At 34.9% G+C, this 72089-nt stretch overlaps 6 protein-coding genes across 8 annotated transcripts; 4 read left to right on the top strand and 2 right to left on the bottom strand.

Annotated features, from left to right (window-relative positions):
• Window positions 1-739: 739 nt before the first annotated feature.
• Window positions 740-15472, bottom strand: LOC134795228 (PAS domain-containing protein cky-1-like). The gene is made up of 11 exons (XM_063767060.1): window positions 14420-15472; window positions 6346-6527; window positions 5525-5598; window positions 5353-5442; window positions 5066-5254; window positions 4615-4799; window positions 4297-4403; window positions 3967-4117; window positions 2353-2664; window positions 1353-1501; window positions 740-1031 (listed from the first exon to the last, which is right to left on the bottom strand). The coding sequence occupies exons 1-11, from the start codon at window positions 14428-14430 to the stop codon at window positions 859-861; spliced, it is 1623 nt and encodes a 540-aa protein (XP_063623130.1). The 5' UTR covers window positions 14431-15472; the 3' UTR covers window positions 740-858.
• A 14684-nt stretch (window positions 15473-30156) lies between these two features.
• LOC134795423 (uncharacterized) lies at window positions 30157-32355 on the bottom strand. Its single transcript, XM_063767297.1, has 4 exons — window positions 32310-32355; window positions 31842-31909; window positions 30726-30873; window positions 30157-30235 (listed from the first exon to the last, which is right to left on the bottom strand). The coding sequence occupies exons 1-4, from the start codon at window positions 32332-32334 to the stop codon at window positions 30189-30191; spliced, it is 288 nt and encodes a 95-aa protein (XP_063623367.1). The 5' UTR covers window positions 32335-32355; the 3' UTR covers window positions 30157-30188.
• Window positions 32356-32872: 517 nt separating this feature from the next.
• LOC134795330 (uncharacterized) lies at window positions 32873-34377 on the top strand. Its single transcript, XM_063767189.1, has 4 exons — window positions 32873-32959; window positions 33047-33126; window positions 33569-33704; window positions 33962-34377. Exons 1-4 carry the CDS (start codon window positions 32935-32937, stop codon window positions 34015-34017), a joined length of 297 nt encoding a protein of 98 aa, XP_063623259.1. The 5' UTR covers window positions 32873-32934; the 3' UTR covers window positions 34018-34377.
• Window positions 34378-37215: 2838 nt separating this feature from the next.
• On the top strand, window positions 37216-39126 carry LOC134795227 (uncharacterized). Its single transcript, XM_063767068.1, has 4 exons — window positions 37216-37354; window positions 37487-37569; window positions 37951-38086; window positions 38520-39126. The coding sequence occupies exons 1-4, from the start codon at window positions 37330-37332 to the stop codon at window positions 38603-38605; spliced, it is 330 nt and encodes a 109-aa protein (XP_063623138.1). The 5' UTR covers window positions 37216-37329; the 3' UTR covers window positions 38606-39126.
• An 8114-nt stretch (window positions 39127-47240) lies between these two features.
• LOC134790608 (neuronal synaptobrevin-like) lies at window positions 47241-53666 on the top strand. 3 transcript variants are annotated; one of them, XR_010144200.1, is made up of 7 exons: window positions 47241-47480; window positions 48851-48992; window positions 49515-49593; window positions 49763-49842; window positions 50043-50094; window positions 50851-51055; window positions 51588-53666. XR_010144200.1 is itself a non-coding variant. In XM_063761466.1 (6 exons), coding segments are annotated over exons 1-6 (447 nt in total). In that variant the 5' UTR covers window positions 47241-47478; the 3' UTR covers window positions 50943-53666. The 3 variants fall into 3 exon arrangements, 2 of the variants coding, with proteins under 2 accessions (XP_063617536.1, XP_063617546.1); XM_063761466.1 differs by having other exon boundaries at window positions 50851-53666; XM_063761476.1 differs by having other exon boundaries at window positions 47253-47480; window positions 50822-53666.
• A 1916-nt stretch (window positions 53667-55582) lies between these two features.
• On the top strand, window positions 55583-64631 carry LOC134790598 (vesicle-associated membrane protein 2-like). Its single transcript, XM_063761454.1, has 7 exons — window positions 55583-55736; window positions 58293-58473; window positions 59990-60068; window positions 60143-60222; window positions 60650-60701; window positions 62202-62318; window positions 63142-64631. Coding segments are annotated over exons 1-7 (513 nt in total). The 5' UTR covers window positions 55583-55734; the 3' UTR covers window positions 63144-64631.
• The last annotated feature ends 7458 nt before the right edge of the window (window positions 64632-72089 follow it).

Below are 72089 nucleotides of genomic sequence, written 5' to 3'. Positions count from 1 at the left end.
TAACTTACATTCCTTTACATAACTTATTATTAACCTACAACTGAATAGGTATGTACAAAATTGTTGTTTAAATAACGTACCATATTTACACAATACAATAACTAAATTTTCCTTTGGAATGCACAGATATTTGGACGGAACCATTTTACACTGTAAACTATGAATACTTCTCTTATTTTTAAGACGATTTCTTACTATTTTTAAATATTAATAAATACATAAAATACTGTTAAATTTACTTCGATTGAGCGAAGGTAAAATCGTAATTGCACATTTGTTTTGCACTAAAAAAGATACGAAAATTATATTAAAATATCTGATATGTCAATTTTTCTAATAAATCCGGATATTTGGTTGGACAATTCAGTATCATCATATAGTAAAAACATACTCTTGAAAAATATAGGTATTTCTTTCTTCTTTAGGGCATATTGTTATTATGATGATATTTGTCTATCATTATAGAGTTAGACCGAGGTAAGTCTGCAACGATTTTGATAGCACACCACACGCAGTGCAAGTTTTATTTGTACGTCATAATTTCATAGAAGTTTACGTTTTAAATGACAGTTGCACTGCGTGTGCTATCAATATCGTTGCAGACATATCTCGGTCTGACTCTACCTACATAAAATCAATTTATGGCGTATTTCTCAACCTTCATATAAAAAAAAACATAAATGCAAACTTGGATAGTGAGGATGTTTTTATTCTCAAAACATTATACTTATAAATTTCCATAGTGCGACGGAAATGGACGGTCTTAGGCCTCTTACTTAGGTACTGTTAACAGCACAAAGCAGTTTTAGTGAATCCTCACACCTATTAAGGTATAACATATTGAGACCTAAGCGAGAGTTAAGTAACCATTGCTCGTTCGGGTTGTACGACGTGGTTGTAGGTGAACCGCTGGTATTCAGGAGCCTTGAGGGTGTCGGACCAGGGCGGGCTGGGGTTCCACCGGTCCATGCCGTCGGTATCCAGGGTTAAGGGCGCCAACCGCATCCGCTTCGGACTGGGATACTCCATACCTGCGACGGGCAAGGAAATTGTATTGCACTTATAAAAATGCAGAAGAAAAACAAATGCAGTATTATTTTCTTTTTTAGCTCCAAAGTTTGGAAACTCGGGAGTGATGCAAGTGATTCGGCGCGGCGTGATTGGAGCCGAATTAAAATTAACAAACTCAGTTCAGAGTCCTCGCGAGATGATCCATAGATGATAATCGTGGCTGTGAGCAAAATGACTTTCGTTAATTGACTTTCGTTGAAATGTGTAGGTAACTAATTAAGGTTAATATTAGGATTAAACTGGTATCTGAAACATATCTAAATATTTATGTAGGTACACACCTTCTATCGCAGTACTGGTACACGGCTCCTGCATAGGGTAGCCAACTCGTGGGTACTGTTCATAGTACTCTCGCTTGCCGGGGTGCGGGTACATATACATGTTGCTGTTCACTACGATCTCCGGAGAAGGGTCGTAGTGCAGGGGAGATCTGGCGGAAATAATGTTCATAGTTATTAGTTGCTAGTGAATAGCAAAGTCAAAACAGAAGCGATCGACTGCGGAATAATTTAATCATGCTAAGAATAACACGAAAAAGTAGAATGCAAACTAAGAATAAAACTATAATTTCATGTATTGAGGTTTATAATTTACGTAGAACCTGTCCACCATTGAATCTCAACAATCATAATAAGTTTATTCAGTAATATAATTTGAAAGTACCGGTTAATAAAAAACTGCGCAACAGCATCAATAACATGAACGCGAGATCTTTGAGATATATTTTTTAAGTTGAAGTTTTCATATTTGGTTTACACTTAGTTGGACAATTTTACAAATGCGGTCAAAATTAGCAGAAGCTGTTCAAATATAGATCTTATGCCGGTAGTGTTAATGAGGTGTTTGAGTTTTTGAATGCAAACGCAAGTTGGGAATGAGGGTATACAATAAATATGGTAATGAAAGATGTCAAATTACGCGGCTGGCCGTGCGCTTGCGATGGCGGGGTGATGATTTTCATATTTATTTCTCGGCTGTGACATGACAGATACAAATTGTCCGAAGTGACCTTGAATTGGTTTTTGTTTTTTAGTTAATGCAATGTACTTTCATTATTGAATGAATATGTAGCATGAGAAACGAACGAAGATAAGGTCGGGTATTATATGGACATTGAACAAACATTTTGTGTATAAACAGGATTAGGTAGGTACTTATTCTACTGGCGTTAATCATAACACAAACGTATGTCATATCACCAACAAACAAAACACGCCGCATTTTTGTTTCTTATAAAAGGCACAATTTATTAAAGGTATTTTGAACATCATCATTTCTTACCTTTCTTCACTGATCGTAGACTGCGGAGAGTGAGTAGAATAGTCGACTGGTCCTCTCTCTGAAAATGTCCTCTCACAGCCACTGAAATCTTCAACCATCTTCTGTGGAACGTATGAAGACACATGGTACCCTGGATACTCGACCTCCTGGTTTTCTACATAAGGGTACGCTTCTTGATATGCGTCCTGATAGGTGTTCTCTCTTCTAAAGAACTTTTGGCACCTGGGATCTAAGACTCCGCAGGGTTGGTTCTGGTAGCCGTAGTATTGGTATAGCCAGGAGTTTGCAAGCATAATTGAAGCTTCCTCTTCACTGCAGACAAAAAAAGAAATTTGAGTTAGTATTGAAATGTTTTTATGAACTAACATTGTGTTAATATGGATAGGTATAAAGGCGAATGTATTCGGTGAAACAATAAATAACTTTTGAAACTATTATTATTTATTAAGTATTTGCGATTGGCCTGAAAAAGTACCCTGTATGAATTTGCAACAATTGCCTCAATTAAAAGTCCCCACTACTACGTAAGTACTTTTTCAGATCTCATGCTCTGAAAGTGGGTCGTTGTTGTTCTAAAAGGTGCGCAGAAAGTAATACGTTTAAAGTGGTATACTCCTCTGCGTCCCCGTCCCACGAACACTGGGTGGAAACAAAATGGAAAAATAGTGTCTTTATTTCATCGCCTGGAACAATTGGTAATTGTTTAATTTTACTAATCCCACGTTGATCCTTTGTTTATAAAAAATGATGTAAGTAAATTGTTAAAACAAATTATTCTTGATTTCTTTCGTTGAATTCTATTTACTCGATTTTATAAAGCGGGAACCAAAAGGAATACACCAAAAATATTTTTGTAAACCTTACACTTGCGTAAATGAGCAAAGGCAAAATCTTATACAGCCACATTTAAACGTTTTTACGATATTAATTTGGTTTAGCACTATATTCACGAAAATAAAATTAAATACCAGATAAAAAAATCTTATATTATTAATTAAATTGTTATTTAATATTTAAAATACTTTTATTGTATTATTACGTAGTGCGGCGCACCAGGGTCGCGGTGCGGTCCGGTAGTCTGTTGCGGCTTTTAGAACGAAAAAGTATAAAATTAAAAAGTAAGAGGCAATCCCGCTGATTTTCATACTTTAATGAACACATAGTTTTAAAATTACTGCAGTTTGTTAAAAAATGTGTTTTCGTTAATATTGCAATCTAAATGATTTTCGCTAGGGGTATTAATCATATCGTATTAATCATGTAAAGTCTCCGATTGCAAGTAAGTCCTAAGGAAAAAATCATGGCCGTAGGTCTATTCAATTACTAATTTTGCGAAATTGCCTTGTCTTGTTTGGTTTCCTCGCATTCGATATGAAAAGTAGAGTGTTTAACTCGGGCGAAAGGCACCATTTCCGTCTCGGACTATTGGCGCTCTCACTGCGTTCGAGCGCCAAACTACCTCGACAGAAATGGGTGCCTTACAACCCTTGGTTAACAATCTACTATTTCATCAGAATTATAGAGTCAAACCAAGCTAAATCGGCATTGAATGCAGTGGCTAATTTCTAGTAAGTGCAAGTATTACAGATTATAAAAGTTAGAGAAAATTGGAACCTTAGAACTTGGTTAGTGGCCACGATGAACTGTCGCGGAGCGTCGGCGGCGTCCTTCACCTGCAGCACCGCGTGCACCCACAGGAACTGCCCGCTTCGCTGCTGCAGCTTCACCAGCAGGATGCAGCACTTGTCCTGCTCTGACTGCGTTACTGTGACAGAAACGAATTGGTTTCATTATGGTAATTGCACTTAGGTCTATCGAAACTGTTTGTATTTTTATTTTAAGAATTACTGACTAATACCAAACAAACTTTCTGAAGTGCTATGTTTTCAGTTTAGTTATTATTTTGTCTATTAACAAGGAATAATCATGTTTGTGGTTACTTACTTAGTCTATGTTTACTTTGTGCTTCTCGCAAACTGTCCCAGTGTAGTAACTGATACCACGACACGTCAACCAATTCTGATTTCTTCCAACCTAAGTACCATTCACCGCTGGAACAATGTAAACTTTAATTTTAAAAAATCTGTCACGTTATTATAACGAACCGTTGAACTTGATAAAATGATTGTAGATGATTTAAAAATATATTTTAATGCATGCTATGAAAATATTTATTTACCTAACAGTTTATGTTAATTAGCCATGCTTAAACGAAAGGCAAAACGACAGTGACACAAAATGTTATCCAAATCTATAGCTTACTTGGCGTCGATGTGCAGTATCTTCATGTCCATGGTGTGCAGCGTGGTGAAGACGTTGGTGGCGCCGTGCACGACGCACTCGCGCGTCTCGGGCATGGCGAGCGGCGTGCACGCCGCTAGGAACACCGGCTCGTTGCGGCTGCACAGCGGCAGGTACGACACGAAGTGGCCCCGCACTAGAGCCACCTGTCATCAAAGGATAATTAATTCAATTTAGCTTTAAATAGTTTTAAGCGTTTTTAGATTTTTGGTACGAGTTGAGTACGGTTGTAGATGTTAGTAAGATATAGTTGCTGGCTGATAGATTTCTTACTTGGCCAGGAAAACCTTCGATATCACTCAATAAGGATTCCATGGAACTTGTATACCCCTTACATATAACAACTTACTTACGTAAAGAGTCTGTCTGTTGTAAGATACATAATTAACAGCAAGTTATGTTATGTACTTACTTTTTGATCTCCGAATCTCATTTGTCTCCTCGCGTTTCTTGAAACGTTCATTCTACAGAAGAAATGCCTATTCTTTGGTACGTTTTCAGTCTCTCCATTGCTTCCTCTATTCAGTTCAGTTTGAACAGTTTGGTGATCTTGTCTATCTATAATGTCGTATACGCTATCGCCATGTATTAGTAAATCTTCCTGAAAATTAGATCAATATTATAGCTATTAAACTGAAACTGGTGCCAGATTACAAAAACACAGGTTACTTGTATAATTATATTATTTCAGTTACAAACCATGGAGTGTCCCAGGTATTCCGCAGCATTTTCCGATATGTACAACAGTTTCCCGTTCTGTGTCATCATCATCATAAAACCGTTCATTGCCTGAAAAACATTGTAAATGTCAATACTGACTTTTATGGTTTCACGTTAAATGCCCATAAAACTTGAAAAAGTAAAACCATACCTTTGAAAATCCAATATTAGGTGTTGGTGTTGCTTGCTCTTGATACTCGTAGCTGAAGTCGTGACTTTTAAACACTAAAACGGAAAGAAAGACGTTATTATGGGTAAAGTTATAGCAACTGGAGATAAGATAGTGGCCTAAATGCATGTTAAACGTCTTAATATGCTCTGTCGTGACTGAAGGTGAGCTGACAAACTTTTGGGAGACGTTTTCAGAATGTGCCCGAGATTTTGGGATAAATACGTGATGGGCTTACGAAGTTTTTTTAGTGGGAAAGAAGGAAAATTTAATAACAATATGGGTGCGATGTTAATCTGGGGTGGATGTTACAGTCAACATTTTCACGACTCATATTTACGGAACGGTGACGGTATATACGGTTAGGATGAGGTTGTTTGATTATTAGTGTTTTACAAACGAATTTTTAAATCTCCAAGGTGGTTAGACAGCTTTTTGTTAGGGGTTTGTCGTACATGTGTCAGGTCAGAGGTTAAATTGCTAATTTTCTTTCCGGGTTTTGGCCAAAACTAATATTAAGTATCAACAAAATTTAAGGTTTGCCACCTTTATTTCATATCCATAGCCGTATGATCCTTGGAATGTAGGTAAAACTTATATCTAAATAGTAAAGTATCTTAATATTGAAGTTGTCTATTTGATTAGAATCAGATTAATTATTGAACGCCACAACTTTGGAAACTATTAGGTAATAGGTACACATATTATTAGGAGTACCATGCATGGACTAACAAATACCTATTTGGTAGACAAACTAAAAGTAAGCAATCTATTTCTATACAATATTTTAAGTGTTTTGTTACCTTGTTGGAAGTAATTCATTTTCCGCACATAGACGCAGACGAGGGCCATGAGCTGCAGCTGCGAGAGTCGCTGGCGGGTGGAGGGCGGCAGCGGCAGCAGGTCGCGCAGGTTGGAGATCTCGGCGTTGATCAGGTCGCGCCGCATCTTGCTGGCGCCTTTTGTGGACTTTGTTGGTTCGAATCTGGCGAAAATAATTGTTCAATTACTATCCACTCTGATCCCAGAGTCACTATCAGTGATCGTTAATTTTCCAGCAATTTTGGTGCAGCATAGTAAAAATAAAGGATTTTCTTCAATTTTTTTCTAGGGAGAGGATTGGTTAAGGTTAATATTACTGTTATTATTAACCCTAATTATCTATTCCACCTAGAGTAGGGCATACAGATGCTTTTAACCAACAATGCTGCACCAAAATTGCTGGAAAATTAACGATCACTGATCACTATCACTACACCATATAAAACATAGTCCCCCGCCGCGCCTGTCTGTTTGTGTGTTTGTTTGTATATTCGCGATAAACTCAAAAACTACTAAACGGATTTTCATGCGGTTTTCACCTATCAATAGAGTGATTCTTGAGGAAGATTGAAGTGTATAATTTATTAACCCGTGCGAAGCCGGGACGGGTCGCTGGTAGTAAATATTCATTGATTGTTTAAGATGTCTGACGTTCTGAAGTATGACGCTGTACGGCACTTTAAGTTTTGTATGTAGCTTAATTTTCAAACGTTAACTTTAGACGGTCAGATTTGCTGCGTAAGTGCATAATGTACGAAGTCGTATAACGCCATCTGCATTAGCAGTCAAATTCGAAGCACGAATTTGTCTAAGACTACACACATATGCACAATCAACGAATTTGTGTTTATAGCACCTATGGGCACAAACTGCAATAAATAACTCTTATGCGCAAAACGTTAGGTGGAACAGTTTTGTCTGATTTTTGCTTAAAAAAATAATCCTTTAGATCATTTAGAATAATTTATGCCTTATATTTTGATTGCTCGTCTTATTTATGTATTAAATAATTTTTCGATCTTGTAATTAAAACAGGTAGGATTTTAATAAATACCTAGCTAATTAAATAAGAAACGCCATTATAGTTTATTCAGTTTACACGTTTAAAAGAGCGATAACCATAATGGCATAAGGCGTCAGTAGGCTATTTGTATATTTTCGTATTGTTATAAAAATACGCATTTCCTTGTCAAGTTACCTATGAGTGATAAATAAAGTAGTGAATGTGAAAGAGAACATAAGAAAACTGTACAGAAGAGAACGAACCACAAACATACTTAATCTGGCGGCCGCCGCAATCCTTCAAAATTATGCTCAAGTGAGGTCGGCCACACCAATTTCATTACCTAAATAGTCATAGCCATAGCATAAGGAATGTTATTAAAGCATCAATAGGTTGATCATACAGTTTTTTTATTTTTTTTATAAATTTCTTGTAGGTCACTGGTGTTGTTAACTTAAATGAAGTTAAATGCTTAAAAGTTGTTGATCCTTAAATCACTGAAGTATTAACTGAATCAAAAAGCACTTACGTAATGATGTGCCACACCATGCCACATGTAGATTTCACGTTTTTTTTAGTGCACTCATTAATAAATATAAGGGGCTCACAAAGTACACACCTACGTTTCAAATTTCATTAAAATATCTTATAGTCCCAGAGTAAAATGGCTGTGACATATGGACAAACAGATAAACAGACGTACAGACGGACGTGACGAAACCATAAGGATTCTATTTTTGCAATTTTGGCTACGGAACCCTAAGAAACAACCCCCCTACTACTACCCCCTATCAATGTAAGGTCAATGACCGTGTTGTGATCAACGTTAGAAGGTAAAAGGATCTACAGAGTGGCTATGCTAATGCGATCTTCACAAGAGCGCCGCTACACCTGTCCGGAACACAGTATCCGCGCATTGTCTACAAATCCTAGAAAAACTATTTTATCTTTTTATTTAGAATCACATTATGAAACGCTAGTTTGAAACGGAAGATGAAATAAATGCTTATTGCATTATAGAGAAAGATGGACAGGATTTTTTATACCGATATTCGCCTTGTCTTATGTATTTAATCTAGTTAAGTAGGTAATAAGAATAAAGTATAGGAGATATCTATCAATATTTAATTTGTTATATGCTATAAATAGCTTAGGTACTGGCCAAAAAAACTATAATTGCACATTTTTGTTTAGGCGCTTCTTTGTAACTAAGATTGTTTATCTAAAGGAATTATCACTTAATCAGAAATATTTGATGTAATTAAAATATTTTCTGTACCTCACAAACTCGTTTAACCCAACGAGCAGTTCTACAAGAATTTTTCCGCTTAATTTTAGTCTCATTTCAAGCATTCCAACTGGCATGAACGCGCTAATGTATCAGAATTTTCACGGTCCCTAACCGAGCGTGTCGCGACCACGTTTGACGCACGTAAGGAATGCCGCTTTTTGTAACACAGTGCGTAAACGATTACCATGTTACGACGCATTCTTGATTTGATATCACTAAAAAGTTACGCATCATTTTGATGGCTTGATTTATCATTAGATTTAGGTGCACCTACTAGAACACGAACTCTAAATATTTTTTTATAATGTGATATGTTCGTTTTCAATTACATTTTCTTGCAAATGCAAGGAAATAAAAGCATTAATAATTATTAGTTTTATTATTTAATCCGTGTATTAGGGTCTTATAATTCAATGCCAATTGCAATATTAATATAAGAGTTTTTTTTATTATTCAAACTTCGTTATTCTATCATTATATTTTGATCTAGTAGGTATTAAATTTATAACTAACAGTATAAATTATTCCATATTAATAAAGGCCTTAATAAAATAAAATAGTTTACAAGCACTTGATTATATTTTTACAGACTTAAACGATAACCTCCCAACAAAACATTAACTACAAAAATAAACAACAATAATTCAATATAAAATCTCAAACAAATTAATAACCCGGCACCGAAGGCACCAATCATCCCATGTTTTCCCACAATCATATTAGTCGGTAAAAAACCTAATCACTCAAATAAGAAGTCGTTCACTTTAGAGGTAAAAATCGTAACTTTCAAGCCAGGGCACATTCTATTATGGCTTTTATTTGTTCATTAGAAAATCAAATTTTGATTGACGCAGCTATAAACAAACTTTTGTTTTAAGCGGTCATTAACTAAGAGTGATAAGTTAAAACCCAAAAGTTAATCAGTTTTGAACTCTGTTTATTCGGTATTTACGACTGGAATTCATTAAGTTCCGAATAGATGTTGTACTTTTGTGTGGTGGCGATGTTCAAAGGACTCCCAGGTGAGATGAAAGTGCCGCGCGCGCAGCGTGTTAACATGCCGCCCGCACCGGAAAACTACTTCCCATAAGGATAACCGCATTTATATTCGGCTGATATGCTCACCGTTCAGTATTAAATCTATTGTAAATATGTAAGATTTATCACTTTCTAACTGCTATTTTAAGGAATGTATATTTTTGCAACTTATAATACTTAATACTTATATTTATCTGTGCATCTGACTAAGCAGGAGTATGTTGGTACATATTATGGAAAATACGTTTACTTACTCTATTTTAGATAGCATTAAATTATAAATAGAAGATTACAAGATCAGATATTAGTGAAGTTGTATAATATGATTTTTAATTATTTGTGATCATTACAATAATATATTTTTATCTAAAAGTTAATCAAACGATAACGACGTTTTGTATGATAAGTTTTTTTTTTGTACAATAAAGATTAAATAAATACATCAAATTAGAAAACATGCACTCATGACAAAGATATAAATGTGTACCTACTCGTAACTAAATTTTACATATTATCAGAACGATCATTTCTGAATAATATGTTCACTTTATCCAAAATTAGTATCTAACACCCCACACACTAGGATTGAAGCAAAAAAATATCCCCATTCTCATCATTCAAACATTTACAACCATTATCATCTCAATTCAAACATTTACGGCAGGTATCCTATAAATAATTGTCCAATGTTTATTTTACCATTTTGTCAGTGTGATCGAAATAAATACCCATGGTAATTTTCATCTTTCTAATACTAAAGATCTCAAAGCCCAGCCGCGGACGAATGGGCAGACAGATAGAGCGAAACTATAAGGTTTACTAATTAGCTATAAAACCCTAAAACAATGGAAAAAAAAACATTGGTAAGAATGCTAGCATTCAATTAATGCAACCGAGATGATACTTATTGAATGAAAAAGCTTATTGATTGACATTTGACATGAAAATTGCCCAAAAAGAACCATTTTTCATGAGTTACGAGTTACGAGAAGGTGTCGTTGACCAACCCGACGGGCCCTATACGAGTATGAACATATCGCGGCTGCTGTATACTTTTGGTTTGTTTACCTATATGATTCTACTATTTTAAAGTATTATTTTTATTGACTCATACATAATGTATACAATAATGTAATGTATACAATAGTGATATAATCAAGCTTTTCAATCTCATACCTAACAAGGCCACTCATCAGCAAGCTTCGTGGCTTTAACACGATACTCGACTGAAAAGCTCTCCATTATATCACGAAGGTATAAACTACTATTACCTATGTATTTTTTGTTGGTATAACGGGTAACACAAAAAAAAAATAGAATAGTAGTAGAGGTATTTACCTTAAAATAATACACATAAATTACCTTCTGCTGCTTACTTGGTACTTACATATTTATTTTATAGTGAGAACTAATTAATATGTTTGTTGGCTTGTGTAGTGTGTACCCTCAGCCAGGGCGAGGCGAGGCGTGACTGTTTCGTTTGCGCCGCGGCTGTGGATTCAACCACTTAATAAACTCTGACGACATTTAAAAATATCGGAAATACATATATTCAAATCAGCCTTCAGTCATTTACTACTTCGAGGTTTCATTTCTGCCTACATATTGAAATTTCCGAAAAAAGAAAAATATTATACTAAAACTACATCTGACGTGAAGCACTTTTATAACTACAAATTGGCTATATTTGTGAGTTATTATGAATAACATTAATAAATATAATAGTGGCACTTTTTGGTGTTAATTTTTTTCATAGTTTATATTAATACCTAATTTAAAACGTACGGTACAAGCATTTCAATTCCCAACACCTGCCACCTAATTAGTTTTAGTTTTAGTTCTAGTTTTAGCTTTAGTCTTTTACCAGGCCTCACTGAAAAACAGCGTCACGTTGTGTGTCCTAGGATAGGTACACAACGTGACAAGAAGCTGAGTGAGAACCTTTTAGACCTTTAAATGAATAGTTACGTGTTATTTATTATTTGTGCTAATAAACATTTCTTATTCTCATTCTTATTCAACATATATCCACAAATGAGTTAGATAAATATATTTTTTAATATTAAATTATTAATACGAACGATTTTTTTAGGGTTAAGAGTAGAATATAATTATGTGTACTTTTACATCGCAAGGAAAAAGTTTTTGCAACGTAAAAATATATTGGGTACCTAACTTAAGTAAGTAGTTAAAATAAAATACGTACCGATGGCTGAAATGTTACGTATCGGGTAAACATATTCCCGTACAAGGTTATATATCTCAAGGCGCAATATATATTTAGCACTTAGGTAACAATACGGCACCGAGTGTGCTAAGAGTAGTATACCTATTGCTACTAATGGGCGCTACATCTTTTTATGTCTGGAATTATCTAGTTTATAAACATATGTTTTATTATTTAGGGAAATTGAATTCAATAATATAAAATAAATATGTATCCATAATTGCTTTTGTTGCGCATGTGAGCGTTATAATTAATAGTTACATGCTCATGCTATAGTCACAGCATGTAAATGCTGCCTGACCTGAAATTTTCACAGGATACTCAACTTTATTATGTTTTATTAAGATCTAATCTCCAACAATCATAAATTTTGAGATGTGGCCATATAGCAGGCAGCATATATGATGATGAGATGTGTTAAATTTAGATGTAAGTAGGTTATTTTCTCTCTTAATGCCTAATGGTTTGTTTTAGGCCAAAATAAAAAAAAATGTGCAAAACACTTTTAAACTTAGAATTTTGTAACACCGATTCTAGTTTGCATAGTTCAAATGTCCTGAAAAAACTTTAGCGTCAGTACATTACCTAAATTGCCTGGAATACCGATCTTATTATTTATTACTTATATAATTTTCACCACACCAACTGGTATAGGCTCTCTTGAATGTTCAATAACCGATAGCAAAGTTGCATTTTATTCACATGTGAGGCAAAGTAATCAAATGCAAATTTTGAGCTGTTATCTTATGTTTGCTTGAATTGACTTTTAAATGATAAATATTTAATAACATTCATTTGGATTTGATTTGTTTTTATTGTTTGATATCTTACAGTTAATAGTTTACTGCCATAATGTCATTAATACTCGTATATTGCGAATGGCATTTGTTATTCAAGATGCAACATATAGACTGTGAAATTATCGCAGACTGTGAATTATTAATAATACAAGTGATTATTGCACTCCGCTTGCATGTTAAGTTGTATAATGTAATCTAATGAACAATCTAGAAAGTATTTTTCATGTAAGTAATATTTATTTATCGTATGGCATATGTACATGTCATGTAGAGTAGAGAAGGGGTTGGCTTGGTCTCTTTCCCTTCGCAGGTACGCAGGGGCTATGTTGCTAATACCATAACTTTAAAGAAAGAGCATTTATAGTATAATTGTACGAGCTATCATATTTGTTTATTCATAGACAAATCAATTCCTGACGTGTATAGTTGAATTATCGAGAAGATGGAATTGCATTTGTAGTGGTTGTATGCTGATAGTACAAGAAAATAGAAAATTCAAATATAGAATGCCTGTAAACAAACAATACTATTACATATGCAATTCCACGCTCTCGATGATTCAACTATAATGAAGTAGATATAAAATATATTTTTCGCAAGATATCCAGTCAAATAAGATGGCGCTCTTTATATCCATTCCATCTAACGTAACTGTCAAATTTGCTATTTTAATATTTTGCACTACTTTATGTGGTCCAGTATTCCTTTATGTTTTTTTTTTAATATTTGCCCATGAGATAAAACTCAATGCCTATTTGTTTCTCGATATAGAAATCCGAGTTTACATTAAATTTATTACTTCCAAATCAGTTCTTTATTCCACTATTTCACATTGTCATCATATTTGACATCAATATATTAATTAGACCTGCGTACAAAATTAATTAGAAGTTAATAATTAAATAGTAAACAATAACGTTGGTACCTATGTATGTATATTAAAAATGTAAATAAGTAACTTTTAATTTTTATTTGTAAGTGTAAGTTGTAATTTGTATCCTTTATTGTAACTATCATAATAATTTTTGACAGGAGTTTTTCCATTCCACGAATAAAATATAGTGTCATAATTAGGTATATTACAATAAGTAGGTAATATTATTTTCTAAAAAACCTAAAAACAGTTAGCAGAAACCATGCTAATACTAATAAAAAACCAATGCTTATAAGTTATAATGATCTTCATTGTCAACTTTTTGACAATAACTAGAGTCATGTCGTTTACTACTCTAGCTTTTTAGGGATGGGGGCGCAAATGCGCATACCTACGCCTTCGTGTGGTATAAAAGTAGAAGAACGTCGATGTAGAAGGAGATTATTATAGAGATATTCAAAACTCCTTTTGTACGAACAAATTTATAATTATTTATCTATGTAAATGTAAAGTAATATATTTAAATTATGTTTTATATATTTTTTTAAAACACTAACTAAAATCAGAATCTAATAAATGTAATTTTTTCGATAGTAGGTGTCATAGATTTTAATGAACTTACGCTACATTCAACAGTTGTTGTTCTTTCTTTACATCGCAGAAATTATGTTCATAGCTCGAGTGGGTTTTTGTGATGCACATTTCACCGTAACCTTTAGAAATGTTGGGCACGAGGTAAAAACAGAATCTAATAAATGTAATGTTAGAAATAATTAATTAGATTAATGAGTTAATTATATTTATTATTTGTAAGTAACTTACCTTAAAAACATTTTAAGGGGATGAACAAACTGGTTTGTAAGTACTAGTATACACTTATGCACAACTATTATATTCAATCATTTTTAAGCCAAATGTAAAAGAATAAACACGACCACACAGTTTGGATGATCAAGCCTTAATGATTGCTCAATAAAAGCGTCAACCCTTTTCCACAAAATAAAAATCACTAAACGTCATAATCCGGTCATAAAATAAACCATAAAACGCACGTGCCGTCCATAGTAAACACGTATGCAACCTCACAGCGCGACGTCACTACACATTGTGAAAAAAAAAACTATTTTAAATTTCCAAGTTTAATGATAGCGCGGCAATATATGCGTAAGCTTTTTATTAGAATAAGATTAAGGCTCGCTCCTAAGCTCCGATACCGCCGTGCGCCAGCGCATCGGAACAACGACTATAAAAAGCCTCCACCAAACCTCTCTTTCCCGCGAGACTTATTTTCTTTTTGTTGAAAAAACGCGCCCGCGCCTAACGAGTCCCGTCGGGTGGAGGGGAACTTCCAATTTCAAAACTCTTCCAACTTTCGCCTTGTCATTTTGAAAAAGGAACTATCATTTAATTTTGAAGTGAAAAAAGTAAACGCTTGCGACGACTTTATTTTTGAGCGTTCCAAGTGCATTAAAAGAGGATGGCTATAGTTTTGTCCGTCGCGTTTTTCCGCGGAGCCGTCGTTTGTTTCGCGCGAAAGAAATGGAAAGAGCGGTTCGTTACCTGCGTTACTTGAGATTAATGAGTTCGAAAGAGACGTAGGTAATGGCGCGGTAATTACGGCAGTTTTGCGTAAACGAGACGAAACTATAATGATTGGGCGAAATGACAGTTATTGATATTGTCATAATACGCGTCGATTTGTGCGCAGGCGTGGGACGGGACCAGCGCGTGCACATGCGGATGGTAAACGTTAATTAGAATTTAATGACAGCCTTCTTGAGTCGAGATTCGTCGTTTTTGCTGTCGGATGGGCTTTAATTGGAGCGATCGATTAGCGGGTGTGCCGTGTCTTAGTTGATCTACTTATAATGCTTGCTATAATTTAACGTAAACGGCTGAAGTTAACTTCGCACATGCTCATTTTTTTAACTACTTGCCAAGAGTGAATGAGTTACTTATGTTACATTTTGTAAAAAAGCTAACGTAATGCATGATAATGATATGTAAATTTGGCAATAGGGCTGATAGAGGCAAGTGTAATTTTCCTACCTTAAATATACATTTACTTACACGTGCACAGTCACATTGTAAGTTTGCATTGATGAGAGTCGATGATGTCATTGACACAAAAACCGGCCAAGTGCGAGTCGGACTCGCGCACGAAGGGTTCCGTACCATTACGCAAGAAACGGCAATAAAATCACGTTTGTAGTATGGGAGCCCCACTTCAATATTTATTTTATTTTGTTTTTAGTATTTTTTGTTATAGCAGCAACAGAAATACCTACATCATCTGTAAAATTTCATCACGGTTCACGAGTTACATCCTGGTGACAGACGGACGGACAGACGGACAGACGGACCGCGGAGTCTTAGTAATAGGGTCCCGTTTGGGTACGGAACCCTAAAAATCATTACAAAGTATTTAGTTAACTTTTTTGATAAAAAATTTTCAAACTTACACTACATTCAACAGTTGTTGTTTTTTCTTTACATCACAGAAATAATATTCATAGCTCGAGTGGGTTTTCGTGATACACATTTCACCGTAACCTTTAGAAATGTTGGGCAGGAGGTAAAATGAAGAGTGATGGCCGCGTATATTTCACGGTTAATACCCATTGGGCATGCAGACTCTTGTAATAGCGGGTTCAATTCTGTTGTCTGGGTTGCTGTGGGTTCAATTCTGAACATTATTTTGTTAATTGTTAGCAGAGTTATGTTGCTATTGTTATTGTGTTGTAAGGTAATGTGTTCATAAAATCAGTTTTTAGGGTAAATCAAAGAACGAGAATTAAAATATTAGACGCCTACATCATTCTAAGATGGCATATGATCGAGAAATTGGGAATCCACCATGGCGGAGTGGCATAGGAGTTCATGGCGTTAGGTTTCATCACTTTTTCTTTAATATATATAGGTATATATATGACATATATTATTTCAGTTTATAACTATAGTTGGTCAATAGTTAATTTGTTTTACAAGGGGGCAAAGTTGTTGTTTAACCGCTCGTGCTAATATTGATACCCGAGCAAGCGAAATATTCCAAATTGAACGACGAGCGTAGCGAGTGGTTCGAAATGGAATCTTGAGCGTTTCGAGTTTCGAGGGTTTCAAAGCACGAGGGTTAAACAAAATTTGCCCCCGAGTGAAACACAAAATTTTTCACCACACCAACCCGAAGCAAATATTAAATGTAAAATGTCAAACAAAATCAAACCAAATCAAATCCAAATGAATGTTATTAAATATTTATCATCCAAAATCATCATTTAAAAGTCAATTCTACCAGCAAACATAAGAAAGCAACTCAAAATTTGCATTTGATTACTTTGCCTCACATGTGAATAAAATGCAATTCTGCTATCAGTTTTTGAAATGCAAAATAAGCCTTTCCGAGCTGGTGTGGTGAAAATTAATTTGTCAGTCAGTAAGGGTCCTTTTCTTTTGGGTGCTAGTATTAGTGTAAGAAAGATAGTATGATTATCTCTGTCTATGATTGAAAGGAGACAGTCCTTTGACAAACTATTGAAATAAACTTAAAATTTAGCATGCCTCTGCGAGCAGTTTTAGATTCTGATTTTGACAGCTAATGACTTAACAAATGTTACGACATGTCTCTGAAAAATATCACGAAATTTATGTAATCCTTAATCAAATTAATGTTAAAACGTACCAAAATAAAATAAAAAACCAATTATAAGATAACTGGGTATCTATTAATGCGATGATTGAGCATAAAAAATAACGAACTGGGGGCCGATTTTTGAATTTCGATCGCTCGATTTCGACACTCGAAAATCGGTGGAAAACGGCGAAATGCTAATTTTTGAAATAACGAATAAATTTAATGCGATCGCAATTTGGAATCTATTGGTATTGACCACTCGATTTAAATTTTATTAGTAGAATTTAAATGCATGGTAGTGGAGATATTATATCATGAAATACACGAAATCGAGTGGTCGAAATTTAAAAATCGGCCCCCTGGATGGGTCTTTACTCGATTTAGCCAACTTTAGCCTAAAATGTTTATAAAATGTTTTTGTCCTAAAATCTGGAGTAACTAACTCCCTACGTTTGACGCAGTCCCTTCAGTTGCTTGACAATAATTGCCCATGTAACTGCACTTTATGTGATGATAAAGTTAGCAGTAAAGTTAAACCATTAAACATGGAGGGTCGGGATAAAAACGTATCAAGTTTAGGGCTCGCGTCGCCTGAGGCGGCTCCCGCGTTACGCAGATAACCACCGTAATCTTGCATCTACACTGTATGCCATGTTGAAAGAAAAACGATCAATAAGTTTCTCAAAGTTCAATTAAGGGGGTTCAACCGTGAAATACCCGTTTCTGATGGTCTGGGCTTTTAACTACACAAAAATACTTAGCAATTCATTCAGCTTAGAAGTTCATTCCACAGTTTACCTGGAATGAATGAATTACAGTGTGCGAGGCAGAAAGTTGCGGATAAACGCACAGTTGAGGACGGTCAACTATCCCATCAGTTATGTGAGACATGTTATATTTTTGGGGTATCTAAAAAGATTTTATTAATAAATAGTATTGTTATAAACACTATGTGCATCATAAATATTTTAAATAGGTAGTTATTAACTTATTAGGGTGCACATATCGACATCATATGTTAAAAAAATTATGATAAACGCTTATTTTCTAAAATGTTCAACCTAATGCAAAAAAATATGATGGATATATGTAAATACATACACTTAGTCATATTTGTTCATACGAGGCCTTTCCTTGTGCTGACCTACAGCCTACCACGCAGCGTGATACCATCTCAATTGCCTACTTAGGACTAAAACCGACGAAATCGGTGCACCCTTTGCGATAACGTCTTTTGGACTTTAAAAAATTCTTAGTAGATTACGGTGGGCGACACAAATCCTTACCATTTTTGATGCTGAAAGATTGACTTGAATATGAGATTATACACTCCATTTGTTGATAATTTATTTAGCCATGATGCCTTACTACTTTTGATCGCCTCAAAAGCACCAATAGGGTTAAAAGATCGCTTTTGATTAGGTACAGTCAACTGTAAAAATATGGGTGTACCTACAAATCATCTCAAAAATATGTTCCATAACTCTGTCAGTGAATTAAGAACTATGGGACATATTTTTGAGTAAGTTGTCTACACCCATATTTTTACAGTTGACTGTACTTTAAGAGAGCAATTATTATGTAATCTGAACGTTATATAAAATAGTCCTTTAGAGATATGTGTTGTATTGTAGTCACGGGAAACATCCTTGTGACAAACCTGGTTTTCCCAAGGGTTCCGTTTTGCCAACACGGAACTATCGGTTATATATCTCCTTCCCGATGTACAAAGCCCAGCTGTTGTCCTCCGTACGCGATAAGCATCGTCTAGCCTAATGACCGCGGGCCCTTTGTCCATTGTTTACATCGGGGTGAGACGTGATTTCGGTAGGCTCGCGGCTCCTTTACGGACCTCCCCGCTGTTCGGGTTAAACGTCACCGTTACGCTCTACAGGGTGATACCATAAACTACTTAGCAATCAGTTTACCTACATAGAAACGTTCGATTATCTCATATCTGCTTGGGCTAAGTTTTATGTTAGTATTTTAAAGTAATAAAATATTTTTTTTAAATAACAGGTCATTAAGAGAGCATTCCTTTGCTACTGTTACATGTATATTATACGGATAATTTAGATACCATTCGAATAATATTCATGACAAGTAATACTTTTCAAATTCTGCAACTAACCAATAATCCTGTTATCTAAACAAGATGTACTCGTTTGTATGGCTGTACGCCTCTTTACATCCGGCCCGATTCGAACAGTGCTTATAAGTAGTCACAGCGATACGATACCGATCTGTCGGTGATAAAAGTGACGTTTTTGGTTGAAGAAATGTCACTTTTGACACTGAAAGGACGGTATTGTATTGCTGTGACTTCTTAGAAGCATTGGTAGAATCGGGCCGATCAACTCCGTAATGAGATCCGGAAGCAAAACACCGAACTGCAATATATTTATTAATGTCTGCGCAATGCAATCAAGCTCGCGACCTTGAAACTGTTTTAAACGCACTCGAAGATGTCCACTACGGTTATGATGGTCGTTCTTGTCTACGTGACAGCGTGATAAAACGGTGTCCGTTACTTTCTATCCCACGCTTTCTATATCACGTGGATAAAGATGGATAAAGCCATCCATAATACGCCGGCTCGACGGTTTCGTCACTGTCGCGCACCCTGTACACGAGCTAGGGGTGCGACGCACGTGGCGCAGGCGCAGGTTAGACGCGTGCGCGCACGCTCTAATGCCGCCGCCCGCGCCCGCGCCCGCGCCGGACGTCGCCGCTTTGATCCGCCGATACATTTACTTTCGCTCTCTGTTCCTGGATTTGATAGTGTCGGAACTTTTTTATAGATTCACGTTGGTTCACGGTACTTCAAGTATATTCGCAATTAATAAGAAATATCATCACTATCATCAGCCAAATAAACTAGTGGCTCTGTGAGCTGTAGACCTTGCGAGCATAACTTAAAACTGAATAAATCTTGGCTCCACCATTTTGAACAATTTACAAAAACTGGAGCGACAAAAAAAATCTATTTATCATCGAACCGGCTCACAAAATTTCACGAGAATCGGCTGAGAATTGCGGCCTGTAGAGGAGAACAACCGGACATATACGAAAGCACTTTTGTCCAAGCTGAAAAGAAGATCTTCGCTAACTCTCGGTCGATAATCAATCATATGGTTAAATAATCATAGTCCGAAATTTCTAAGTCGTTAGGGCATTTATAAATTTGATATACGTTGTGAGTTACATTAATTACAATACCTATTGTGTAATATATTGTTTTATTTGTTTCCTGATTAATTACCGAAACCTCCTAAATGATTAAACACAGAGTTTTAAACGCTTTTCACCGTATTGCCTATAATAGCATAAAACCATACCTCTTCTCTCTCCTCTATCTCTTTTTGGCTTACGTGTGAAAATTTGTAGCCAAAAAGAACAAAAAACGACTTTTCATGGTGTTCTTTGCAGCAAGAAACCTACAATTTTATTATTAAAACTTAAGTAAGTAACCACATGTGGGTATTATAGTGGTAACATCATATTTAAGGTTCCCTTTGCTTTTCATAAACCCGTAATAGCATATTTGTGTTCATGTTTTGATGTATTAATATTAGTTATTGTGTATTAGCACATGTAGTGAAGATCAAAAAGCAGTTAATTAGAGTTGATAGAAATTAAATGTACAAAAGATAAAGAAATAAACTGACTGTTGTACTGAACCCACCACCTTCACCATCAATTTAACCCGAACCGCAGCACAAGCCACGGATAATCTTTTTGTTTATTTTCGTAAACCCCGACCTTTTGTTTTATCTCATTTATTTTCTGGATCATATTTGTGTAACGCTTAATCTTAACCAGCGGTCAGTTTTAAGAGGAGTAAAGCAGAACTCATTTAGGATATATATTCTAACAACATGGCTGGTTGGTACGATTAGGAAATTATAATCTTATTTGTTGTTTCAAAATTGAAAGATTACAAGGCATCCGAATTAAAATTACACCCTATTACAGTGTTTCATTGGCCCGAAATATTTGTTAATTTTAGGCAAAATCAGCGAAAACGGTTTTGGCAAGGTGAGTCATATTAAAAGATATAATTTATAATTTCAAAAGCCCGTTGATTCTAGAACTATACGGTTGTGTTTCTCATATTTCTAAGAACTGAACCTTAGAAAAATAAGGTAGTGGTCTATTATTATGTTAAGTGATTGATCAAATCAGGTAGGAATAATCAACCGTTTCAAAAAAATAAATATGCAGATAGCAATAGTTTTTAGATAAATGTTGTTTATAAACAACAAACTAAATAGTATGTACGTAACTACATGTTACGAGTATATACGGATAAGAAAAATGGCCGGTGGACGCTAACTAATAAATAATACGTTTTTGACAAACATTTTGATACCATCTCTTATCACAGACTGTACTTATCTCTCAACAGTTATTCAGACGTTTTTGACAATTATACAAACTCAATGGGGTTGTGGGGTTAATTACCTAGTTTTCATAACAACCTTCGGTATCCAGTACAATAGACATTCGCGGTGAACCATCAGCATCACCTTAAGGGCAAAAATACTTTAAACGTCTTGCAGACGGTCAGGCGATATCATAGAAAAGATGACCACTTAAAAACTAATAAACTGTCCTCACTACCTATTGGTTGTCTCATTACCTGTTTTTACCCTTTTCATTATTAAGATAAAGCATCCTAAATGCATCGTAATTGGTCATCTCTATGTGAGGCGGAGTTTAGCTCGCTCGTAAGGATCGAGGCAAAAATTTTCTGAATGTCCCCGATTGTAGTACCTATCCACGGTAGAGTCCGTTCGGAAAAAGAAGAGTCGTGAAATGTATTGGAGCCTCATACATTCCACGACTCTTCTCTTTCCGCACAGACTCTATCGGTAATATTGCATTGTCCTTTAAAAGTATAAAATTTGCGACTAATAAAACGTCATTAAAGTGGTTTCAATTCAGGTTCAAATAGTTGACCCACATGTAGGTACTATTAAACTAGAACTATTTAACCAACATAGCAAGGTTAATAGAAGCTTGTAAAAATTAACCTCTTTATTTGTAAAGCAGCTAGGTCTCCTAGATATTCAAATATCTCTCTGGTAATCGTTATCGCCATAAATACGACAGCTTGTTGTTACATCGACTTATTTTCTCAACTATACCTATTTCAATATGAACTGTTTGGAAAATGCACCCTAACATTATATTTTTAAGGCGGTTATTGCTATGTCGATGGAGTGAGATACGAAGTTTCGAAGTCGAGTGTTAGATATCTGTTGGTGTCCGTGAGTAACTGATATCGGATAATCGGATAAAGGTGATTCTATCTGTGCAGCAGGCCTTCACTCGCCTTCACCAGCCTGTAGGAGATACCTATACTGCCTTTATGCGCATATGTGCAGATAAATGCTGACATATTTTTATTTCTAAAACAATACATCCTGCATTCGGCAACATCTGCAAAATTGTGACAAAATTTAAAAGCATTTATTAAAAGAAATATTGAACTAGTACAAACTTTATTAAGTAGAGTCAATCGCTTTATTATCTTTAACCTAATGTTTAAATTCCTAACCACTAGACTTAGTTATATTTTTGTATAAGGATATATTATATTTAAGAGAAATTATTAGAAAAAACGTTAATATAACCAAACATAGTGGCTCCAGTACTAATAAGTAAATAGTTCACATAATACATAACAAATCAGCATTCTGCGTCACCGCCCTATATCCCGGTAGAGACTTTGCTTGAATCCCATTTTGTAGATTATAATGAATGGCGTTATTCATTAAAAGTCTGTCAAATCTAACAAACAGTTCATAATCGTTTTTCCCTATCCTTCATGTTGACCATTGACTTTGTTAGAAAGAGACAAAATCTCTCATTTGTAAAAGGTTGCTAAGCTTAATGAATAAGCGAGTAAATGTAGACGTTATGTCTGGATAATTTTACATGACCCTGTTGGCACGTATGATACCCCAACCATACAACATCGTTGGCACCGGATCAACTAGGCTTATTTTGATCATAGCTAAATAAAACCTTACTAACTCTTATATGTGTTAGGTATGCCTGAATTGAATGACTATATTCATTTAAACTAATTTAATATTCATATTCAATCATTTATTTGCATCTGAATTAACCAGAGGCAGTGCCTAGCGGTTTATTACAGAAGAACATTAACTCTCCTCAAAGATAGAATTAGGGCTAGGTCAGGAAACAAATAAATGTGCTTTTAACGTATTCAAATTTCGAGTAGGTATTTCTGATGACATTGAAATAGTCCGCATTGTTTTGCTATAGCTCAGACGTTTATTTCGTTCATGTTTACTTATAACTGGTCGTGAAAACCAAAAGTTAATATTCGTTTATAAAGGACACGTATTGAACTACGTGTCGAATTTAATGATGCAAAATATATTTTTGTAGAATCATTCAGAATAAAAATGAAATTCAGTCAATATCTTAATGATTCTATTATTAGGGTTCCGTAGCCAAATGGCGAAAAACGGAACCCTTATGGATTCGTCATGTCTGTCTGTCTGTCTGTCTGTCTGTCCGTGTATGTCACAGCCACTTTTTTCCGAAACTATAAGAACTATACTGTTGAAACTTGGTAAGTAGATGTATTCTGTGAACCGCATTAAGATTTTTACACAAAAAAAGAAAAAAAAAAAAAACAATAAATTTTGGGGGTTCCCCATACTTAGAACTGAAACTCAAAATTTTTTTTTCATCAAACCCATACGTGTGGGGTATCTATGACAGGTCTTCAATAATGATATTGAGGTTTCTAATGTATTTTTTTTCTAAACTGAATAGTTTGCGCGAGAGACACTTCCAAAGTGGTAAAATGTGTGTGTCCCCCCCCCCTGTAACTTCTAAAATAAGAGAATGATAAAACAAAAAAATATATGATGTACATTACCATGCAAACTTCCACCGAAAATTGGTTTGAACGAGATCTAGTAAGTAGTTTTTTTTAATACGTCATAAATCGTAAATCGCAATTTTATTATGTTACTTGCTGCTACGGAACCCTTCATGGGCGAGTCCGACTCGCACTTGGCCGCTTTTTTAATGATTAAGGACGCATGAAACACCTTTCTTGCACCTCTATTACCTTCTCTAAATGAGAAAATAATTATTAGAAATAGCTATCTGAGGAATAAGTGGAATATCAAGTGAGACAAAGAACCGTGTCCCGATTTGGGCCATGGTGCGTCCATTAATCAATCAATCAATCAATCAAAGCATTTATTTTCAGGCTACTAAGGCCCATAGATACATACCTTACAAACTAACATATATATATACAATAATAAAAAACTTAAATACTAAAAAATCATTTTCGTGACGCAGTTTTCTGTTGCGGCGTCACTTGCTCTGGTGTAGGATTCGGCAGATTCCCACGGAACCGCCGAAATATCACACCCTTCGGCCAGAAGTCCGTGCTCGCGATGGCTTCCAGCAGCGGCCGCGGCACGCGCACCACAAACGAGCTGAAGTGCACGTAATGTCGCGATCGCAGCTGGAACACTTTCAACTCGTAACGGGTCTTCTTGCGAAGATATTCCACCACATCGTCTGCCGTGGCGGAAACATGCAGGCGCGATACGTATAGCGCCGTATTCGGCGTGGCAGCCCTCAGTCCAGATGCAATATCTGGCTCCGCTGTGCCACACTGGCTCTTGCGAGGCGCCTTGCGCGGCCGCCTCTCCTTAATCCTTAATGAATCGCATACTAACAGATAGGGGTTTACGAGTACATTCACGGAAAAATAGTTTCATTGTTAATTGAGGTGGGCATATGATTATAGGCAACCCAACACTGGTGGCTTAATTGCCGTTTATATATCTGAAGATTCTTCATGGATACTGTCAAATCTTATAAAATATGTCTCCCATTTCTGTTCATGGAGATTTTATTGGTTGTGTTAGATAGATGCCTTGCATACCCTCATTACCAAATAATGTGCTGATTTGGCCCGGTAGCAACGAGATCGTACCGTGTACCAAAAAGAAGGGGAGAGGGGAAATGGTCGGCTCCCCAGGTCCAATCTATGCTATATTTCTTCATGCTCTTAGCAACTAGGGCAAGTTATATATCATTTTTGTATAACTTAGGGACGAGGAATTCATTTTTGAAATAATCGTTATACCTTTTCATACAAATAAACTGATTTTTGCACAATAAATAAAAATGATATGTATTTTTTTAGGACAATTTTGGCCTTTACAATCACAGTGTGGCGATTTGTACTAAATAAAAATTGCACAATTTAGCTCATTTATTCCTCATTCTAAAAAGTATCACTTTATAATAGGCACTCATATATTTTTTTGTGAATAATAATTTGTAGCGCGTGGCGGTGACAATTTCCATTTAAATTGAATTATGGCCAATGTCAAACATTAAAAATGTTAAAAAAAAACTGCATCTGGCATTTGAAAAGTATGAATACGATGTTTTAATATTTTACAGATAAATTACAGGCGTAATTTTTACAAATGGAATGAGTTTCTGTCACCCTATTATAAGGCAGTTGACTTTTTTGCTAACAAGGTATGCCCACCAAATACGCTCATAAGAATGATGTATTCTATCGATATAGGCTATGCACTATCTAATGATATATAAGTTACTTCGGGACGCGTCATGGCCCAGAACCCATACTATCCGGGACACGGTTCTTTGCAGGTCTCTTAAGGTCCTAGTCAAACCTGGATAAGGTTTCACTGTAGGTACCTTTCATTTACATACCGTATATTGCTAAACATTTAGGTTTCTATTTCTTATAGTCGTAAGTGTTGAAACTAATAGAAAAGAAATGCATTTCCAAAATATACAAACATTTAAAATTCCAAGAGTGAATGACACATTTCTTTTATTTTCACGAAGCACATTTGCCTCGGTCCCTTATAAGGGGATCTGCTTAAACCAATTTCCTGTCCTTGACCCCTGAAATCCACCTGTTTCGAACTTGAACCTCGCATGGCTCTAATCATCGGAATCGCTGCAAGCCGTTTGACACAAACAGGTGACGGACAGACGTATCACTTTTATTTAGTGGATTTTTTTTTAATTCACCATTTAATGTACATTATTAATATTATCTTAGGTTGAGAATTGACCATAGTTTCCACATACATAAAGGTCATTTAGCGTTTAATGAAATATCCTTCTTGGGAAACGTAAAAGTTGTTAATAAATAAGGAAAACCATAGAAATCATTCGCTTTCAAGAAATATATAATTATATAGCACTAGCACCTGCCCGCAACTTTGTCTGCGTGGAATTATGATAATATGTAGTTGGTAAAAACTACTAGGCCTCAAACTACAGTAGAACCCGCTTAAGACGATTCTGAGGGGACCTAGCAAAAAAAGCGTCTTAAATGGGAAGTCGTATTAAACGTGAAAAATAAAACTAGTATTATTTCATGTACAAACACCGCAGCGGTGATAATGAGCGAATGATATCTAAGTGTAGGTAGGTATAAGTTTACACGCGGTTAAATAATCTAGGATCACGATAGGCTAACTAAAAGGTCATGAAGTAACTAACTGCAAATAAAAATCTGGGAGCGATAGCTTGCAGTCAGTGGCCCATAACCGTCAAGCAGATGGCATAGCATTCTCACGCCGATAACGACCCGACAAAAGATATTAGACAAAACAAAAAGCCTAAGGTAGGTAATAAACACATAAAAAAATATTGGCTAACGGCGTATTGCATAACAATATGACCGTACGACGGTTATTTCAATAAGACAAATGTGCAGATGGTGCGTAACGGGAATTTTAGATGGCGTATTAAGCGGGACGCGAGTCGTATTAACCGTGAAAAAATGTATGAAAACAGGCCTAAAGTTACAGGGACCGGCGTAAAATGGCGTGTTATGCGGGAAGTCGTATTAAACGTGATCGTATTAAGCGGGTTCTACTGTATCTCCATGCAAACAGACAAAGTTACTTTCGCGTTTATAGGTAATATTATCTACTTAAAAAACTTTTATTTTATTAGGTACTATGTATATACGAGTAACTGTACTTTTCGTATCCTTAATTTTGTTTGTTGTAGATCATAAACACTTCTTTCTGCATAGGTACTAGTTTCTGCATTACCAATGTAATGCGATTTTTTACTAACCAAACACTGGACGAGATGCTTTGTTGTTTAACCTCTAATGACGTGCTATTTAGTTCTTTATACCAGTTATATTGTTTGACGTGAGTAATAAAGCTTATTATTTATGTTTATATCCGTTAGATTGAGATGTAATAGATGTGTAATAGTGCATAGGTATTAGAAAGACGAAAATTCGACGAGTGAGGTATCTGTTAACTGGCGATGTGAGGTTGGGACGGCGGCGAGGCGGGGGCCGCCCGTGATTTAATACAGCACTCGCTAATTATGGCCTGTTCAAATTGTACCTTTCTCACGGATCGGCCCGGTTGCACTAAGAGCCGGTTAAAAAAACTCACCGAAAATGTGTAAGCCAATATTGACGAAGCCAACTTACGTCGATTACGAATGGATTAACGCTATAAATAGGCTTATACATACATATATATATATTTATTAGTAACACGAATAGGTTACGTGTATAATTAAAGATTATATTTTTCTACATTTCTTATACTTACATAATTATAATAAGCAGCATATCAATTATTATCAATCACTTGCTGGTAAATAATGTATAAATAATATTTGCAGTAGTGTAATATGCGGCAAACCTGATAAAAATTATATCGATGGAAATCCCACACTATTTTTACTGCTGGAACTTTTCGTAAGCGTATTACGTATATTGTCGGGGCAAAGTTACCATTCAGGCCTGATTGGCAACTTGCAATATAGGTAGTAATGCAAGTACATAATCAAAAATACAAAAAGTACATAGTAATATATGTATGATTAAACATCAACATTTATTGAAATAATCCTGAAAAAACATTTGCCTAGTCAATCTACCCACGATTGTATACAGGTAAATCTATTTAAGATGCCTATGCGTTAGGTATATGCACCTCTATAGACATTTCAACCAACATGTTTTAAATTAGACATCATTATTTGTCTTTTGGTTGCTTCTTGGCTAAACGGGATGAACTTATACGTGAATATATATCTATCTAATACCTTTAAATGAGCAATTCTTGTTTATTTATACATATATATATTTCGGGGATCTCGGAAACGGCTCTAAAGATTTCGATGAAATTTGCGATGGGGATGGGGGTTTTCGGGGGCGATAAATCGATCTAGCTAGGTCTTCTCTCTAGGAAAACGCAGATTTTTTATACGTTTGCCGAGCAAAGCTCGGTCTCCCAGATATTGTATATAATAACCCATGGTGTGAGAGCATGCCAGTAATATTTTCAAGCAGTTGACTAACGACTGTATTTACGCAGATACTTAGGAAGGTCTTATGAGCTTTAGTGCTAATAATTTGTTCCTAGTATTGGTTGTGCCAACGCCTACTGTGCATAGGCACAATGTTCCCAAGAACACTGGACTTGATTTATTTTTTCACTTCAAAATATTTATTCTCCGCCGGGGGAAGTTTACAATACACCCCGAATCGAAATAATGTTTTTTTTTTATACCTTTAGAACCTCTATAAATTCCTCATGCTTGTGATTGTAGTGACAGACAGTTACGATAGTAGGTAATTTTTTTTTTTTAATTCTACTGCGTTGAATATATATAAATAGTTACAATGATTTCATAAATTATGTTACTTACTATGTCATAAACTATTACTTGGGATTTAAAAGTATTGGTTCTTTTAATTCTAATTTATTCTAATCAAGTGGATTTTGTATAACATCTACGATACGTTTTTACTCCAAGTAATATTTTTGACTTTTAAAGATTATAAATAAATATAAAAAGAAATAGCCCCGTTTATAAAAAAGTTAAACATTGTTTAATCCATGTTTATTTTTTCGTTTCAACCATATCAAGATGCGCCCGCTCCGAAGTACGTTACTGCATTCGCTATACTTATTCTGTCTGCCCAACCTGTTACCCGGTCAACCTTCGAGTGTTCTCTCTCGCTCCGTCACACTTAACCTCTCATGCAAACATCTCTCTCCTGCGATCTCAGGTCAGGCCAGAGCACATTACCGTAATGATACTTAAACACATATTTAAGTAAAGTCTCGTTTTTGCGCAAAAAGTTTCGCATTCGAAATTTTCACAAGATAGTGTATGATGTTCTAATTTATAACGTGGACCAGAATATTAGTCAAAACATATTGTTATACAATGGAAAGTCTTTTGATGTATTATAAAGATTATGTACCTACTTTGAATGTTCTTTGTATTATTGCAAGGACATTGCGTACAATTTTTTTTACAATTTAACCACCGTCCGTAATTAGCAACGTTCTTCTACAAAAATAAAGAACACGAGAGAGAAGTACCTAATGTTTAATATTAGATAATATCATACGAATTAGTTCGCAGAAATAGAATTACGCCATATTAAATTACATTAAACGGGTCGATCAACTATTTCTTGTCGTTATTCTGTCCCATCAGGCAGGAGACAATAGTTGCATAGTTTGTTAGAAGAGCCATGTACCATGTTCTACAAACGTGTTTAGTAGATGTCCCATTATGGAAAGGCTTTATAACTACCAAAAAATTCAAGTTTGATTACACAAACGGGTCTACGGGTAATTAAATATGTGTACAAAACGCAAGAGTTTAAAGTGTTATAATTCAAGTTTGGTTCATTTAAATACGAAAAAACTGGCATTTTAAGAGTGACCCAGGAGACCGTAACCATGACAACGAGTGACAAGAAAAAGTTGATGTTATTTATAACATTAGAATTAAAAATAAAATAAATTAGTACCTACCTATAAATACAGTATAAAAAACCTACAAAGGGCCCAATCATAAAAAAAATGCCCCGTCCAACAGTTCGTAAGTTTTTATTATCGTTTATTACGTCATATCTGGACAACCTTCAACATCCGGGGTGTGCCTCCATACTGAAAAGTAATACGACGAAACAAATTATTATATTATTAATTAATAAAAAGTCTTATAAAACCTATAAAAGATTAGAAAGCTTATTCTAATTGTAATAAAATAAAAGTTATAAATTTATTTGTTATGGATATGATATGTCAGTGTTGATGTTATTTCTGGATGAAGAAATTTCGCATTTGACAGCTGACAGATCATATTAAAATAACAACCTTAGAGCAAATACATAACCTGGTTATTATAATAAGAATAAGCCGTTACGTATGATTGGCATACTACGTATAATTAATATATGCCCATCCTACAAATATTTAAAAAAAAACCGACGATAAGCGGAGATGGTATAAATTCGAATATTTTAAGTGTAGATTAACTATCTACCTAGCATTGCTTTAAGTGCGTTGAATAGTTACTATATTAAATATGACTTTAAAACTTAATCAGGATATTATACATATATGTTGTACGGATACTAATAAGTAACGAACTAACCTTCTTCATTGTCACAGGAATATTCAAACAGATCGCAGAGGTCCCAAAAGGTCCTTATCTTGTCAGAGCCGGAGCTGCTCTTGCCACAGATAGGGATAGTGTCGTGGATGCACTTCCTGGCCTGATCACACGCCGCCTCGATCCTGTTCTGTCAACACAATTGACTCACTGCCCGGCCCGATTCGAACTTTAAGATACGTCATTAATAGATCTAGAAACGACATGGATTAGATGTGTCAGTGCCAAAAGTGACATTTTTGTTTGAAGAAACGTCACAATTGACACTGACGTATCTAATCCAAATCGTTTCTAGATCTATTAACTGACGTATCTTAAAGTTCGAATCGGGCCGTCATACTTTGAAAGTGTGTTCGATGTACTCCTCAATTTAAGCTGTCGTGGTGAACAATGTTCTCTATCTAAAACATCTATAACATATTTTGTATATATTTCCAAAAACCTAATCTTTACTTGTATCTTGTTATTAAGTTAATACAAAGAAGATAGTACTATCCTATAGTACAGATATTTGTTACTGAGTCATGGTTGTTTTCTATGTATTTAAGTATTTATATATTATATATATCGTTGTCTGAGTACCCACAACACAAGCCTTCTTGAGCTTACCGTGGGGCTTAGTCAATTTGTATAAGAATGTCCCTATAATATTTATTTATTTATTATTTATTTATTTATTTATTATCCTGGAGTTTCTTCATTGTTCACCACAAGAGCTTAAGTTGAGAAGTACATCGAACAAAGTGGCTTTAAAAATACTAATAATTAACTTTAAAGTTAAGTTTCTTAGCCATGAAGTAAGTACATACTAAATTTATTTAGTCGTATGGCATATTTTTACAAAACAGGCAATTACATAGATACAATTTTATAGTACATTTAATGTGATATTTCTTCGAAAACAACAACAACATTGACAACATGACAACTGACATATCATATCCATAACAAATCCAAATTAAATTTAAAACTTTTATTACAATAAGACCCCTAATCTAAGGCCTTTTACTTTTTTATCATTTATAAATAAGACTTTTTATTAGTTTTATTAGAGTCATCGAGTAGGTATGATATTATATTGATACTTTAAAAACGTACCACTTCTGTTTCAACGTAGGGTGGAAGGTGACAATATATCACCATTATGACATGTAGCCATAAAAAACCTTAAACAAACAATGTTACCATTTAATTTTTAAATGTATGGTTATTCGAGGGAGTTTGCCAGTACTGGCTAATTAGCTATCACCATAAACCCTAAGGGCCACTTGCACCATCCTACTAACCCGGGGTTAACCGGTTAAACCTGGAGTTACCATGGTTACCAGTACAATTTGACACTGGGTTGACGGTTTAACCGGTTAACCCAGGGTTAGAGGGATGGTGCAAGTGGCCCTAAGAGGTATATACCTATCTCAAGATTGTTATTAGAATACAACTTGCTGTTTAGATTAGAGACCCAGCCCATGGGTGGGTGTTAAAGTCTTTTAAATCAAACTAAAAAGCAATGGAATATTATTCCAAATCTAAATTTATTCGGTAAGAGATCAAAACAGATTAACTCACAATGAATAAGGATTTTCAGCCACATAACGGGCCCGCGTATAAATCCAGGAGTTGCCAAATAGTAAACGAGGTATTGTAGCAGCGGTCGTAGCACACCGCCAGGGGTGTCACACCTCATAAACAAATTAATATAACCGCAAATGTGATAATGATGATAAAATAAACTAACAAATAAATGAAATACAAAAATGAAAACAGTTAAGAGATAGTGCTCTCTGTTATAAGTTGACAGTATTGAACTCTATAAGCAGTTTAGTGAAAACCGTAGTTGACTATTATTGTAAGTTACTTCTTTATAATTAAGACTTATTAATAAAAAATTTTTAAACAAATATTCAAGTTCCAAAATGTAGATATTTTTCCCTAGAAGATCTTGCCAGGGAATATTCGATAAATTAATAATATATTGATTTGGAATTACGTCCTTGAATTCACTCTAAATATGTGAATATTTAGAACCAGACCACGCGTTATCGACACCTGACTAATAGCTTGTCTAAATGGTTCGTCGTAGGCGTATGTTTATCCATAATTTCCTGCATCAATTCAAAACAATTGGTTGGTGTCAAGCATAGATCCTGCATCAACGCAAGTGCATGTTATTTGAGCCACTTGTGTTGTAACTATGTTGTTAAGAAGAGCTGCCACAAGTTAGCACCTTATTGTTTACTAGGAAAATTTACATAAAATCAAAACAATACTAAGAATTGGAAGCAATAATATTGTTTTTGTTTCAGGTTTAATATTTATTAGACTAGCTACAGTCTGGTGTCATGTAGAGTTAGAATCTGAAGACTATTTTTTCCCTTTGGAGGCGGTAAGCACGTTTCACATCTGAATTTTATCCTCTCATGACTCAACCCCAATGTTAATCAGCTTTAATTTATATGACTAAATATTACTTACCGGGTAAAGAACACCGACGACCTAATAAAGGTAGAGCTTCGGTAATAACAAACTGACAAACGACATCGGGTGGCGTAGGTGATAACTGATTAGTATGTATATGACGAAATATATTTATAACGTGTCAACTTTGTAAAAAAATATATATTGGCTAAACTTTGGTCTTAACTCTTTTTACTCAAATGAAACTTCAAAAACAAGAAGTTAATTAAGTTAATAAGTTAATTTGGATTGGTTACCAACTATACTAGTTAAGTACTCGACTGTATTTCAATTTTCAAGTCAAGTAGTACATTTTTCCTGTACATATATGTATTTAAGTGCATAAAGTAACACAATACATTGTAATACAGACGCTGAACTACTGTAAGTTGGCAGACGAGTGTCACCACGACCGCGTGCCGGTGTGCGGGCAGGACGCTAGTGGCAACTTCAGGGCCTTCAGAGACGACTGCGACCTCTACGAGTACTGCTGCGATGAAAAGAAACGTAATCTTTCATAGCAACATAGCTGTATGATCCAGACTCCGAACTATAATATAAGTCGGTGAACGAGTATCACCGGAACCGCGTGCCGGTTGGCGTGGTGGCAGTTCCGTACAAAATTATAGGATTCAGAAAGTATCAGAAAATGTCGCCACGTTTATCTTAAATAAAGTTTTAAAAATGCGCTTTATTCTTTCTACGTTTTTTAATACGATTCGATCATGATTAGTTGATTACTAAACATACTTTTTTATTCACAGAATATCGTCACGTGGAAATAGACATCTGTGCCGGTGATCCAGCGCTCTCAGGGTAGAACAACGATTAACGATTTTATTGTAATTTATATGAATAAAACAATTTGTCCACTTTTTGTATATACAGACTAAAAAACAGTCATGAACTGGATTGTTATTAGGTTTTTTTATATCCATGCTATAAAACTACCTGTAGGTAAGGGAAAAATTGTATTTCGGTGCAATGGATGAAGTTGAAGGCGTTTCCTGCAGTTAACGAGAGCACCGCGGGGACGGAGCGAAGCTCGTTAGAAAATGCGCGCTCAAAGAAAAATACCACTCCTTGAATTAATAGTACTAATAAGTGGAAATTTTCAAAACATTATTTCAATAAATTCAATTGTTTGTCATAAATTTTTGTGCAACATATTCATGCCTAATATTTTATAAATATTATGTTGGTTTTATTTCTTTTGCATTTATTTTTCCATAATGTAAATTACGGGTAAAACAGGTTACAATGTCAGGTAAAAATATCTATTTATACTAATTTTCGATTGCAAAATAGATAATAAATTACTGTTCCGATATTAAAATACTGAAGATAGATAACTAAATAGGTAGCCAATATTCCCCACGATGAATCAACCTCGAGCCCCGGCATTAGGTACGAGTATGCGCATATGTAGGGGACTGAAATTGAACATTTCAACTCAGTGGAAGATCTCAATTTTGGAGGAATTGCGCTCGTTTTCGTCACGATATTTACTTATCTGTGCCAAATAGGTATGGTATAAGGTTATCAAATAGGTTAACGTTGTTTTTTTAGATATCTACCGACTGCGCCAATAAGTGAAAAAAACTTATTGACATAAGCCGGAGCTTTAAGGATGACTCACGTTAGACCGGGCCGTGGCCGGGCCGGAGCTTCCGGAGCGTCGTTTTATATGAAAAGCAATATAACACCACCACCACGTACCACGAGATCACCGATCAGCCGTCATAGAAAATGACATGTCGGACGCCTCTGCCCGGGCACGGCCCGGTCTAGCGTGAGTCATCCTTTAATCAGCGACTTTGCCAGCGGAAGACTTTAGTCGCGCGCCTGAACTACTCTATGCTACTTTCGTTTAAAAAAAAGTGTACGTTTCATAAAAATACAACATCATCTTCCACAATAATTAAGTGACAGAGCTAAATCTCTATTGTTGTGTTGTTGTGTAGTGTGTGTATGTAAGTGTGGCGCTAAAATTCCGCCTATGGTTAGAGTGATTGGTCTAGATTGATAAAATAAGGCACGTATTTAACCGGTCAACTAATTCATCGAATTTGCGTAGTTTAAAAAAATAGAAATGGGTACTAAAATTAATAGTTTGGCAACAAAAACGGAGCCTTAAAATATATCAATGTGAGTTGTATTTTAATGCCGTTACAGCTTTTGATTATTTTTAGGCAGGTACCAAGTATTCATTTGGCAACTGAATTATTATATTGGAGACCATTTATGAAGCACATTTAAAAAAAAAAGATAACGGCTATCTATTAATTCAAAAATGAAGTTCTTTTAAAATATTTTGTTTGGTCATTACACGGTCAACCTAACACGCTCCTCCTCGCTTTGCTCGTCGTCGCACCTATCTGTTGACTCTAGCAGAACACAGTGGTAACTATTGAAATTAGTCATTAAGAATTTAAAAATCGAATGGTATAATGACCATTAGGCGTTTCATGATTAGAAATTTCGACTATAAGTGTACTGACCATTACGTATTGGTAAATTAATTTGAGGTGTTTTGTGTAAAAAGTGACCAATATTTATTAAATTTAACTGCTTTCGTGTTAAAATACTACCTTAGCTGAAACGACATGCTCAGTTATGACTATAGTTGATTACTTAGGGGTGAACAACTAGATGACAACTAAATTTTATGATCGCTTTACAATATTAGTTGCCAATTTATTATTTTAGTCGCCAACCTATCACTTTAAGTTCCCTATATTTTTTTTGGGTGGCTTGATTTTGCTGCCAATTTTTTTAATAATATGATGCTTATATTTGAGGCTAATATTTTTTTTTTGGCGCTAAAATATTAATGCACAGCCAAATTATATTATTATATGCCCAATGAAAGTTCCTGTTTAATATTTTAGTTGCCCGGTTAATAATAAGCCATAAAATAACAAAACCTTTACTGAATATGTGAACAACTTGACATACATTATTATTATTAAACTACAATACCTAATGTAGGTGATATGAAACTGAGTGTCTCGTTTATTGATTTTGATTCGATAAAAATGTCGGAAATGAAGAGAAACGTATCCATGTGATACAACAGTCCTAACGATGTACCTTGGAATCGCCATTGTGCCTCGGACGGACTCATGAAATACTCACATGGAGTTTTTTATTTGTTTAATACTTTTATGGATTTATTTAGTATACAACTTTAGTCGATATTGCAACTACTTAAATTTATAACTACAGAATTTTGACAATCAGACTCCCATTTCTGTTATTGATCTGCCTTGACTTATTACGGATATGAAAGCTCTATTGGAACAATATTGAATGCTGGGAGAGTTAGCATTAGGTTACGTTAGATGTCCCTAGTGGATATATGTATAGCTAATTTTTATAAGCAAGCTTCATAAGTGGTTTCCAGCTAACATGGTTACCGTAAAATGGGGTGAATAGAGATAACGAGGGCAGTTGGGTTATGAATGGGGTAAGGAGGGATGGTAGGGGGGTGAGATGGTATTTTTAGGCCAAGTTATCACATTGTTACGTAAATACTTTATTATTTTGAGAAGTCAAGCTATTGTACTCATTTCCTATCCCCGTAACCCCGACTACGGGGTGAGCTGGGATTTCCTACTATTTTGTGTTTATCGTTGAATCAATGAAATGAAAAGACAGATTATCATTGAAAAACTAAAGTTCATACTACCGGAACACTTTTCAAGTATATAATATAAATATAGATCAACGTGCCATATATAAAAATAAACTTTTACCGAGGTTTGAACTTCGGATTTGTCCCAACTTATCCCATTTTACGGTATTTACAGTACCTATAACTACTATCAAAATTATCTTTAAATATTTATTTCTCCCCATGTCTTTTCAGTTAACTTTAACTGTGGGAGTGTTATTAGTTATTACAAATCCATTAATAATTATTTATAAACTATTATCTATTTTGATAGCAGGTATAAGTATAGTCCTTGAATATATGTGAATCATAGTTATAAACAATATGTATTTATATTTCAGCTCATGTTTATCCACAATTTCCTGTCTTAATCTATAACAGTTAGTAATTTATGTAAACTATCGACTGCCATTTGGATTACGAGTGTGTCGAGCTCAAGTTCCATGTGCTGAAACTATGTCATTACGGCGAGCCATCACCGGTAAATTACTATTTATTTGTAGTTTTTTTTTCTTAGTGACTTTTGTACAACAATTACTACTTGTTTACCTTTTAACTGATTAATTAAATTTAAATTGATTATTACTGACTGTTACAATACAATATATTACAGGTTTGTTGATTATCAAATTTGCAAGTCAAGTCTGGTCCCATGTGGAGGTGGAATTGGAAGATTATTTTTTCCCTCTAGAACCGGTGAGTAATACACGATATTTAGCTCTACTCTGCAATAATTTTAAGACGTGATGAAGAAAATAGTCCGTAGTATGTTTAGTCTACGTGTTTCCCAAGCACAAAATAAATCTTATGCTATCTTGTAATTGCAGCAAAATGAAATGTTAAATGCCATTAAACGAATGATTTTTACTTCCACTTACGTACACGGACATATAAAAAAAATGATTTTTTTACATTTTTTGTTGTAAATTATGTGAGCTATAATCACCCTGACATATTTTTGGCCTATTACAAAAATTGTGGACACTTCATTTTTCTGCGCCATGCATATTATCCCAACACTGTTTATTTTATGTCGTTTTATGACATGGTATTGCAATACCATGGTGTTTGTCGCAGGTGATAAACTTCTGCAAACTAGGAGACGAATGCCAGCATGACTTCGTGCCTGTGTGTGCGCAGGACTCGCTCGGCATCACGCGCATGTTCAACGACGTCTGCGACAGCTACGAGTACAACTGCGACGAAAATAAACGTAATGTTAACTCAATATTTACTTACTAAATATTACAATATCTGCACGGGTTGCTTTTCAACACCCTGAAAAAGAAAATAGTTCCAGGCCATCGAAACAGACAGGTTATATCGATGCGCTCGCAAAAATTGTGTATGTTTTCGAGCGAACAAGCTTGGCACTTGCATCTATGTCAGTCAGTTCACAGATAGGTAATTATGAAGTGAACTTTCTTAAATTTTATAAACCTTATCTGTAATTTTCCTTTCTGTATTTTTTGCCTTATTTGTAGGAAAAAGCACTTCTGTATTTATTTAATCGTATGGCACAATTAAAGTTAAATACATGTAGGCAAGAAATTAAGAATTTGCGTTGAACGAGGGATGAGTAAGGTTGTATTGTTCCGTATGTGTCCCCAGCGTCTAAAAAAATAAAATGTTTCCCTTCTTTACAGAATACCGTCACGTCCATATGAAAATGTGTAAATATGAATTCGTACCGGCTCCGTATGAATGGGGCAACCTGGGAAAAAAGAAATAAGGCGTGGAATTAATAAATTGAACCAGTGCGAAATAACACTGTTGATAAATATAATACCAAAAATTATAACCTGCAACCTCTTTTAATTATTTTGTAATTTAACAACAATATTTTTTATCAACCTTCGATAAATCAACCAAAACCTGCGAAATGGTCAGTGGTAGTATCACCATTTTTTACAACATTGGTCTAATTTTCATAAGCTGCCATATCTTAAGCCCACATTAAACATGTCGAATTGAGCGTCAAATTGTAGCAATAAAATTATCTTAAAAAGTCTGTCTCTTATCTTCTACAACTAAATGCTTTAGTTAATTTATTTGTAACATCGCAGTACATGTATCTTCGTAAGAAAGCTTTGTAGCGATTATATTACACCTCAGCAATGTTCAATTTAATAATTACCACTGCTAGTATTTCCAGACCATGTTGAAGGGAGCCAACAAAGGAAGGGGGGATTAATTAAAATGTATTTTTGTTTTTCCTTTCACAAATAAATTCTATGACATGTATGTTCTACATATTCAAAGTTTTTTTTTAACTGGCAATGGTTTGATCAAATATAATATGTAGCAATAGATTTGTGAAAGTAGTCATATCTATAGGTAGGTGTCGAATTAAGCTCATATTTTGGAATAGGTACGTAATTTTGGTGATATTGTAAGATTACTGACTCGATGCTGAAGGCAAATGATTGCGAGTGATTATACGAACTGCTTCAATTAATAATTGTTCGCTGTTCAAAACCATAGGTATTACCTCAAAGAATACACTTTTTTCATCCTTGCCTATAGATTTTTTACGTAAAACATATTTATGACAAATTATTATTATTCTAATAGTGCCTCTTTAGTGTAAGATGAGCTTTTGTCATTTTTTGTAAAAAATAATTTTACCTAAAGGTAGTATGTATGAGGTAAGTATTAGAACTTATTTACAAGTATAGGTGCTGATGTCAGGAGTGTAATATGTATGTAAATCAGACATCGTAAATTTTAATAGCATTTTTGGTGCAGCGGAGTGGTGTTAACGGAATTGGTATAGATAAATCCAACTGAAATGGTAAATTAAGGTTAATATTAACGTACCTAATTAAATAGTTGAAATTGTTTATTCCACATCCGCTGCACCGAGAATACTATAAAATTTACGATGTCTGTATATAACAGTGAACGCTCTTTTCATGCAGCTATTTGCGACTAATTCATTTCATATTTCGAATAAAAATTCCAAATAATAATTAATTATTTACCAACAAATGTGTGCTTGCATATCAGCGTCCAGGACCTCCCAAGGCGTAACTAACGATCTTCCCGGGCAAGACGTATCGCCGCCCGCGCCGGTATCAGGTCGCCAAACCAATCACTTTGCCAACACAGCTACGGCTGCGACTATTGCGACAGTACACTAACTAAATTAATAATTAAATATCTGGAAGACCGAGATTTGCTCGGAAAACATATAAATACTCAAAAATGCGCGTTTTCACAGAGATAAGACCTAATTAGATCGATCTATTGCCCCCTAAAACCCCCACAGCAAATTTCATCGAAATCGTTAGAGCCGTGTCCGAGGTCTCCGAAATATATATAAACTAAATATACATATAAATAAATAAACAAAAACTGCTCGTTTAAGGGTATTAGATGTAAATAAATAGAGAAAAATTGCTCATTTAAAGGTATTAGATAAAATGCCGCCTTAAATATACATTGGGCTCATTTTAAGTTAAAACTTGGATAGAAAACATTTTGACATTACTGCAGATTCATTGTCGTAATATAAATAAAAAGCAGTGAAATTCTACTACTAGTCGTGAGGTTGCAATATTTGTGTCTTAGCTAAGAATTACATGTGAGTTTTGAATAACAACGATTAAATATATCTTCAATGACAGCTACTATTCACAAGTCGCAAAAACATCACGAGCCACTAAAAATAACAATCAGCCCGATTCGAACTTTAAGATACGTCAAGAAATAGATCTAGAAACGATATGGATTACATCTGTCAGTGTCAAATGTGACATTTCTTCAAACAAAAACATCACTTTTGACACTGACACATCTATTCCATATCGTTTCAATTAGATCTATTAATTGACGTATCTTAAATTTCGAATCGGGGAGTTTGTCTGTGTCTGTGTTTGATTACGATGTCAATTAAGTGTCTACGAAGTTTTCACTATAGATTTCGATTAATCTGTTATTACAACAAACGTATTTACTTACCAGTTGGTATTATTTGTAATTTTACTATTCCTGTTCGTATGTTATCGGTTTGCAGCGGCTGGTTTATTGTGAAGGGTGTTGAGTTGTATACATGACAAGTGCCGAGCAATTTATTCTGTTGGTTATGCTTTTGCAAACTTAACGTAAGCGTAATTGAAATGGGTCTTGGTTTGTGTATTACAAAATTATACCAAACTTATACAGTTCCTCTGGATATTTATTGAAAGTGTTGGTTAACTAGATTTGACTAGAAGAATAATAAACGGCAACGTCCTTGACTAGTAACAGATGTAACACTGCCATGAGAACGGATGCCCAAAAACGGTAGTATGCACTAAAGACCTCTGATACAGTTTCCAATAAACCAAATCCGTTCTTAAATGCCATTTGTTATTGATCTGCATGATTAAATTTCAACGTTATGCCTATCTTCTTAGGCTTCACAAACAAAAAAAAATGTTGGGCATTGAATGACCTTTTTAAAAAGCTTTAGAATTGTTTATCTATTTCGTTTGAGAAGGGCCGTGCACCCGCGCCTCCTATTACCGAAGCAGTGATAATGCTCTTGTGGATGCCGAATTCTGACTTAACGCCGACTTCAGTTGACACCACTTGGTGTCATTTTAAAGTTAAAATGTCCTGTTTGACCAAATGTGCCATAAGCTTATGCGACTTTATCTCTCCGAGTGGAACATGTCACAATGAGATGTTAAGAGAACTGGTTAGCTGGAATATTGTTAGCTTCGAGATTTTTTCTTTGGCGTTTTTTTTAATATTTTTTTACTATTTATTAACAAACCATTTTGCTCCATTATCTTATTGGACAAGCTAATCGGTATAAATTATAATTCGCAGGTTGTCTCTTAACTCTCTTATAAGCCAACAATTATTTAGGTGACGGGGTTTTGCGTTTTACTTTAAAGCAGAGATCGATAACCTGCTTCTGTTTAGTCAGTAACTTTAATTTCTTAGACTAATATAGGCAGGCACGCAGCTTTGCCTACAAAGTCCCGAAAGTGTTAAAAAGCGGCCGGTAAATATTTGCCTGTCAATATTGAAAGGTTATGTCAAAAGTGTAACACTCGGTTCAGAAGCACTGTTTGACTTTACATTATTGTATTAAATTCTGGGTAACCCTGTATACAATTTTACATACTTACGTTTACTTAGCACCTCATGCCCGATAGTTTAATTACAGATTACCAGAGTGATTATTCAAGGATCAAACATGTTTTTAGATGAACATCATTTTCGTTAGTTTTCCCAGTCATTATATAGGTATAATATTGCTATGATTACATGAGTAATTAACTAGTTTAACTACTTGTTAATAAATTAATAAATTGAGTTTGGATCTAGGAAAATGAAAATTCGAAAAGTGCTGTAAGTATTTTAGTGCTAGTAACAGAAAATATCAAGAAACAGAAAATAAATACACATAAGTAAATACTTAAATCAAATGTGAACATATGTAGAAGTCAACACTTAATTATTTGCAATTCATAAATTTAAATAAGATAAAAAAAGTAGTGCTTTATATAGGTGACACAATGGTAATTTAAACTGTCACGTTAAATGTTTGTAGAAATTTTTAGGAAGTTAAGCACATTAAATTATTCAGAATTGTAGCATTTAAATAACTAATAAAAATACGGTAAAAACACATTTCTTCAAATGTTTTTTTAATTAAATTCAACAAAAAGCGACTTCATGGAACTGTCATAGGGATCATCATTCAACGCGAGATATGTAAGTCATTAGACATCATAAACACATGTTTTTCTGCATTTGTTAAAAACATTGCTCACATTAAAGTAAACCTTTAGCACTGAAAAACATCCGTGGATGCTTAATACCAGAATAGCCTTCTAATATTAAGCATCCATGGTGTTCACCTTACATATCCCTACTTCTGTTTTGTAGAAACCCTGACAACAATGTACTGGAAGAACCTTGTAACTACCGCGCATCCTTCAGCCCCCAGCGCACGCGCACGGCCCAGCACTAACTGCGCGCGTAAACACTTGTCTTGTTAACCCAAGCAGTTAACGAGGATCTGGCACTTAGCCGGCCGGCGATAACGCAGTGGACAAAGCCTGGGTGTGTTTGCGCCTAGTTGCGCCTTAAGTGGCCTAATTGCTCGTAGAATATCACCTGCTGACGTGTGCCGATTTGAATGTAAGTTTAGTATAAAATATCGAATTATCTACCTACAGTAGATTAGCGACGCTAGGGTTTGCAATCCGAATCCGTAATGTATGCAATTATCCGGATCTAGATCCGGATCCGCGGATCTTCCCATACATTTCAGATCCGTCGTACAAATCCTAAGCGAGGCGCTACTGTACAGCGTGTTTATTTAACCTGTAGCCATACCTATTTTGCAAGGTGAATTGAAGTGTATGGAAATTATTCGCAAATAAACATGAATAAAACTCTAGATTCTAGTCAGGACAAAATAATATATTTTCTATCTCATGACATTGTCAACATCATCGAAAGAACATAGACAAACGCGGGAGGATACATACCATGAATACATAGGTCATATCGAGGTCAACTTTTACTAGACATCATTTTAGTTTCGGAAAAATCACAGGATTTATTCCTTTGGAAATACATACTAATTCTACGGATACGGACCACGGGCAGAAGTCGGGATATAAAAATTGATTACTTAAAATTTACTGCTGGGCAGTTACTAGGCGTATTCTACTGGGCAGGCCATGTATGACGTATGCATCCACAGAGATGGGCTAAACTAGCCACGGAGTGGGTGCCACAATGTAAACGCCGGCACGGTAGGCCTAAGAGGAGATGGCGGGACGACCTGGACGCATATTTCTCAGCAACTGATTGGATGCTGCAGTTAATGGGGAAGATTGGAAGTCTAGGGGGGAGGCCTTTGCCCAGCAGTGGGATACTATATAGGCTAGTAAAAATTTACTACCATTGTAATAACTAAACGTAAGCAGCAGTTAGCAAGAGGGTTACCTTTTTTAGAATAAGAAACAACAATAAAATAATTAAAACTTCGTAAAACATTTATAAAAGTTTTCCTGTCTGCTGTAGTTTAGGAATACCATAAGCCAAAGTAGGGTATCTGATCACATGTTGATGTCCGTCAGTCTGGCATGCTTAGACGCCGCTCCAATCAGCGAGGTTCCGTAACGCTAATGCTCGCCGCGTGCATACGCGTCGTAAGACAATACGAATGCTTACCTTTTGTGAGCAGCGCTAGTGTGGATATAGCTCTATTTTATTTATAAATTAGTATTTTGTACTAAATACTTTACTTTCATTGTAATTTTGCTATTGTAAAGCGAACAGGTACCTACTTATATGTACACGTAGGTTCAATGTTACGTTTCCAAGGTATGCACTTAGATTTAGGAGCAAGGTGATAGTTTTCATATCATTTGTGCCCGAAAATACAAAAAATAGTAAAAACTGTAAAAAGCATGCAACAATTAAAAGACCCACGCCATTTTATGGAAGTTTATTTTTGATTAACTCGGGTACTATTCTCTGGCAGTCTCTACAAAAATTCAAAGTTCAAATGTTGTGCCACGGAAGTTTAGGACTGTAAGCCGGTAAAGCCATATCCACTTGTCGCTCGCCGATGATAAATACATTAAATATAAATTTTATAAGGCCATTAAAATTAGGGCGGTCGGGCCGCGAGCAAATTGTTGTTGTTGGCTGCGCCGGCGCACAAAGGACGCCGACTAATCAATTGCCTCTGCGGCGGGCCCGCCGAGAACAAACCACGTAACTACACCTTAACGGATTTTGTTTGTTTGTTTTTAACATTTTATAAGCAGTAAGTATATAGGAAAATATCAGTTATATTACACATTTATTGTTAGTCATCGTGAACATATACACATGGACAAATTTAGAGGAACGCAAGAAAAGGTTTACTGGATTACGGCACCTAAAGTAATTTCCAAATATATATTTTTGTTGCGTTCCTCTAAATTTGTCCATGAGTGTAGGTATACTTAATGAATATAAAAAATTGAATTTATCAGAAAGTAATTTTAATTTAAATTCGTAAGATTTTTGTTGCTACTTAGTTTTAGTGGTGAAGGCAACCACTGCAAAAAAATTCCCAAATATCGATTCATAGGTACCTACTGATTTTTATTAGAATAGATATTTCATTAGGTACTTTATCTATAACGTCATAACATGTAATGAAGGTGCATATTTACATAGGAATGAACTAAACATATCAAACATAAATAACTTTAAGACTTTGCTATATTAAAGCGACTTAAATTTCTAATACAACTAGGTGGTACGCGTTAACTAAGCACTTTTCTGTTAATTCCTAACATACACTATTTTACCATACCTTATGCATCGTACTGAGATTCTCATTGCCGACTCTTCATTTATTTTATTAGCAGGACTTGGAGGCATTATAAGTCACTCGCCTAATACGTTTATTTATTTGTAGTGTATCTTTAATTACAGTGTTTAAGGCTTTTAAGTATGAGCGTCGATGCGTGGGAGCGGGGCGGGGACTCAACAAATCGGATTGATCGCTTTGCCCACTGATTAATATAGCGCTACTTTTTATATCGGTTTTTGTTGATCCCTTATTACCTGTGCCAAGTAAAAATGCATTTACTGCAGCGGGTACGTAATCGATGATGAGTGATGACGCTGAATTGAACTGTTATAAGATGCAGGCTTAAAGTTCCGGTCTCTTACCGCCTGATTTCTGAAAAGATGATATAAACGGCGTAAATGAAAGTGCAGAACATTTACATTTACTCGTACTAGCATTCAAATTATTAGTGCACTGTTTTCTGGATTTTCTAAGCGAAGTATAAAATATTGGGGTTGGAGGCATTTCTTTTATTTCAATCGCACGATCATCAACATAAATTTAAAACTGGTGACTAAATACAAAGCGTCTGGACGCTAGATGATATTAACGCCAATTTAATTTCTGACTAAATTGTCAATTTGATGGACCCGTCTGGACGCCCACTTACTACGAACTAGTTGGCAAAAGAAAGAAAAGCAACAGTTGGAGAGTACTAATTTGTATTTCATGGTTACTACGATATAAATGCACTTACAGCAAGTACATATTGTGTTTTTTAGGGTTCCGTACCCAAAGGGTAAAACGGGACCCTATTACTAAGACTTCGCTGTCCGTCCGTCCGTCCGTCCGTCGGTCCGTCCGTCCGTCCGTCCGTCCGTCTGTCACCAGGCTGTATCTCACGAACCGTGATAGCTAGACAGTTGAAATTTTCACAGATGATGTATTTCTGTTGCCGCTATAACAACAAATACTAAAAACAGAATAAAATAAAGATTTAAATGGGGCTCCCATACAACAAACGTGATTTTTGACCAAAGTTAAGCAACGTCGGGAGTGGTCAGTACTTGGATGGGTGACCGTTTTTTTTTTGCTTTTTTTTCGTTTTTTTTTTGCATTATGGTACGGAACCCTTCGTGCGCGAGTCCGACTCGCACTTGCCCGGTTTTTTTTAATCTGCATGCCTAATTGCCTATATAATACGATACCTATGCACTTTCTTTTAATCAATCTGAATTTATTTTAATGACACAGTTTTGCTGCCTATATTTTATCAGCCAAAATCTGAACCAGTAAAACCTTATAATAATGCTACAACTGCTAAACTTACATGCTACTATAATTTAAACTTGCAATTTTGATGAGAGAGTAAAGAGTATAAATTAAAACATTTTAGACCAAAACCGCATCGGGAAATGCTTCTATAAATTAAAATAGTCCCAATTTTCCTCACTGTTTAATAAATACATTCATGCACTCAGTGCTCTCATTTGCTTTTACTCGGAGAAGTAATTAATTGGTACATTCATGCACAGTTCATTGATGCAGCACTGCACGTGTATGGGCCCCCGGACCTACCCCACGAGTGCGCAAGGATCGATGCGCGCCGCGCAGCCACGCATGCGTCACGTGGGGAATGGCGGACGGATAAGTGTTTACCAACTTCGGTAGAGAATGTTATGTTTTAAAATAAGTAAACTTGTAAAATACCTATAGGACACAAAATTTACTTTAAAGTATAAACATATACGTATGATAGTTATGATGACACTAATCCTCTTAGTTCCTTAAAGAAGGATACACAGAAAGAACATTCCTTTTAGTAACATTTTGAGCTATCGTATTTTTAAAGTTTGAAACGATGTATACCTATGCTATTTCCGTTAATTGAATTCTTTATAGTAAAAAATAAGCTATGTTAATATATTGTCCAAAGGTAACATAAATTGTAAGTACCTAATAGTTCATTAAGGGATTTTTCTACTAAAATAATTTAGAATAAAATTTTGTCATAAACTAAAATAAATGTCATATACAGAAGTAGTCGTACCCTATGCACTTACTGGCAGCAGGCAGTTAAATAATTATTCTTTGTTTACAATTCTTAATGAAAACTCGAAATAATGGAAAACTCGTGAAACACTTGTGTGCGCAAGTTCACTGCGGCCGGCTTCAGTCGTGCTTTGCGGCAACAGCGCGCGCCTGAAAGCCTCCGTTGAAAGCTCCCCACCTCCCGCCTATACTGGCATACAAAAATCATCAGTTTCGGCACCACTAATAAATTCTTAAAGAAGACTTAAAACATGTAAGTAAAATCTCAGAAAGGCAAAATGCATGAAAAGACTAGCAGTGACACTGATAAACATATTTTATGAAAATCCACATGTTGAATATTTTAATAAAGAACTGTTGCTTCATTTTTTTAAGTCCAAAAAACTAACAAACAGTTTGTATACCTATAAATATTGGTATGCCGGCTAGATTATATATCTCAATAATTGGATTTGACTTAGCAATAACAAGTTTGTTCGTTGTAGAATTTATGTTTAATTTTAATTTCCATTGGCAACTTGCCAATTTAGATGGTCTTGAATGAAAGCTGTTACACCCTTTGCCAAAAAACATTGTGTAAAACTAAATACTGTGATATTTTAATATGAATAGGTGTACCTGTTGCTATTGTAAGAGGTTTTCTATGCCTTTCGGTAAACAGATTAACGAATAAAATACATAATATAAATATTTTATTAAATCAGCATAAAGTCTTTCATGATATTGTACGATATCTGTTTGTGTGTGCCTAATAAAATAAAATAAAAATTGCACCTACTTCATTTTTTACCAATTGATATCTTAGTTTTTATTATTTAATTAAGTAGAATTGTAAGTATATATTTTAAGTTAATACAATAGGAGAATGTCTCTGAACCTTGCCAACGAATCGACTAAGTATACTCGTATGACGTGACATTTTGTCAAGCAGCATATTGATTGGCCAGGTTGTCCTTAAACTTAACCTATCATTAAGTTTACCACAACCTGCTAACTGGAAAATCTATTGAATACCTGGACGATCGATGGACAGCATTATGCAGATGTCATGTAATGCACCTATTGAAAAAGCCGATGATACTTAATTAATGTACCTACATGCATAAACGTATATCGATTTGTTACTAAATAAATTTACTGCTATAAACTGAAATATTTAATAAAGTAATATGACTTGTTCTCTAAGTCATAAATTTACTAAATATTGAATTCTTCAGACTTGTGACTGTAATCATCTGTTCAGACATGTCGTTGACCTTGACCGTACACGTTGAAAGCTGCCTGCGTTAGAACGTATTGTATTGACTTTTGTCGCCATCGTTTGACGACGTTTACATTATTTTCTTGGTTCTTGTTCTTACTGACTGACTTCGTGTGTTTGCCAGACTTTAAGAAATTATGTAGGTAATACGTTTGAGACAAAAGCTATCTATTTATGAATCGACTATCACGAATACATTTCTATTGAGAAATATATTTTTCTAATAATTTTTCGTATCTTAATATAGTTGTTTATGGATTACCTAATACCAGTCAAAAAAAGTCAATCGATATGACGTTTAACTAACTAGATAGGTATAGTAAAACCTGAGTGATGAAACCTATGTTACATAAAAATTCCAGGGCTGCTCCAGAAGGTCCCCCTGGCATGCCGCCGACGGAGCCGCAGACGGGCCCCGACGGCGAGATCATCGGCGGCCCGCGGAACATGCAGCAGGTGGCCGCGCAACGTAGGCTTCAGCAGACGCAGGCGCAAGTTGACGAGGTACCTACACATAGTGACTTATTTACCACAAGAGTGCGCTAGATTCGGTCATTTCTAAATGCAATGCTAACTACTTAATCCCTGCAACCGATTATCCGTCAACAATTGTTTAAATCTGTTTATTCATCACAAAATATTGTTAACCAAATTTGTCGTAGAAAGTAATAAATTACATATCTCTATTAAGAGCATAGCGCTAATATAGTAATGCAATAAATACTTGTACTTTTAATCAGTTCAAATATAAAAAAAAACTCCTTAACGCGCCACTTGCACCAACCCACTAACCCGGGGTTAATCGGTTAAATCGTTAACCCAGTGTCGAATTGTACTGGTAACCATGGTAACTCCAGTTTTAACCGCTTAAGCCCGGGTTAGTCAATGGGGCAAGTGGCCCTTGGTTTGGGCATAGTCAGTTACCTCAAAACCAACATTTTCTGTCCTGTACGTATATTTTGCAAAACAATCTTGCGTTGCTACGTTAAAAATCTCTAACATTATACATTTCACTTTATCTTCTAGGTGGTGGACATTATGAAAACCAACGTCGAAAAAGTCCTGGAAAGAGACGCGAAGTTATCAGAGCTAGATGACAGAGCCGGTAACTAAATATGTACATATTTAAGCAAAAAGCTCTCCCTCTAGAATTTATGCACTTACGAGACATTGCAGTTCAATCGCAAATCATCAAATCAAATCTCAAATATTGGAAACATTAAAATGGTTACAAAGTTTTCAATGATACAAGTATGTAATATTTTTCTATACAGATGCACTCCAGTACGGTGCGTCGCAGTTTGAACAACAGGCCAAGAGCTTAAAGAACAAATTCTGGCTTCAAAACCTAAAGGTAATACAGTAAAAAAAATAAAGAACATCAAGTACATGTCGAATGCTATACCACTACATTTGAGAAGTCAAAAAGTAATTCAATAGTCGACGTTCTTACAGAGCACCATTTTTCTACATAAATAAAATTTAACAGTGCCGCACTTTACGCACTTAAGGTGGGATTTTCAATTATTTACATTATATTACGTTTGATTACAGATGATGATAATAATGGGTGTGATTGGAATCGTCATAATAGGCCTGCTGTTTGGTAAGTCATGATATAAGTTGTAATAATAACACCCTCAATGTTGTCGAGTGACCGAAGCTTAGTTAACATAAAGTTAGATTTATTGAGCAGTAAGAGTTGAAACCTAATACTTCCAGTAAAAAAATTATTGGTTGCTATGTTTCATACGTCAGTTTCAACTCTATTGCCTAGACCCGCTATAACTACGAGTATATGTTATGATTGGCTGTAATGTAAATATTACTTTATTGGGTGTTTTGCAAATTTCCTTCCCAGCTGTTGCTATGTGAGAATTTTCTATTGTATTAGAATTCTCATGGCATCTCGTCATACCTCTTTTCATATTTTTATACGAAGTTACAACACTTACAACATTATCCGACGCTTATTTATTTACACAGATTTACATATATTTTGTTATATGATTAGCTTTTGTTCTACGAGTATAATGGAGCTTAAAAAAGCAAACATTTAGGTACCTAAATATAACATATCAATTACTTTAAGGTTATCATTAGGTAATACACTAATTAACATGTTAACATGTTAAGGTTTGTCATGCTGCTTGTTTCTACGTAATTCTTATTTTTCAACTATGTACATTGGTGGCCGAAACAAATCACACACTTAACAATGGTCGTAGCGTCTTACCCTTTTAGTGCTCAAATTTAGTTGGAGTAAAACAACACTATCCGTAAGATAGAGGGTAGCTGCTTCGAGGCAATGTTTTGCTTATGGCTGTTTGCAGGTGATAACATTAAACAAATGTTTGGTTAGTTCGATACCGTGGCACCCCGACTATGACTGGCATCCCAGCGGGTATATCGGGCATAGCCAGCAATATCACTATGTCCGCTAATTCATTGTGAGTAATGTTAGTCCTTCTGTCTTTGCCACTTTGACTTCCTTCCTTCTTGAACTTACAATGCTTGCGCATGAATGAAGCTTTAATTACATGTTGCATGAAACTGGTAAACCCAAGGTGAGTAATATATTTTAAACACACATACAGATCAACATAATAACATATCAGAGTAACGTACCTACTTAATTCAACTTGTCTACAATTTCGGGTAATTATTCAATGGTAGTAAGTAGCACTCATTCGAAATTTACAACACGTTTCAATTTCAATCTTTGTTAATATATTTTTATACACTTTACGCTTTCCTATAACACCTTTTTAACGTTGTATACCTTCTAAATATTACTAACATAAACATTGGTAAGTAAACAACCCTCTGGTAAGATATGAACTCCATGTAATTTTTATGCGTAGGTAATTATAATCATGTTTGCTTATTTAATGATGTTCATTAACAGAATAACTAAGTAGGTACTGTAGATGTAGGTAGTTACTTACCTACATGAAATAGTCCCACAAGTTTTACTCAATACGCCTAAGTATACTCAATTAAGAAACACAGAGAATACCCGTAAAGAAATGTCAGGAGAGCATATTTCGGGTGTATTTCAAATTAATCGCATACTTGATATTCTTATTTATGTTTCAGGAAAATACATGTAAGTTATTTATTCATCGCGTCTGTTGGGTTCTACTTAAACCGTGAAGCTGTCTTCAAAATACATGCTACGTATTAACTAGGTACTTTACATTCTACTATCTACTTGATAAATTAGGTAGCATCTTTAGAATCTAGAATACCTAAGAATGGAACAAAATTTGGGGTATATATCAACCTTATGAAATTCGTATTACTTAGATACTTAAAAAATTAAATACCTATCAAATATGTATTTAACGGGTTAACATGACGTTACCTAAAGCCAAACAACTTTAATGACTCTAAGGTACTGACTTCGTTTAAGTACCCATTGTAATATTTCTTATTCTTTTATTTATTATAATATATGGAGAAAAAAAAATATTAAAGAAAATTCTCAAAATTCTGCTAATATTTAAATTTATTTGCGTGCCTTGTTCTAGGATACTGTGTACAAGTCCTAAATAAGTGTAACATTTAAGTTATGATTCGAGACCTCGCTGTGACGCTGCTTTAATTTTGACTCTAAATCGGCCTATGAATGCTCTAGAAGTTTCAAAGAGATACTTATATTAGTGAGCGAGTTCTTCCAAACGTAGTGGAACCTTTATCGATATTAATATAGCATTATTATTATAATTGATGTATGAAAACAGGTTTTATAAATAAACATGCTATTAGTTGTTTGTTAAACAATTCAAAATGCAATAAAATACGAAATGCAAAATCGTGACACCAAAGTTAGCCGAAATAGAAATACATGGAATTGAATTATTAAGTGATAGGTATATACAATTAAGGTAAATCCTGTTTAATATTTAGTCTCAATATAACAAGTACAATACCTATAAAATTGCATATCCGCTCTTTATACTAATTGGCAAGTGTAGTGCGAATATACATATAAGTAGCTGTGGGAAAGAGATGTGGACCTGCCGCCAGTTTATGGAGCCTCTTGAAGTCAATTATTTGCATGTATATGTTACACATTATTAAGGCTGTTTAATGATTTGCGAGTATCAAATGTCAATTAGAAATTTACTTTACAAAGTCAAAAAAAATCTGTATTTGAGGTAAATTCTTTAGCGATAACTAACTTAACATTATTTGGATTAAAATGGACTGTATTTACAATTTTTGTGTAAATCGTAGGGGTAGTTTTAAAGTTTGCTTTCATTTATTCTTGTGCCTTCAATTTATACGAATTAGATATTTTTACCCTACCATGAGTTAGATGATCTTAGAATTCGATTGTCAGTTAGTTTTGCAATTATTGTAATAGTACTTAGCTGTTATTTGTTTTGAAATATTGAATTATAAATTTAGATGAAAATTGTAAGTATAGATTAATAATATGGTGCCATTGACAATATTAGTTCTTTTATAATAACTGTGGAATGATTCGTGTATCTACTGTATCTATAAAATGGGACATTTTATGGTATTCTACAACTTTTAACTTTTCGGTGTTGTGCATATCACATAATATTATATATTAAAATTGAGTCTACCTTTAAATGCACTTATGTTTAACAGGTTATTATTACAATAGAGTATATCAACTGCGTTCAAATCTTTAAGAATACATATCTAGTGATATTTCTACTACCTACCTGTAAAGCTAATGGAAATTACATTTCTTACAAGCAGAACGATTCGAGGTGCCCCAAAACAAAATATCGAACCTAAATTTGTAAATAATTAAATACATGACATACTTACTTAAAACTTTTCGACCTTCGTGTTGTTTTTAATAACAAAAAATCATATCAATAAACAAATTCAATGTTTTATAGAGTTATACCTATTTCTATTACAAATTTTTGATTCAACGAATATAAATAAATACTTACAATTTAAATTTATGACGTTGTGATTGTACATATTTAATCTTGGACTTATTTTTGGCCTGAGACACTAAATTTTCAAGGGTGAAAACTGTTCTTATTTTTTTAATATCTGCAAAGCAAGGGCGTCATTTGACGACATTTTCATAGGTGTTTATTATAAATAAATATGTAATAGAATACAAGAAGTAAACAGTTTTAGGTTATACAATAATGTGATTAAAATGAATACATAATGAAAGAGTTGTTTTAATTGTTCCTAGTTTAATCGAGTGTATAGATCTTTTCCCCAAAATCGTTAATTCCGCGTAGCAAATTTTCCATTCGCATTTTTTCCCACCCGAATTTCTACCCATACCGTTTTTTTGTCATTCGCTTGTTTCTCTATTCTCAAATTATCGCAACATTTTTATTTCTTACGCTATCATTTTCTTATAATTAATACTTTCCAAGTCGTTTATTTCGCATTATTTTTATTTTTTAGGCGATAATATTACCATGTGGTCCCAATCCCAAAAATCTATCGAGTGTATAATTTTTTTCCTCAAAATCGTGAAAATTTTAATCGTGATTTATTAGGTACCAAATTTTATTGAATAACGTTTCCTTAAGATGCAAATCTATCAAGATAACTAACAGGTTAATGAAAAACGGACTTCACAAAAGAAAAAAACTGCCACGACAAATAAAGGACGACTCACGTTAGACCGGGCCGTGTCCGGGCCGGTGCTTCCGGCGCATCGTTTTCTATGGAAAGCATCACGTGATTACCTGTCATGTCATAGAAAAGTAAGCAGCGGAAGCAATTTGAAAAATACTTTTAGGGTTACCCTTGCACATAATATGTTAGAAGTAAATAAATTTCGTGTACAAAACAAATAAAGATATGGTAAGCAGAACAAGTCTAAATAAAAAATAGATAAACCGACTTCAGTTAGGATTCGCAACTTCTCTAAAGCCTTGCAAAAGAATACGACATACAAACATAGATATAGGTACATATATGGTTTATGGTTTAAGAACTTTATTCTCAAAAAGAATTTACAAAATTCGCTTACTTGAGAATACAATTTTTATAGTAGGTATATCTTAGGACTAACGTGCAGACAATATAAAATAAATAAGTAATTATTAAGTAAGTACAAAACATTAGTTTGGTTACAAAGTGGGTAGAAATACGTTACTAACCGGCTCGGATAGCTTAACTCGTGCGGTTAAATATGGTGCATTCCCGACGCTTACCAAGCGCATGCAAGTTTACACCGTCAAATATAAATGTGACTTCCGACTTAGCGCAATTATTGGGAATAGTGAGTCGCTTTATACTGGTTTACCAATCATGCGTCCGTCAGCGGGTCAAAGGGAACTCGTCGCCTGACGAATGTCGGCGAGCTACGAAGCAGTTGGCATATAGATATAGATATAGATGCATACGCTCGAAAAACATATCGCTCTTTCGATAGTCTGGTAAAAATACAAGTACACAATACTTATTTGCCCGAGTGTCGTATATACGATTATACGGTTCTACTTAAATACTACAGAAAAAACCGGACAAGTGCGAGTCGGACTCGCCCATCGAGGGTTCCGTACTTTTTAGTATTTGTTGTTATAGCGGCAATAGAAAAAATATGTACATCATCTGTGAAAATTTCAGCTGTCTATCACGGTTCATGATATACAGCCTTACAGCCTGGTGACAGATAGGCAGACCAACAGACGAACAGTGGAGTCTTAGTAATATGGTCCCGTTTTTACCCTTTGGGTACGGAACCCTAAAAAACTGCTGCATAACTAAAACTAGACAGATACTTACCTAATGTTAGTATAGGTATATACCTACTTTGTTTCAGTGATCTATACTTACACAAATGTACGATCAAGTTAACCCATAAGCATTCTCGCTATTTCTTTACACTATCTAAGCTATAAACATAGCTGCAAAGTTATTTAATAGAAGTATCGAGCCACTAATTTGGCGATATAGCACATGAGGCACATCACTAGTTGAAAAATATAATATCTCTATTACTTCGCTAGTAGCGGTATTGCACATCACTACATAAAAACAAGACCAACCCGAAAACCGCATTTTAAAACTACTGTTGCCCCATCTCAGTCACTCGATATTACGCTGCTGGTAGTGAGAGAGAAGGAGGTAGTGGAGTTAGTTTTTCAGTGTATGTGGCCAGGGCCGTTTCAGCGCTCTGCGTCATTTGGTGCCGTAGTGTCGCCAGCCAGTCTGCTCCCGTTTTTCCTAGTTAGTACCGGACAGTTGCAGCTCTTGGATTACGCGGAATATACACAAAATGTAAGTAATTATGCCTCTACACGGACTGTTAAACCAGATTTACATGTATTTTCTAATCAAATTTCGAGTAATCTTAAAACTTTTTAACGCTAAGGTGATTGTTGTCTATCAATAAAGTTTATAAGTGAATTTAAGAATTCCTCTTCAAATGTTTGAAAGCTTATTAGAAAATTGATAAACAGTATTCAAGAGTCTCAAGAAGTAATGGTTCTTATTGGGTTTAGCCTTAGAACATATAATTTCGTTACAAACTAAAGTATGTCAAGTTAAACTGCAGTAGTTTTTGACGCATTGTGAAGTGAAGTTTTAGGTCTGCGGATTTGAGCCTTATGGTTAAAAACACTGTCGTTATTTGTATAGTTGGATTAATCTAAATATAGTATATAAATATATAGTGTGTGAAAAAAACTTTGTATGGTGACGTCAACTGGCAATTTGCCAATTTTTGTATTGATTAGCGAATACTACGGTACTGTACGCTCCAATGACATATTTTCTTTCGGTTTTTATAACTCAATTATGACTTCGAGATGAATAATTTCTGAATGTTTGTCGGTACGTGAATTCATATAAGGACTGACCATTGTATATACCTAGAATAGAAAAACATACGCTTCTTCTTCTTCTTCTTCCTCGCGTTATCCCGGCATTTTGCCACGGCTCATGGGAGCCTGGGGTCCGCTTGACAACTAATCCCATGATTTGACGTAGGCACTAGCTTTTACGAAAGCGACTGCCATCTGACCTTCCAACCCAGAGGGGAAACTAGGCCTTATTGGGATTAGTCCGGTTTCCTCACGATGTTTCCCTTCACCGAAAAGCGACTGGCAAATATCAAATGACATTTCGTACATAAGTTCCGAAAAACTCATTGGTACGAGCCGGGGTTCGAACCCGCGACCTCCGGATTGAAAGTCGCACGCTCTTACCGCTAGGCCACCAGCGCTTTTAGAAAGAAAAACATACGCTTATTGACTTTTTATTCAAGGTTTTAAACTTCACAAGTATTTCTTTAACGATTTTCAAACAATGTAGTTATTTTCTTTTTTTTTTAATTTCTCCCATCAACTGTCGTACAGAGGTTTACTAAGAAATTAACTATTGTAAACTAAAATTCAGGCCATTAAAATCTTCATTGAGTAGATAATAACAAAAAAGACTAAGTTCTCAATAAAATTCGTCGGGATATTACGGGGTTCCGTCGGGAAAATTATTTTTCATTTCTCATGCTCTGAAAGTGGGTCAACGTTTTCTATGGAGTGTGCAGAAAGTGATACGTTTGTGCTCTAGGGCATTTTACTTTCACAGTACATTTTTTTACTATTTTTTTTACGAAATGCAAGTAAAGTTTGATGTTAAATAGATTTGTTGTACTATTTCCATAAATAACGATAACTTTCCCTTAATTATTAATTGAAAGTACCCTCAAGAAATAGTATAAAAGTTTATTCGTAGGTAGTCATGTTGTATTAAATTTACATGTTTTTTACTTTCCTCGTATTCGAAATGAAAGGTAGAGTGTTTAATTCGGGTGAAAGGCACCAATTCAGCCACGGAATATTGCGTTAACTGCGTTCGGGCGCCAAACTACCACCACTGAAATGAGTGCCTTTCATCCCTTGGTTAACAATCTGCTATGATTCGAGGAGGAGCCACATTAGTTATAATTATTCAGGAATTGTTTATTATTAGTAAACACCGAAGAGTACAAAATTGGTTGTTTTGTTTTTTAAGTGGTCATATATGCACGACCACGTATTGTATCACATACCTAATATTGGGTCCTTACCTATGAAATTGGCGTTTTTGTTCATAGATATAAGTCTGATCCTAGTTTTTTTTTTTTACAAAAGTACATACACAATTACAATAAAACTACAGTGCACTCAATAAACAACGGTTTTACATACAATTAATTGTTATTTTTTATTGTTAAGTGTTCAGAATTAAGCCTTGAAAATAGGTCTTTTCATGTGCTGTCGGTTCGAGTATTAAAATTACTTATATTTTTCTAATGGTACCAATTTTCAAGAAATGGAGATATTGAAAACATACCTTAAAGGTGTCAAAAATTACTGGAAAAATTTTGTTTGGTTTGAATTAGCCATCAAAAAAATATCCGCAAAATTAATTGTATGGAAATTCGTGTTTCGTTGAAATTCTCCGAACAAAACGCCAATTTCATAGGTAATGACCTAATATTACAAGCTTTTATTTTTTTTAGTTTCACCTGTCCCGTTGTCTGTCTGTAATCAAATCTTGCAAGTTAAATTTGATCCACTTCCCGGTTTCCGATTGAGCTGAAATTTTGCATGCATGTATAAATCGGATGACAATGCAATATTATGGTACCATCGAGCTGATCTAATGATGGAGACAGGAGGTGGCCATAGGAACTCTGTGATGAAACAGCGCAACCTCATTGTGTTTGGGGTTTTTAGAATTGTCTCGATGAGTATTAGTTGTCTGTCGTAAGAAAAGTAGGTACAGTCAGCGATAAAAGCTTGTAACAAAAATGAAATTTTTGCCAAAAACTTTTAGTATTATTTATTTAAGGGGCAAAGACAAGGACAAGGATGCGGAAGCAGCGGCCGCCCCGCCCCCGGGTCCGCCGGGCCCTCCAAAGCCGCGCGAACCGCAGTACGGGCCCGATGGCGAGCTGCTGGGCGGGCCCCACACTATGCAGCAGCAGGCAGCACAGCGGCGGCTGCAGCAGACACAAGCGCAAGTCGATGAGGTATATCAGCCATTTGCAAACCCCTCGGCATAGGTACCAGGTGGAAAATACTATCGTGACTGCATATATTATTGTGGAGCAGTGTGTAATAATTTTACATTTTTATATATTTTTCCTTGTTCTTGAGGATACTTTTGTATACAAATTATTACACACTGCTCCTTTAATTAATTCACAATAGTATTTTCCACCTGGTATGCCGTGGTTGCACCGGGCCTGCCGTTAATATCGCAGTCGGCTGCTAGCCGGGCCCTGAACCACGCTGCAGCAGCAGACACAGACGGATAGGTATATTAAGCATTTTCTAATAAAACAATATAGAGTCATAAATAAAGACCTAAGTATGACGCTACACCGAGACGGGATCGATTAACGTAAGTCCACTTATATATTACCATAAGTAGATTATTCCTAAAGGTACCTGCGTCTAAGTCTGACTATCGGGTAGATATTTAACATACCTAATATGGCTTCAAAGCCAGACACTAAATAGTTTTTTTTACTATGAAGCCCATAGGAAATAGAATATAACGGTAATTTGTTTCTTACAAAGAAAAAATGTATAAGTAACGTAGTACTTCATAGTAAAAAAAAACAAACTATAGTTACCGTAAAACGGGGTGAAAAGACACGATTTTCAACTTCAAGGACGATTTTCGCCAATAATCCAAATGATAAAAGTAAAAATTTTGATATAATTTTTTGAGTCTTGGTTAGTTCTTCAATTTTGCATTTGTGAAATAAATTTTTACCTAACCAATTCAGAGAAAATCAAAGAAAACTACCTGTTTTCTCCATATCCTTAAAACGGGGTCGATAGACACAAGAAAGGGGTGAATAGAAATATTAAGTTTTAGTTGTCATAGGCATCGAATTTGGTCATTAGTATGTTGATACTCTATTGGCAAATAGTATATATATCTGTTAAACAGCTATTTGACACAAAATTATTTTTTCGTGTCTTTTAACCCCCAAGGCGTGTCTTTACACCCCTTTGTTGTATCTAATCACCCCCTATGGCGTAACTACTCACCCCATATGCGTGTCCATTGACCCCTTTATCACGTAAAATTGCCTGTTATTAGTTTTTTGCAAAAAAAATGCTTCATTATAGAGAAAATTTGTGATATTATTTATTATTTAGGTACTACAGATACCATATTACCAGGTTAGCTAACTTTTACTTAGTTAATGTCAAAACATTTACCACTAGAACAAAGTTCAGACAGGCTTCATTTCACACCTCGGCGAGACCTTACTTTAGAGTCAAAAAAATCTAACTTTAAGGCAGTTTGATTAAGTTCTTTTGGTATCAATGTAGAGAATAAATAGTCTACTATCTCTATCTATCTACTATATACGAATTCCAAAAAATCTAATTTTAGAGATGTACGTTTTTAAATATAACAACTTGAAAGAAAAAGTTCAAAATTTCTCTATTCACCCCGTGATTTCTGTTGACCCCGTTTTACGGTACAATATCAAATGATAAACTTTTTGTATGATATCTTTTCAGGTGGTAGATATAATGAAAACAAATATGGACAAAGTCTTGGAGAGGGATCATTTGATATCGGATCTCAGCGAAAGAGCTGGTAAAGTATTAATCAACTTTAAATTTTTAAGTTGAAGATAGTACTATAAAATACAATGTTATATTTATTTACAGAGGCTTTAGAGGATGGCGCTTCTGCATTCAAGAGCCAAGCGGCCAGTCTCAAGAACAAGTTCTGGCTAGAAAATCTCAAGGTATTATTGAAATAGTACCAAATTAATTTCATTGGCACACAAAATTCATAACTACACATTTCTGGGGGGTAAATGAGACTGTTGCCGGTTCAAATTTGCAATAAAATGCCTAATACACAAATATTAAATTATAATTACCATGTTTGTTATAGGGGTATTAATGTAATTTTATTTAATTAAACGGATGTGCAGACGTCTGAACAGTTAGGTATGTTAAAAAATTCTAAAGCTGGCATATAGTTGGCAAAATATAGCATAGTAAACCAAACTGTAATATTGATCACCGGGTAAAGTCCTAAGACCAAAATTATTATTGGATGAATGATAAATTAAAGAATTGAAAATATAAATAACAATAATGCAATTGAAACGAAAAAGAGTTACCTGTCATTCAAGTAAATAAACTAGATATTGTAACGTATTTCAGATGATGATAATAATGGGAGTAATCGGACTCATAATAATAGGTATTCTGTATGGTGAGTCGCTACGAACAATTATTTCTTGTTTAAGTAATCCCACCTTTTTTAAGCACAAGATTTTTCGTATCTTGGGTGAAAGTGTAGAAAATATCCACTTAGTTTTATGAGGCTAAAAATGGTTTCCGCAATTATATTTATTATACCTATCATATAATCTTATATTTACACTTTAGTTAAACAATTCGAATATATGAATTTATATATTGACACACTCCAACTTATACATTGAGCTTGATAAGTATATTATTACCATAATCGCTGCTTGAAGATTTTATTCTTATTTTTTAATGACACGTATTATATAATCACAATCTACACCTATTTTTTATATGTATTTGTAGTTAGGGAATGCAAATCGGTTATTTTCGGTTATTTTTTGTATGGAAATTATCGGTTATTAACCGAAACCGCGGTTATTTCCATACAAAAAATAACCGATTTGCATTCCCTATTTGTAGTGTAGGTGATTGTATTGATTTAGCTAATTTGGCAATTGGGGGTCATCCATTAATTACGTCACACGAATTTCTAGGTTTTTTGACCCCTCCCCCCCCCTTGTCACATTTGGTCACATTTGGCAAACCCCTCCCCCCTAGTGTGACGTCACATTTTTTCTACGAAATCGCCAAATTGAATTAAGTAAGTACCTAAGTGTTATTCATATTTTATCAAAATATTTTTGACGATATAAATATTAGTAAAACGATTATCGTTTTAAAAACTTGTTATTTAAATGTACAGCGAATAAAATTATTTAAAAAAAAATTCGGTTACTGATGAAGTTAAAGTGACGTCACAAAGTTTGTGTCTCCCCCCTCCCCCATGTCACAATATGTCACATTTTCTTGACCCCCTCCCTCCCCCTAAACGTGTGACGTAATTAATGGATGACCCCTTGTGATGTATTTAACAAACTTGAAAAAACACACGGATTAATTGCCAACTATAGCATTGTTTATTGAAAAACCTTAGTGATTATAAGTAACTCAAAAGCTTTTTTAGTATACACTTTTTTACTTATACATATGCGAAATTATCACGCTAAAAGATGTATATGTAATACTCTGTTAAGAGTGTTTAAATCTTAATTACATCATGCTGGTATCAGTAGAATCACCCAGTAGTCTTTAGAAATAATATAGTGTAGATTATGGAGACAGTACACTTATGCAGAAATGTGGCAAAATAGGTTTTACCAAGGGGAATCCCGATAAACCTTCTGTACAAATGTTGTTTGGGCATTCCTGGTATGTTACACAATTGGTGAAATTAATAGGAAACGACATTACCTTTCTACATAGTACTTTTTTAATGAATTTCAAGGATAGAGACACTCAAAGTTTTAGTATGATATCTGTGATGAGAGTACTGACTCCAAAATAATTTGGCTAGTTCACTCAGACACATTGCTCAGATGCCATAGGTGGTGTGAGGTTTACGTGTTTAAGTGAATTAAGCCGCGGATATGTGTGTAGTAGTTAAAATATTTTGTCTCAGTCCGGTACAGTGGAGGCGACGCCCCGGCGGCGGTGCAGACGGCGCCAGCGGCAGCAGCGCCGGTCCCGGCTGCGCCAGCCGAGGGCACCCCTCCTCCAGCACCCGCGGCTGGCAAATGTAAGCATTACTCGAATACACGCACGAAATAAATACTCTAAGAAAATATGCAAAGGATATCAATTCATATGTACTCTGATATATTATATCTATGTCGTTCGCAAATATTTAAATAAGTTTTGGTCTCAGATCAGATCGGAATTGCAAAACCTTAATTCTGTGTTGCAGTGGTCTGTACATATTAATACAATTGATAATTTGTAGAAATAAAACGAGGCCAAAATATGAAAACTCATGTTTACAGAAAAGTATAAAAAATATATCAGAAATATAGGTACTAATAAGTTAACTGTTTAAGGGTACTATTTTTAGCTGACCCTTCCCACTTATTGTTAATGTCTAAGGTACTGGCACTTATGTTTATTCAGGTTAAAGGTTAAACATTATGTCTCGGTTATTTATTCAGATATAACCGAAAAAAATCTTAAGCATTGAAATCTATTTTGGTATTGAATATCATAACTATACAAAAATAAAGTGCCTAATAATATTAAAAATATCTGGGAAACGTATAAAAACTCAAAATTGCGCGATATCCCAGAGATAAGACCTGGCTAGATCGATTTTTCGCCCCCGAAAACCCCCATATAGCAAATTTCATCGAAATCGATAGAGCCGTTTCAGAGATCCCCAAAATATATATATAAATAAATATACAAGATTAATTGCTCATTTAAAGGTATTAGATAGATAGATATAAAGTACGATACCTTTAGACTATGTTATATACCTACTTTTAGAATATTTCCTACTAGAAAGCTTCATGACATGAGACATTACCTACTTAATAAGGATTATTTATCGATTATGTGTCTTTTTACAGAATCCAAACGGAGACCCGTGCTCAAGAACATGTAGCCAAAACGTGCTGTTAATTAAAATGAACAGGATACTGCGCCTAATTATTTAATAAAAAAAATAAGCAGTGTAACGACCCCAAATTACCTACATAATTTAATTTCAGTCACTTTTTAACTCGTGGACATAGTTTAATCTTGTATTTTCTTAAAGAAGATTATTCGTATTGACCTATTAAAAATATTCAATTTGAATTTAAACTGTCGTGAGACATACTAACATTAACCGTAAAATTAATTTAATATTCAAATTGACTTTCCAATACTAAGAAATGCCTTAAATTAGGTACATTAAATTACACAACGGAAATGAGGCTTAGTATGTGACTTATTATTCAAAATTCAGAAACGGAGACCGTCCAGTTTCGTCAAAAATGTGATAAAAACGACAATAATTAATTGCGCACTGTTCATTTACTACCGCTTCCACAATCGGTACGCAAACTGGATGAGAACTAGTGCTAGTTACATGAGTGAAATGTAACGACAGCTTCATATGATCTTCACTGTGAGAACTTTAGGGGTTGATAGACGTACTAGCTATAAAATCGCGAATTTAAGATTCGCGGACTTATTCGTCTCGACGTTGATGACAATGATAACAGACGTACGAGCTAAAAATGAACAAAATAAGCTCAAACGACAAATGCCACAAGCGATCCGCTCCCACAGACTGCACTACAAAATGAAATGGTGGCTCGCGGCAGTGACAAGCCAAAGCTGGCTAAAAGCAAAATTAAAACATTTGGATTGTTGACAAACTTGCCTTGTGGTTTTAAATTCCGCGTACTTAGAATGAGGTATAGGTGTGGAAGGTCCTCAAGCTGTGTAAGTCCGCGAACTCACTCGCCCGTCTATCACACCCTTAAACAGTACAGTACCTACACATCTGCGAGCGCGCGGTGCTACGCATCGACTGTATCTGTATGCATTTTCCGCTCGTATATTTTTGGGCAATTATTGAACTAAAAATGACGGATCGTCCTGAATTTGGCCCAAACTTATGTCATAACAAGAAGAAACGTTTTACTGACGAACTGTCTACAATTGGAGATTTTACATTTATTTATTGTCATCTAAGATTCATTTGCAATTTTACGGGTTACAAAACGGGTAGAGTAGAAAGCATAGTATTTAAAATTAACTAATACATAATGTAAATTATAAAATTGATAAAACTTCTGAACTAAGTACCTATATGTCATTGGCGTGTTAAATGCTTGAAATTCAAAGAGGATACTGTAACTAGTGAGTTATGGGCTGTTTATTTGTACACCAGAATGTTTATTTTTTCCACAGATATGGAATGAATATTTTAAGTTATAATATACATATAACTTAGTAAATTCTTTAGTGTAGTTTAGTTAAAAATAGTTATTTTATTACAATTATTAAGCCCATAGAAATATATTTACCGAGAATACAAATTAATACAGTCATTGGTTTTCATTTGTCACCAGATATTTTATTTGCCACTAGCGACCCGGCCCGGCTTCGCACGGGTTAATAAATTATACACCTAAGCGCCACTTCCACCATTCTACTAACACGGGGTTAACCGGTTAAACCTGAGGTTACCATGGTTACCAGTACAATATGATACTGGGTTAACGATTTACCCGCTTAACCCCGAGTTAGTGGGATGGCGCAAGTGGCCCTAAACCTTCCTCAAGTATTTATCACTCTATTGAGAGATATTATCGCGAACAAACACACAAAAAGACAGACGCGGCGGCGGGGGACTTTGTTTTATAAGGTGTAGTGATTACCCACAAGATTTAAAATGAATGCCGACGTATCTTATTATAAACTATTATGTATATCACCTGTTTATCTATATCATTCATCATTTTCATTACCTAAAATTATATTAGAATTTCTAGTAACCTAAGAAAATAATTTTTACAAGTGATTCGTTCCGATTGTGTTGTATCTAAAAGATAAATGGTAGGTAGATAGATAAAAAGTTTGATTGTGTTTGCAACAAAAACAATAACAATATTGTAAAATGTTCTGTGTATACTATACTCTATTATAATAACATTCTTTTAATTATTTATTTTCAGATTAACATTATTCTTTAGCCGAATCACTTTCGATCAGAGTTTGTTAAATTTCGGGTACAGTCCCTTGATGTTGATTAAGTAACTTAATTTTCGGAATATTTGGGGGTTTTTATCTACATAAGTCGAAGATAATAAGAAACCAAATAAAAGGCAAAAAACAATAATAATTAGTGTAATTATATTTTTCTACTCATATTTTTCTGAAGATTCCAATTTGGAATAGTCATGCTTCGGAATTGCCTATGCGAATAATTAAGAATGAACAGTAGTCATTGCACAGCCACTATAAAACTAAAAGCAAAGGGTATCATCAATAAAACGTTTATAGGTTACTTAGACAGGTAAGTAATGCATCAAGATTGTCTAAGTCGAGCCATTACTGCAGCAACCATCGACATCAGACATATGTACTAAGAAGTTGATATGGATGCAGATCGCTTTTTTGCTAATATTGGACAAACAAGCCGACATACGATGAATAATATATTTTTTTGGTTTTAATAATAAAGCCAACTAGCAGCAATTAGAGTCGGACCAAGAAAAGTCTGCTGCGGATTTGATAGCCCACGCAGTGCAAGTGTTATTTATACGTCATGATTTCATAGAAGTTTGACGTTTAAAATAACACTTGCACTGCGTGGGCTATCAAATCCGCTGCAGACTTTTTTTGGTCTGACTCTAATTACACTTAAGATTGCAGTAAATTAGAAAGTATTTAGCATGGACAAAGCATGGATATATAATTAGATCTGTCTTAATAAAATGGGTTATATGTCTTCGCGGGCTTGGTTTCCTCAACTCGACGTCATACATTGCGCCTATTTTGCGTGATGAGTTGTCGGCACAACGCTTGATAACCCAACTCGACCTAGAAGCCTAGCAGACCCTTAATGTTGCCGACGACTTCTGGGATAGACTCCTATGAACCGAGGTGCTGTGCCCTATATTTGTGATTTGTGTTAGTTTAACTATATAAATTACGAAAAATATGTCAAGTACCAATGAATACTCGAGAAACTCCAACTCATGTCACAGGAGGTAATGGCCTGTGTCGCGAAAGCTGAAGATGAAATTTAAGTTTATTTTTTCTTTGCTTAGCATATATAGGTATATGACAACAATTTCAATTTGAAATCTTTGGAGAACGTAAATGTTCCATTATATCAGTGAATTTTAAATATCTTTCATTCTTTTTCACATTCTATTACACATAAGTGTATTTGTCACACAAAACGTATTAAAAAAAATCGGACTAATTTCGCGTCCATCTATATTATCTGTCTATTGCATCAGCACTATGATCGGTAGGTTATCGGTAGGTACCTAAAGCACGTGAAACACCCATAATTTAATATTTAGCAACAACTGCAATCACGACGCACGTTAATGTGTTAATAGTGCAAGACATCGCACAATCTTCATAAATTGATAAATTTAATCCTGTCACACTGAAAATGAAGAAAATTGTATACATGGTACACGCAGAATTAAGCCCTGAAGTCTCTTCCATACGACTGAATTTCCTTTAAAGTGTTTAGATGGTGGTGTTGTGAGCGCTTCATAGACTAGACCATAGAGAATGATATGAGAGCTCGCGCGCTTTCTCTTTGATAGTTGGCCGCCATTCTTACTTACAGTAATGGCTGGTATGACATGAGTTATTCGCAAGCGTCACTTGGTCTTAAGTAATGTTGGTAGTATTCCTCAATCGTTAAGCAGAGGAAATTAATAATGTTAGATTTTCAGGAACTTAACGCATTTTGTATAGTTTTATTTAAATAGTCATATTTCTTGGTACAATCATTTATTTATTAAATCAAATAATTAGTATCAATGGCTTAAGCTTAAGGCTAAATACTAAATACGTGTGAAATATTTTAAATCTTAATTATTTGATACTTACCTATTCTCACAGAAATTGAAAACTCTGAAACTTAACTAGCTTAGGTAATACTGGCAGAGACAACTAGACGGCTAACTTCAGTTTGACACTGATATATAGGTACGCTAGCGTGTGGGTAACTTAGAATAATCATACATCGAGTTACACCTATTCCACGAGAATCGTAGAAAATTATACAATATTTTTTCATTTGGCATGCTCTGAAAATGGAGATCATTGTTTATCTATAAAGTGGGCTGAAACTGCTCTAGAGCGTTCTAATTTCCACGTTTTTTGATTATTTTTACGATAAGCAATGAAAAATCGGTTCAAAATCGATTTGTTTTATACTTTTCATTCTGATACCTATTTAACTCCTGATTCAATAAATAATGATATTTTACCCCAATTTTTAATTGAAAATGCTCTCAAAACTACACAAGTATAAGAAAATGTTTTATAAAATAATGATGTAGGTATTATGTATTTTACTTTCCTCGTATTTGAAATGAAAAATGGAGTTTCTAACTCGAGTGAAGTGAAGGCACCCATCCTGTCTGACTTGAGTTATTTGCGCTCTCTCTTCGTTCGAGTGCCAAAATATATCGTCAAAAATGGGTGCCTTTCATCCCTTGGTGCCTTTCAACAATCCACTATTACAAAGCGATAGAGCCTTGCAGCTGCAACTGTGTGAAGTAAATAAGATCATTACAAGTCTTTACACTATAGAGTATGATACGTAACCTTTTGGTTATAAAAACATAAAAGAGCATAAATAGTTAGGTATAATACGAATGCAAAAATGGTTCGCACTACAATATTTTGTTGTTCGGACAGTCAATTAGTTTCTCGGTGGGAACTGTCTGGGAAAACAAAGCGTGTTGGGTTACGGGCAACTATGCTACGATTGTAGACGCATACTAAGGATAGTCGAAGGAAACTTGGGTTTAGATTATCAATTTGGTAACACCACACTACTAGCCACGTCATAAATTTGCTTGATGATCGGAACGTACGAGTTAATTTTATGCTCACAACTTACTTGGTCATAAAGACTCTTAAGTATTAAGATGTCACTTTATTTACGACTGTTCAAAACCCAAACAATCGTAATAGACTGACCAAAATATGACTTTAGACTTTATCACGAGAAAGTTATTTACTACATGATTAGATTAGATTGAAATATTTTGGTAAGGAGGCATTCAAAGTAAAAATAAAATATCATGAATTAATTCTAAATCAAAAATCGATCGAACTTCACAAACAATATAAACAACATTTTTAGTTATACTTACTCGATTAACTACTATAAAACCAGTGGTAATCGTATCAGTATCATAAGGCTCTAGGATAAGTCGCTGGGAGATATTGAATTTAGTGTGAACACTCGGAGCATTATTTAATTGCGTGTCAGGCCAGCGCGCTGTTGTCCGGTGGGTGAGCCGCACAGTGCGTGTCATGGAGTGCGAACTGGACAAAATGCTTTGGTTTTAACGTATAATTTCTTGGGTAGTGAAATTTTCGTATGCATCAGCGAATTACATCTCTCGGAAATGTTAATGATTATTTTGCGAGGATTGTGGTATAAATGAGAACTGAATAAAACGCTATTTTAAAATGGCTGTTGCATGGACATATTACGAATGAATTCATACATAGATAATATATACCTACATTTAATCGTGTATACTGTTTTAGTTAGTTAGTTTATTTTTAATCTCACTAGATTTAACATACATCAGTAGTTATTTAAAACGTTATGGACTAACTATAACTATTTGTGAGTGACTATATTTCGTAACATGTTGTTTTTTTGTTTTCGTTAAAACTTGAATTTCGTAGTTTCGTGTGTTGGCATGTTTTAATTTTGTCTAAGTATAACCTAGCAAGCCCACTGTGCGCTGACAGTACGCGGTAATGGGACTGTCAGGTGTTTGAAGAGCACATATCGCTATTTATTTTCAAGTTCTCAGAACTGTTTACTAAGAATAAATTTTTTTGACCCCGCGACCCCGTTGTGATATTAGCTCGAGCATTAATGCTCAGCTGTTGAAGGGTAATGTCGGCATAACAGGCTTGAAGGTCAAGTAGGAGTAAAAAAACAAAACGATTTATATTGCCGTGGGTGCCAGTAAGTGGATCTTCTGGACAAAACTAGGTAGTAAATAGGTGTTAATAACCACTTCTTAATATAATTTACATATACATATATTCATAATTAGGTGTACTTATTTAAGTGTTTGTATTATTTGCAATGTTAATAAATTAAATTAAACGTCCTTATATTCCAACGACGCATACAATGTCCCATTTTATAAAAACCAGAGATATTCGCTTTAGCCAATTTTTTATAGGCTCTAACCTAAACATAATTTGGAAATTGCTTAAATAAAATAAAATCGGTTCCATGTATGTACATTGTGATGTGCGTTGGCTGTGCCGTCGTAGGTATTTACCTGATCCTCATATTTACGTTAAAGTTTTTGCTATCCCAAGTCCCAACGGCCTATTAAGTATTAATAGAGATAAACACAGCGTGGCCCGTACAAAGGCCGATTACAGGGAAAGTCGCGAACACCTCGTTACCCTACGACGTAATAATCGCAATTTGCTAGTACCCACGGGCTACGTAATAGGGCCCCTTTGTGGCCGGGGTCTAGGCAACACACGTCGATGGCTATTGTGTCGCATGCTTGTGTGTACGTTTCTTGATATTTCCCATGAAAACGAAATATAGTGGCTAGCGTTAAAAACAAGGGCTAGCAATTAGGCATCCGGCAAAGGCCGTGGACAGTGGATACTGTGCTCCAACGTAGTAAAAACTATTGTTGTTGAACTTTTGCTACATTGGAGCTATGGACAAATATGTAGGAGAGGTTTGCCCTAAAAAGTACTAGAGTCGCACCAAACAAAGTCTGCAGCGGATTTGATAGCCCACGCAGTGTAAGTGTTATGTATACGTCATAATTTCATAGAAGTTTGACGTTTAAAATGACTCTTGCACTGCGTGGGCTATCAAAATCGCTGCAGACTTTTTACGGTCCGACTATAGGCAGGTATTAACTAAAATTACCTGTTTACAAATTATAAAGTTGACTGCGTTGGTATGTTTATTTTTGATAAACACAAAATAATCAAGCATGTAAAAAATGTGTTTCTGATCCCATCTTAACCTGAGAACCACGATAAAACATATCTATTTCTATTTGTCTGTGGAATGTAAGTAATACGAGACGTGCTTAATAATTTTAGGAAGCTTCACTTTCAATCTTGGCAACAATGCATGATCTAAGTAAATTGTTCCATATCGTAGAAACAAGTATTTTACGAGACGCGAGCGATTTGCTTTAAGCTGGTTGTCCACTGTTGACATTTTATTTAAAAAACATTAGGTGTCTCGCTCATAGGCATCATTTCTTGGTGTGCTTGAGATGCCTTACGACGATGGTCAAGATCGTGTCAAAATAAGATCAAAACAATAACAATTTTTTTTATTAGAATAGGCTTACCTCTAAAGTGGTCTATCCCTCATAAATATATAGTCTACGTTCAGCGATACTGTGAATGCGTCGAAACGTGAGGATTAAAGGTTAATTTATTAGTGATAATCTATTTATACAATTTATAATACCTATGTTCAAAATAAGTGAATTAGAATTATTGATATAATCAATATAATCATCCAAATTCTTATAAGTAAGGTAGGTATATTATAAGTATTATAACTGTTTAAACTAACTAACTACTCGAGCCTCGAAGCGACTTATTGTTGGTGGATGACTAGCCTTACCACTCGTACCAGTCAAGTAACTGGCCCAATCATCGCGGGATCCGCCGACAAGGAACAATTCCAACTATTATTGTAATGCGATTGTATTTTAATGCATTTTATATTGTTGAGCGAGAAGCTAGGCTTTTGTGGATATGGCAAATAGGTATCTTGTAGCTACTAAGTATTAGTTAAGTTTTATTACGCTGTCCGGTGATTTAAAAAATGTTAATTGATAATATCGCGAATTTAGCAGAGCATAGTATGTAGGGTAGAAGGTGGACGGTTGAAACAATTTATGTTTCATGGCCTGTAACTATTTAATTTTTACAGTTAGAAAGGTATGCGCCTGTATTACTAAACCTTATTTATTTAGTTCTTAAATAAATTTCTTTTTAAGCCCTACCGCCCATGGTTATGTAATGATAGGGAATCAAAGAGAATGTGTGTGGTTCAATTGTCCCCATAGGTTTGTTAATTGAAACACTATGTGGGAACGTTTGAAACACCATAATATTTTCGGGATGAATAGGGATGAATTGGATATGTCAAAAACTTCATGAACACAAATTTAGCTAGTTTAGGCCGCATGGCGGGAGGGCGCCACTGAAATGCGTGTTCATACGCTACTCGCACGTACCGCGTACTAGAATAAGATGGGTTACATTCCAATATCATGCTCTGTGCGCCTCTTGTGCATTTGACGCTCCAGTCCAATAAAGAGTACAGGGTACCAGCTGCCCAACTCAGAACATCCATACCAAAAAAAAAAAAATATCATGTTATCGTGATTGTTCAGATTAGGATGATTTGTTTTCTGTATCATCATAATCTTCCTAGCATTGCTCCGCCATTTTGCCATTGGGCAAACCAATCCCAAAATTTGGTACAGGTACCTTTTTATGAAACCGACTGTTATCTGATTTTCCAAACCAGTTTGAAAACTTATGCAGAACATTAATTATGCATGCATTATTCTATATGATTTGTTTATCAACAACACGGGTCAAAATCGCCGTCATTATGGAAACACGACCAAAATTTAATTCATAGGAAAGTGACTAGAAACTTATAATTTAGCTACAGTCAATAGTCCCATACTATAACCATAGACATTGAGCCACAAAGTGTTGTTTGAGCAGTTAAATTTTATTGTATCTCTACGCTACTTAAAGCCTTTATATAGCGAAGCAG

This window comes from Cydia splendana, chromosome 1 (assembly GCF_910591565.1).
Source record: "Cydia splendana chromosome 1, ilCydSple1.2, whole genome shotgun sequence".
NCBI classification, from domain to species: Eukaryota; Metazoa; Arthropoda; class Insecta; order Lepidoptera; family Tortricidae; genus Cydia; species Cydia splendana.
Note: the sequence above shows the minus strand (reverse complement) of the source record. Positions and strands in the feature narration are given on the sequence as shown.

Bases quoted from the DNA above. Each gene is read 5' to 3' on its own strand.
- LOC134795228 (XM_063767060.1), bottom strand. The intron at 5,255-5,352 runs GTTTGTAACTGA...TCTAATTTTCAG, and splicing joins AATACCTGGGACACTCCATG to GAAGATTTACTAATACATGG. The intron at 4,800-5,065 runs GTAAGTACATAA...CTTTGATGACAG, and splicing joins TGAGATTCGGAGATCAAAAA to GTGGCTCTAGTGCGGGGCCA.
- LOC134795423 (XM_063767297.1), bottom strand. From the start codon at position 32,334: ATGTGGCTGAAAATCCTTATTCATT. The intron at 31,910-32,309 runs GTGAGTTAATCT...TGTTTGTTTAAG, and splicing joins GCTGAAAATCCTTATTCATT to GTTTTTTATGGCTACATGTC. The intron at 30,874-31,841 runs GTACGTTTTTAA...TTGTGTTGACAG, and splicing joins CCTACGTTGAAACAGAAGTG to AACAGGATCGAGGCGGCGTG.
- LOC134795330 (XM_063767189.1), top strand. From the start codon at position 32,935: ATGTTGTTAAGAAGAGCTGCCACAA. The intron at 32,960-33,046 runs GTTAGCACCTTA...TTTTTGTTTCAG, and splicing joins GTTAAGAAGAGCTGCCACAA to GTTTAATATTTATTAGACTA. The intron at 33,127-33,568 runs GTAAGCACGTTT...ATTGTAATACAG, and splicing joins ATTTTTTCCCTTTGGAGGCG to ACGCTGAACTACTGTAAGTT.
- LOC134795227 (XM_063767068.1), top strand. From the start codon at position 37,330: ATGTCATTACGGCGAGCCATCACCG. The intron at 37,570-37,950 runs GTGAGTAATACA...TGTTTGTCGCAG, and splicing joins ATTTTTTCCCTCTAGAACCG to GTGATAAACTTCTGCAAACT. The intron at 38,087-38,519 runs GTAATGTTAACT...CCTTCTTTACAG, and splicing joins CAACTGCGACGAAAATAAAC to AATACCGTCACGTCCATATG.
- LOC134790608 (XM_063761466.1), top strand. The intron at 48,993-49,514 runs GTACCTACACAT...TTTATCTTCTAG, and splicing joins CGCAGGCGCAAGTTGACGAG to GTGGTGGACATTATGAAAAC. The intron at 50,095-50,850 runs GTAAGTCATGAT...ATGTTTGGTTAG, and splicing joins CATAATAGGCCTGCTGTTTG to TTCGATACCGTGGCACCCCG.
- LOC134790598 (XM_063761454.1), top strand. The intron at 60,069-60,142 runs GTAAAGTATTAA...ATTTATTTACAG, and splicing joins GGATCTCAGCGAAAGAGCTG to AGGCTTTAGAGGATGGCGCT. The intron at 60,223-60,649 runs GTATTATTGAAA...AACGTATTTCAG, and splicing joins TCTGGCTAGAAAATCTCAAG to ATGATGATAATAATGGGAGT.